At 41.3% G+C, this 72,089-nt stretch overlaps 2 protein-coding genes and 1 pseudogene across 2 annotated transcripts; all 3 read left to right on the forward strand.

The window, feature by feature from the left end:
- Positions 1 to 4,222: 4,222 nt before the first annotated feature.
- On the forward strand, positions 4,223 to 5,180 carry LOC129394281 (ectonucleotide pyrophosphatase/phosphodiesterase family member 7-like). Its single transcript, XM_055100207.2, has one exon. It carries the CDS (start codon positions 4,305 to 4,307, stop codon positions 4,692 to 4,694), a length of 390 nt encoding a protein of 129 aa, XP_054956182.2. The 5' UTR covers positions 4,223 to 4,304; the 3' UTR covers positions 4,695 to 5,180.
- Positions 5,181 to 25,213: 20,033 nt separating this feature from the next.
- Positions 25,214 to 41,513, forward strand: LOC134729296 (immunoglobulin heavy variable 3-11-like; annotated as a pseudogene).
- Positions 41,514 to 43,382: 1,869 nt separating this feature from the next.
- On the forward strand, positions 43,383 to 47,363 carry LOC117978520 (disintegrin and metalloproteinase domain-containing protein 21-like). Its single transcript, XM_034951290.3, is given in 2 exon segments — positions 43,383 to 44,997; positions 44,999 to 47,363. Coding segments are annotated over 2 exon segments (2,202 nt in total). The 5' UTR covers positions 43,383 to 43,959; the 3' UTR covers positions 46,163 to 47,363.
- The last annotated feature ends 24,726 nt before the right edge of the window (positions 47,364 to 72,089 follow it).

Below are 72,089 nucleotides of genomic sequence, written 5' to 3' on the forward strand. Positions count from 1 at the left end.
TATCTATCTATCTATCTCTCTATGTATCTGAGACGGAGTCTGCACTCCAGCCTCAGCAAAAGAATGAGACTCTGTCTCAAAAAATAATAATAGTAATAATAATAATTTTTAAAATAAAGAAAAAAGTATTCATGACTCTTGTTAAAGACAGGTAGGAAGACATTATTCCAGGGGGGCTACCACAATGGGGTTTTGCTGTAGGAGAGCGAGATTGGGCTCAGTCTCACTCTACAAAGGATGAGTAGGATGTACAGTCCAGGAGCAAGGGTGCCGGGTGGGTGGAAAATGACAAAGAGGAGACATTGAGGAGAGGGCATGCTTGCTCGGCCAACTCAGCAGGAATCTTCCTGAAAGCAGGCCAGGGTAACAAGATATCGAGAGTGGAGGATGAGGAATTTGATCAAATATTGAGGGTGATCCCATAGGATTTTCACTAAACTGACCCAGCAGGACTCTTGCTAAACCTGAACTAAACAAGCCGAGGACAGAGCCCAAGGTCAGCGCCTTGAAGGCTTAGTGGAGTAGAGTTAGGTCTAGGAGAGGGTCTGTCACCTGACAGCCATCTGATCATAAGAACGAAGTAGCTTATCTATCTTTTGTCCAATAACCTTTCTCTAAGCACTGTACCCCAAGGAAAGAAGGCAAATGTTAAAAATCGAAGAAAGAAAAGGAAAAAGTCAGTGGTGTCAAGATACTCACAGCTGCACTATTTTTGTTTGTTTTGTTTTGTTCTGTTTTTTTGAGACAGAGTCTCGCTCTGTTGCCCAGGCTAGAGTGCAGTAGTGTGCACTTGCCTCACTGCAATCTCCACCTCCCAGGTTCAAGCAATTCCCATGCCTCAGCCTCCCAAGTAGCTGGGATTACAGGTGCGCACCACCATGCCCAGCTAATTTTTGTATTTTTCGTATAAATGGGTTTTTGCCACATTGGCCAGGCTGAACTGCACCATTTTTTAAATAAAATGTTGTCAATAGCCCCAAAGCCTGACAATAGAATCCCAAGTGAACAAAGGCTGGTAAATTGCTGCCTCTTGAAGCAGCTGAAGCTGAACGCTGGGGCTTGGGAGCCAGAACGCTTGGGTTCCAGCTCAGCTCCTCCAGTCACCAAGTGACTTTAACATCTCTCTGCCTCAGTTTCTAACCTGTAAACTAAAGATTGTACTAACTCCTACCTCAAGAACTACCTCCAAGCTTCAGTGAGATCGTGGCTATTGCCCAGTGCCCACGGACTGTGGGAAATGTCCTGTAGCCATGAGCTACAATCAACCACTGCACACCCTTTCCATCCAAGCGCTCTATGAGATCGGGGAGAAAATGGAAACCTATATGGGGTGACCCAAGGAGCTCCCCAGCAAAGCGGGATTGAAGTACAGAGCCAAAAACCAGAGGAAGAGTTACCCAAGCATGGCTGGGATGTCCTGAGAGGAGCAGGAGCAGACCTTTCATGCCATCTCCAGACCAGGCCCAGGCAGGTAAGAGGGTGAACAGGACCAGGAATTCGCACGACCCCGGGGGGCCGACAGGAGAACCTGCAGAACCATGGACCCCAGACCTGCAAGACACCGAGATCTGCGCCGGCCCCAAGCACACCCCAAATGCACCTCAACAGGGGCCTGGCCAGGCCCCTGGACCACTGCCTCGGCTCCTCACTCAGGCCCTGCCTCCCTGGCGGCCCTCTCGAGCCCTACCCCACAGCCAGCTCCTACTTAAACCTAGCAATGCCCCCCAGGCCTGCAATTCTATTATCAGCTTGAACTAGGTCCCGCTGAGAGTGACAGGAAACCCAAATAATGGAAATTGCAACCAGGCAGAGTGTGTTGAATTCTCCCCGGGAGGATGCAGCCTGGAGCTGAGCTACACAGGACGCTGGGAAGCAGGCCCCTTCTGCGCACCATGGCCATCCCCAGGGAGCCCCTCATCAGGCGGCTTAGGGTGGCTTGCCAGCCAGAGGCATCAGATGGAGGAAAAATCAGAAAAGAAGAGAAGCAACGCTAGCTTCTGGCAAGAGGCTGGGACTGGTACGTGACATTCTCCTTTTGCCCCAGTGGCCAAAATGTGGTCACGTGGCCATGCTTTACTGCAAGGAATGCTGGGAAATGTAGTCTTTCTTCTTTGCAGCCGTCTTATCATGGAAACAGGGGAGAACGGATACTAGGGGACAACTAACCAGCTCTGCCACAGCTGAAAATCCAGATTCCGCCATGGCCTACAGGCTCCTCCTGGCCGACCCCCTCGGGAGCCCGGGTGCCTCCCTTCCTCCACGCCTGGTCCCTCTGCCTGAAGCCTTCCTGCCCTCTCTCCTGGCTCCAAGCATCCTGTGGGCTTCCCCCAGCGCTGGTGCCAGCAAAGCCCGATCTCCTCTCTCGAGGCCGCCTGCACTCCCCCTGTGCGTGCATCGCAACCTCTGTCCCTGACACACAGGGATCCTTACCCTCCCCAGGGTCTGTGCTCCCCAGGGAGGAGCCGCACCTCTGGGCGCCCTGAGCCCCAGCCCTGCAGGGCAGGCACCCCATGCGGTGGTTTCAGGCACCCGGCAGTCGCTCCATCCTGGTTTTCAGCCTTTAGTGCACAGAAGCGTGAAGAAGCGGGGGTCACTGGCACGGAGTCCTCCTTGAGAGTCCGGCCGGGGATCCGTACCAGTGGTCCCTGCCCACCTGGGTTAGGAAAGGCTGACTGGCCTGGGGAGGCTGTGGACGACGTCTGCGGTGTCATCTGAGTGCCACGGCCATCACTTTGAGACGGCGTCTGCTTGCTGCAGCCAGGCAAAGGTCTTAAGGAAGGCCAAGGCCACTGTCGACAGGTGTGTGGCTCCAGATTGAAATTGTGACAATACCCCCAGCCATGCCCTTCCATCTTCCCACCGTGCAATCAGTGCACCACCTCCCACCATGCAATCCAGAGCACCACCTCTCAGCAAAACCTCCAGGATCCACCTCAAACCCAGCCCCATCCCACAGCCACCACCGTGGTCCGGGCCACCAATAGCTCTTGCTCGGACACAGGCTGTCACCTCTCCAGGGAGCACCCAGTGTCCCTTCTGCCCTCGTTCTGGTCTGTCCTTCACCCACAAATGGAGAGTGTATTTTAGCATTAGATCAGTTCATGTCGCTCTCTCCCTTAAAACCCGCCCCTGGCTTCCACTGCCTGGCATGAGAATCACCACTGCCTGCCCCACGGGACTGGCCCTGCCACCTGCCCCATGCCCGCTCCCCTAGCTCATGGTCCCCCAGAGTCACTGGCCTCCACCATCCTCTCAGCCAAACCCCACCAGCCACCACTGCGTGCCACCCACCCACCCCGCCAGCCTCTCCATCATGTATTCCTCCTTCCCTTCTTTTGGGAAACTCTTTTCTTCTTGTTTGTTCATTTTATTTTCTGTGTCCCCAACTCGAATGGAGGCCACGCGGAACACTGTCTGTCTCATTCACTTCTGTGTCCCCGGAACCTAGAACCATGCCTGGCACACAGAACGTGCTTGATAGGTACTGAGACAGAGACATACAGAGAAGGAAAGAGGGAGAGAGACAGAGAAAGAGAGAGAAAATAAGAGAAGGGGAAGGAGAGATGGCGGAGAGGGAGGGAGAACCGCACGCTGAATCCAGGGGTTCCTCTCCCACCCCTCATGTGCCCATGGTAACAAAGGAGTCCCCCTCTTCTGACCCCTTGTTGTCAAAAAGTCCATCAAGCAAGAACGCCCGAGCCCCAGGCCCCCTCTGAAATTCCCAAGAAGGAAGCACCCCAAGAAGGAAGGCGCGCAGGACGCTGCTCTGGAGCCATCGGGTTCCCGGTCTGCTCACCACGCTCAAGGAGCCCTTTAACAGGAGCAGGAGGAGAAAAGACACCCAGCCTGGGGTTCCCCCTGGACAAGGCCATGCTGTGACCCAGGCTTGGTCCTGGCCCTGACCGTGGGAAGCCCACAGGCCCTCGCCCAGGCAGGCCTGAGGCCCATGCACCACTAAAGGCCTGGAGAGGGGGTCCCACCGCAGCCTCACCTGGGTCCCCTGGGGTCAGGGTAAGCTGGGACAAAGGGACCACCGGTTGCTATGGGAGAGGGAGAAGGCACAACTTTCCCAGTAGAATGGGCTCCTGCTGTGCTCTGAGCCCTGGGTCACTGTCCGCACTCTGGGGAGGGAGGAGAGGAGCCTGGAGCCCCAAGGGCGTGGCTGGCAATAAAGGCAGATGCTCAAGTTGATGCTGTCCCACGCACTTGAGGCTGGGTCCAGGGGTGGCACTGACATGGCTGGGGAGCCCACTCCCGAGGTATGACCCGGGGATGTGCACAGCCACATTCCAAAGTCACACGGGATGAGATCAGCCCAGGTGACCCTGGGACTTTGCCCTCTTCAGCAGGAGCCAGCCCCGTGCACCCTGTGTGCCTGTCCATCTGGAAGGCCCAGCATGAGAGGCCCGACCGTCCTCCTCACTGTGGCTCTGCCCACGCTCCTAGCTCCCAGGGCCGGGGCACCGGTACAAAGTCAGGGCTCCCAGAACAAGCTGCTCCTGGTGTCCTTCGACAGCTTCCGCTGGAACTACAAGCAGGACGTGGACACCCCCAACCTGGACGCCATGGCCCGAGACGGGGTGAAGGCACGCTACATGACCCCCGCCTTTGTCACCATGACCAGCCCCTGCCACTTCATCCTGGTCACCGGTGAGTACTGCCCCGGGATGGGGCCTGGGGGTGGGAGGGCCTGAGAAAATAGGTGGCACAGAGCCCTGTCATGCAGGTTAAAGGGGAGAGGTCCTTGCTCCATGCACAGGACACAGCCAAGGGGAACATTAGGAATACCTCACCGTTGGTAGCAACAGATCTGGGACAAAGAAACATGACCAGAGGGGTCCTTAAACCCGTGGCCACAGGCAGGGCAGCAACCCCAAAAGGCTTCAGGAAGAGGGGAGTGTGGCAGGCTCCCAGCCGGCTCCCACGGCTCCCCTCCCCTGCCCGCCCGTCCAGCTGGCTGTGTCAGCCTCTCCCTCTCTCTTGCATCGTTTCCATCTCCCAGCCAACACCTCCCTGACAGATCTGCCCAGGCTGCAGACAATACAGACACAGGTTTTTAAAAAGCCAAATATGGGGCCAGGCGCAGTGGCCCACGCCTGTAATCCCAGCACTTTGAGAGGGTGAGGCGGGCAGATCACTGGAGGTCAGGAGTTCGAGACCAGCCTGGCCAACATGGCGAAACCCCGTCTCTATAAAAACACAAATATTAGCCAGGCATGATGGCGCATGCCTGTAATCCCAGCTACACAGGAGAATTGCATGAACCCAGGAGGTGGAAGTTGCAGTGAGCTGAGATCGCGCCACTGCACTCCAGCCTGGGTGACAAAGCAAGACTGCATATAAAATATATATGTGTATACATTTTTGCTCCCGCAGCCGCGGCTTTTTGCCGCCGCTTTCTGCCGCCGCCTTTTGCCGCCGCCCCTTTTTGCCGCCGCCTTTTGCCGCCGCCCCTTTTTGCCGCAGCTTTCTGCCGCCGCCGCCGCCGCCGCCGCCGCCGCCGCCGCTGCCTCTGCCGCTTTTTGCCGCCGTCGCCGCCGCCGCGGCTTTTTGCCTCCGTCCCCGCCGCCGCCGCTTTTGGCGCCGCCCCCGCCGCCGCCGCGGTTTTTTGTCGCCGCGGCTTTTTGCCCCCGTCGCCGCCGCGGTTTTTTGTCGCCGCCGCGGTTTTTTGCCCCCGCCGCCGCGGTTTTTTGCCGGCGCGGCTTTTTGCCCCCGCCGCCGCGGCTCTTTGCCCCCGACGCCGCGCCTTTTTGCCCCCGCCGCCGTGGCTTTTTGTGGCTTTTGCCCCCGCGGCTTTTTGCCCCCGCCGCCGCGGGTTTTTGCCGTCGCGGCTCTTTGCCCCCGACGCCGCGCCTTTTTGCCCCCGACGCCGCAGCTTTTTGCCCGCCGTGGCTCTGAGGGCGGGAGCGGCACACTCGGCTGCCAGCTCTACCGGCGTCCTGGCTCGGGCAGCGTTGAGGGGCGCTCCTGGTCCAGCTCTCCCGGCTCGGGGGTCCCTTGCCTACGGGCCCGCGCCCAGGGCTCCCCGCCTTGGCCGCTGCGGCCTGCATAGAGCGGCGCTCCGCGCGGCCGCGATGGGAGAGAAGAAGGAGGGCGGTGGCGGGGGTGATGCGGCGGCCGCGGTGGGAGGCGCAGGGGCGGCGGCCAGCCGGGCGCTGCAGCAGTGCGGGCAGCTCCAGAACCTCATCGGCATCTCCATCGGCAGCCTGCGCGGGCTGCGCACCAAGTGCGCTGTGTCCAACGACCTCACCCAGCAGGAGATACGGACCCTGGAGGTAAGGGGTTCGTGGACCCCGGCTGGGCTCGAGGAGCGGCCCGGACACCTCCCTCCGGGCCCTAGTTCACTTCTGGCGGAGTTGCATCCTTGAGCTCGAGTCGCCCGGTTGGAGGCTTCTCCCTCCTGCACTCGCTGATGCAGCAGCCGGAGGACCCCGGTCCTGCCCTCACCTTGGGCAGGATTTCTGGGGCGGGTGCGTGGTGGGAACTGGGATAGAGGCTCGAGGGGCCCGTGGGTGGTGTGGGCTGCGCGCGGACATCCCCTTACCCCCCCCCCCCCAGGATTTCCATCTGGTCCAGCCCTCTCATCTTGTAGGTGAGGAAACCAAAGGCCTGAGGGAGAACTGACTTGCCAGGAACCCCTGTTAAGGAGAATTAACAAAGAGTGGTTATTAAAGAAGCACTGAGTTGGGAGTCAGACCTGGAGGCCCACACGCTTGGTTAAGACATTATACCACCTTGAATCCGGCATGTTGACTGAGGGTGAGCCACTCCATCCTCGTCTGATTGTGGGGTCTTGACCTCAAGGGGTTTCTTGCAGGAAAAAGCAAATAGGCTTGCTTTCCTAACTCTGTCCAGTACCTTAGGGACCCTGAGGACTGGAGAGATTCTTGGAGAGCCATCTGGTGTATGTCATGGGTGGGCCTTTTTTGAAGGTCAGTCTGCCCAGTGGGCTGGCTCAGCCCGAATGAACTGTCTTGAATCTTTGGAGTTGTCTGTGTACTTTTAAGGGCTTCTCATCCTTGCACCAAAAGATCCCCTGGAAATTAGGTGGGAAAACCTTAACTTTTGTGGGGCCTTGTGTTTGTCTTAAAAGTTCATGCACATGGCCAGGTGGGGTGGCTCACACCTGTTATCTTGTCCTGGATCCCTTGAGTCAAGGAGTTTGAGAACAACCTGGACAATATAGTGAGACCCCGTCTCTACAAAAAATGAAATATTATCCAGGGGTGGTTGTGCGCGTCTGTAGTTCCAGGTACTACTGTGGCTGAGGCGGGAGGAGCGCTTGAGCCTGCACTGAGCTGTGATCTCACCAGTGTACTCCAGTCTGGGCCACAGAGCAAGACCTTGACGCAAAAAAAAAAAAAAAAAAACCAACAAGAAAAATTCTTGAAGATTTTGCATTCTGTCTCACTATCCATTGGTTTTCATGTCAAGATAATGTCAGAAATTCTTTACAATTGCTTCCAGAAGGAGTAGCCTTTTGATCTAGTGCACAGGTGTCCAGTCTTTTGGCTTCTCAGGGCCACATTGGAAGAAGAATGCTCCTGGGCCGCACATAAAATACACTAATGCTAACGATAGCTGATGAGCTTAAAAAAAAAAAAAAAAGAAGGTTTGTGCATAATTTTCATGATACCCACCACCACAGATAGGCGGAAAAGTCCTTGTACTCAAAGGGTTGGACACGGCTGATCTAGGGTCTTGTCGTCCATTTTGGCTTTCTCCCTGATTCCAGAATGCAGGTAGAGATGTAGAGACGTGCTTTCAGGACAGCTATTGAGATAAAAAATTCGTTGTCATTTATTCCCAAGCACAGCTGTTTGTCATTTTCATTGAAAAAGTCTCCATTTAAACTGCTGTCACATATAAAATCTATTTATATAAGTCTGTATTTTTCTGTTGTCTTGGCTTTTGTGGGCAGTAGTGTGTTTTAACCGAGCAAACTGTCCTTCCAAATAATGAAGCCGAAGTCAGCCTACTTGCTTGCCATTTTTCTTCCCCTTCCATTTTTCTAACCTCAGGATAATTGTAAGAATGAAATAAGATTTGTGTTTAAGGCCGGGCACAGTGTCTCAGGCCTGTAATCTCAGCACTTTGGGAGGCAGAGACAGATGTATCGCTTGAGCTCAGGAGTTGAAGACCAGCCTGGGCAACATACTGAGACTCTGTCTTGTATAATTAAATTAAAATTTAATAAAAGAAGAGGAAAAGACCTGTGTTTCAAATTTAAAAAGAGGGGGGAAAGTGTAATGCAAAATGTTGACTATGCCAGCTATGATTGGGAAAAATAATTTTTCCTACAGTATTATCTGTAGACTTGTATTAGCAGCATACTGGTCATAAGCGTTTTGCTTTCGTCAAATATGATGAGGTAAGCTACTTTAAAGTGTGGTGGGGCTTTCTTCTGCGTGGCTCCTGGAGGTGTTGAGTCCCAATTTAGCCAATTAATTTGGGTTTAGTTTTGATATGGATAAGGGAGACCAGCTTCGTTCATGGTGCACACACAGTTTTGCCAATAAGGGGGAAAAAAAGCAACCTGAATGTTCCTACTCATTAGATGCTATCTGGAGAGCTCCTACCCCACCCCCACCAAGGCCCGGGCCCTTAAAAAGACTCAATGCAGCCTTTCTGTATCTCATACTGTATTCTGCAAGATGCTCCTGTGAAAGAAAGTTGTGCTGCATCAGCCATCTCCCTCCTGAAGATCCCTGCAGATGAGGATTTGTGTTTTAAAGGTTCTGAGAAGTCCTGCAACAACAGTTCTCAAACTTACTTGTCCAGGGGATCTTTTCTTCCACTGAACGTAGTTGGGGAGACATGGCCTTAAGCCTTGAGCAGAGAAAGAGACAAGAAACTGTTGCCTCACTTACAACCAAGTGTTGTGTTTATGTTTTAGGTTTTTATGAAACTGAGGTGCTGTTTGAGGTTCTAAATGAAATTGAGTGGTTGAAGAGAGGCTGGTATCCCTGTAGACTTAGCCAGCCATGAGAGGTTGCCTTTTGTTGAAGGAGGTGTTTTACAAGGAAATAGGCTGTCTCCTGGGCATCGCATTAGCACTTAAATACATGTATCACTGAAATGAAATGAAATGATGAAATGATGAAATGAAATTAAATGATGAAATGAAATGATGAAATGAAGAAATGAAATGAAATGATGAAATGGAATGAAATGAGGAAATGAAATGAAGTGAAATGATGAAATGATGGAATGGTGAAATGAAGAAATGATATGAAATGATGGAATGAAATGATGAAGTGAAATGATGAAATGATGAAATGAAATGAGGAAATGAAATGAATTGAAATGATGAAATGAAATGAATGACGAGATGAAAAGATGAAATGAAATAATGAAATGAGGAGATGAAAAGGTGAAATGAATTGATGAGATGAAATCATGAGATGAAATGATGAGATGAAATGAAATCAAGATGAAATGATGAAATGATGAGATGAAGTGAAATGATGAAATGATGAGATGAAGTGAAATGATGAAATGATGAGATGAAATGATGAAATGAAATAAGGAAATGACGAAATGATGAAATGATGAAGTGAAATGGTGAAATGAAATGATGAAATGAAATGATGAAAAGATCAAATGATGAAATGAAATGATATGAAATGATGAAATGAAATCAAATGATGAAATGAAGTGAAATGATTAAATGATGAAATAATGAAATGAAATGATGAAATGTTGAATAGATGAAATGAAATGATCAAATGAAATGAAATGACGAGATGAAAAGATGAAATGAGATGAAATGAAATCATGAGATGAAATGATGAAATGATGAAATGATGAGATGAAGTGAAATGATGAAATGATGAAGTGACGAAATGCAAATGATGAGATGAAATGATGAAATGAAATAATGAAATGAAAGGATGAAATGATGAGATGAAATGATGAAAGGATGAAATGAAATGATGAAATTATGAAGTGAAATGATGAAAAGATGAAGTGATGAAATGATGATATGAAATGATGAAATGAAATGATGAAATGAAGTCAAATGATGAAATGATGAAATGGTGAAATGAAATGATGAAATAAATGAAATAAAATGAATTGATGAAATGATGAAATGAAATGCAATGAGATGAAAAGATGAACTGATGAGATGAAAAGATGAAATGATGAGATGAAATGAAATCATGAGATGAAATGAATAAATGAGATGAAGTGAAATGATGAAATGAAATGTGATGAAATGATGAAATGATGACATGAAATGAGATGAAATGATGAAATGAGGAAATGAGGAAATGAAATGAAATGATGAAATAGATGAACCAAAAATACTTATTCATTTTTTTTCTTGGCATCCTTCTAAGAGTATTTTAGTGAGGTTAATTTCTAAAAATAAATTGCTATTCAATGGCTATACAGGTGGCCTTTACACCACAGGGGTTTGAACTGTGCAGGTCCACTTAGCAAAACCAACAATTCTACATCCTTCTCCACAGCCTGCCCATGAAAAGGATGAGGATGAAGACCTGTCTGATCATCTACTTCCATTTAATAACTAGTAAATATATTTTCCTTATGATTTTCTTTTTCTTTTCTCTGGCATGTTTGTTAAGAATACAGTATATAAGACATATAACATATTAAATATGTGTTAATTGACTGCTTGTGTTATTTGTAAGGCTTACAGTAGGCTATTAGTAGTTAAGTTTTGGGGGAGTCAAAGTTATAGTGGATTTTCTATTGTGCAGTGGGGCCAGCACCCCAACCTCCGTGTTGCTTAAGGGTCAACTGTACATATTATTTCCTTTCCTGTAAGAGAAAAATGATGAGAAGGTCTTTTCTCCAATAAGTGTCTTCAAAATGTAGCAGACTTGAAATGTGTTGGCGCCACCATTTTGCATCTCACTTTGAAAACTTATTATTAAAAATCGTACTAAAGCCTACCTTACTTTTCCAACCTTAGAAAAAATGTTACAAAGAAAAGGGGTGAATCCATGCTAGTTTGCACTGAAATTTGAAATTATCTTTTAAAAATATATTTTTACTTTAATTACTTCCAAAATAGAGATCAGTTGCATACAAATGGCAGGTCACTCTAATCCACCCTATGACTGCACTTAGATTCACGAGGAATTGTGCCAACTAGAAAGGGCAGAGAAGAGGAATAGAGTGCTCTGCGTCTTGAAATATAAACATGCACACAGCCACATGCTTTGATTCTGTTATCACTGGGTACTTACTGCTAGGAAGAGGGCACGTTTGTGTATTTTTATGCTAATTATTATCCAAGTTGTTAATGATTTAGGCTTTCAGAACCATATAAAGATTTTTTTTCCTTTCAGATATAAACTATCTTGCATTGTTCTTCTGATCATATGAGGGATAAATTTGCCTAAACATTCTTCAGACCATAATATGATGTCCATATAAATGCCAGTAGCAAGAGTAGAATCAACCACAACTGCCTTTGTAATTATTTAAAGCATGTGTGCCTATAAGTAATTGGCATTTTATATAATCAAGAATCTTTGATATAATAATCTCTCAACTATTTGAAACATGGCTCACATATATTAATTTTATATGCAAATATATATATAACATCACTGTATATGAAACTAAATTTTGGACTTTAGAACAGCTTCTTAGAATCTTGACTTAAATGTCTACAGTAATATTTGACTTAAAAAAATTTAGCACACTGTCACTATGATGAAAAAAATTACTATAAAATTATTAAAAAATTTTTTCCACCCTAACATTTAGAACATTCTCACATTTGTGGTTAAAACCTATTGTGATTGTTCTTAGAATTTAGATTAAAAATGTTCCAGAAAGTTTGAAGAGAAGCACTTTAGCCGATTTTTATTTGTTCAAGCATGAAGAAATGGCATTTCATTGACATTTTAAAAACTATTCAGATTCCCTCTTTGAATTGAAGTGTTTCAAAGATATCTTATTTTAAAATACCAAAATAGGAATCGAATATGAAGGGCTGGTTATGAGTAATAGGATACACTTTTATGAGAGGATGAGATCACAATAACAATACCTCCTCTCATAGAATAGCCAGCAAGTCTCCACTAAATAAGAGTGCCTTGATTTTATAGATGTTTAATCATGGATATTGAGCTAATGTGAACCATTTGTAGACACAGGAGTTTATTAAAGAATTATATAATATCTTTCAAGTATTTAGAATAGTGTTGAAATTAAGCCTGCATCCCCACAATTTTCAGAGGTGCTGATGCCTAATAAACTCAACCCCTTGCAAGCCAAAATTGGCTTAAAGCCCACCCGTTACCCAAGCTACACTTCAAGCATCAAGGTTCAAAAATGTAATTTTAAATATGCAAGAGTTTGAGGAATTCACTACTCACACTTTCTTGAACAGTCTATCCAAGTGCATCAAGCAAACTGTGAGTAAAGAAATTTTGACCAAAGGATTGATAGTAGTGTTGAATACATTTAATAGTAGATCTAAGATTAAAAGGTGAGAGTGAGGGTGAGAAGAGTGTATGAATGCTTTGTGTTCTGACAAAGAGAATGTAGCACCCATGTCCTACCTGCTTGGTTGCATTGCCAGTGCCCACGGTAGGCTATTTTATCCAGGTTTTTAGTTTTTTTGTTTGTTTGTTTTCTTTTGTTTTTTTTTTTTTCAGGAGAGTTAGTCCAAAACCAATAACTCCATAACTGGTAGAATTGGAAGATTTTAATAGTGCTTAACATTTTGTACATAGCTTTATAACAGTTTTCTTTTTCTTTTTTTCTGAGAGATTCTTTTCAATATACCCCATCATGGTTGAACTCAAAGTCATTGCTTATTTGAAATTTACAACTGCTGACGTTTTGTAACCTTCGCATTCCAGGTAATTGGTTTTTTGTGCATTTTCTGTATTTTTCTCCATCAGTCTACCTAGATATTTGTTAGATTTAATATTTTAATATTTTTCTGAAAAAGTGAGCTTTTGCATTTTTAAATATATACTCAGTTGCTTTAATACTGCTTTTTCATGTACTGGTTCCTCCTTTTTTTTTTTTTTTTTTTTTGAGATGGAGTCTTGCTCTGTCACCCAAGCTGGAGTGCAGTGGCATGATCTCTACTCACTGCAACCTCCACCCTCCACGTTCAAGTAATTCTCCCACCTCAGCCTCCCTAGTAGCTGGGATTACAGGTGCATGCCACCATGCCAGGCTAATTTTTGTATATTTAGTAGAGAATGGGTTTCACCATGTTGGACCAGGCTGGTCTCGAACTCCTGACCTCAGGTGATCCACCTGCCTCGGCCTCCCAAAGTGCTGGGATTACAGGCGTGAACCATGGCACCTGGCTATTTCCTTCATTCTTTATGTTTATTTTACTGGTTTTATCTCTCTCTCTCTCACTGTTTCTCTCCTTCTCATATTCACTTTGCAGTTGTCAAATAGCCCAGGTGATGTTACAGATTTACTCCTTATAAAAGGAGGCATTACACATTACACATGCATCTTAGTGGCCTTACAAAAGTGTTTGGTTCATTTGTATTGACTATTCACCTTTAAAATATTTCAATATTCATTAAAATAGCTTCCAGCCAATATTATTAGACTTATGTTTCTAGCTTTCTTTTTTGTATTGATATCTACCTTCATTGCTGTTTGTTTAGGAAATATATTCTGTGTCACGTTATTTCCGTGAAAATTGTTTGAATTTGTGGTATGGTCTAGAAAATGTTAATTTTTGTAAGTATTCTGTATGAACATGAAAATAACATGAATTATAATATTCATGTTCCTTATATAACGTTTGCCCTTTTTAAAATCCACTAGCTTCTTTTAAAACTTATTCTTTTAATGTTTTCTTTTATCTATTACTGAAAGATGTGTGTTTCAAAAGTCTATAATGATTTGGGGGCTTATCCATTTCTACTTACTTTCTGATATTTTTGCTTTATATAATTTGACTCTCTCTCTAAATACGTATGTGTGTGAGTGTGTGGTGTGTGTGTATATATGTATGTATGTATCAGGCTAATGCACATTTAAGTCATCACATCGTCTTAATAACTTAAAACTTTTATCACACTGGTTAGACTAACTTATTTTAATAAATGTTTCTAACTTACATTCTATTTTGTCTACATAGCAAGTTTTTAAAAAATTATATTCATGTAGTATGTTTGTATGTATATCATATATACACAGTATCTGTATTGTTTGAACTTCAAAGTTTCTGTAAATTTATATATTAGTTGCCTCTCTTGTAACTATGATAGAGATGGACTTTTTAAATTTTGCCAATATTTGTATTTTAACAAAAACATTGTCTACTTAGGTTTAAGTTAATCTTTGATCATTTATACTTAATTTGTTTTATTAATTTGTTGTATATATATATAATGTCTCATTTTCTCCTATTAGTTTCTGTCTTCTTGTTTTTAAATTATGACTTTTATTTTTATTGTTTTCATAGATAACAACAGAGAAATGCATAATGTCCAGTGAATTTATTAAAGTTCCAAAGTCGGTCACGTGCAGTGGCTCACGCCGGTAATCTCAACACTTCGGGAGGCCGAGGCGTGTGGATCATGAGGTCAGGAGTTGGAGACTAGCCTGACTAACATGGTGAAACCCCGTCTCTACTAAAAATACAGAAATTAGCCAGGCATGGTGGCACGCGGCTGTAATCCCCACTACTCAGGAGGCTGAGGCAGGAGAATTGCTTGAACCTGGGAGGCAGAGGTTGCAGTGAGCCGAGATGGCGCCACTGCACTCCAGCCTGGGCGAAAGAATGAGTGAGACTCCTTCTCAAAAAAAAAAAAAAAAAAAAAAAAAAGAGTTGCAAAGTCATACTCACCTTTCTGCTCTTGTCAGACAATTAAGGGGTCTTTGAATACTTCAGCCCTAATAATTTGCTTCCTAACATACATATTGCAGTGCTTATCTAATTTTAAATATATTTTTGTTTCAACACCTAATTTTTAAGTTAGATCTATCTGTATGTTTACAATATATTTTGCTCTGTGTTCATTCTTTGATTTCAGAACTTCAACCTTTCTGAAGCATGTTTTCAGTTTCTTTTTAGTTTCCTTAGTGGAATTCTGCTGGAGGCGTTTTGTTTTTTGTCTCTAAATATGTTATTTAGCCATAGGTTGATGAATATTTTTCTTGGTTGAGAATTTCAGAATGGCATTATTAGTCTTAACAAATAATATTGTTTATTTTACCTTTCATTCTTTCTGATTTCAATATGATTAACGGTAATTTGATTTTTCTAGTGCTAATTGAAATATTTTTCCCTTCCTGATTGTTTACTATTTCTCTAGGAGATACGTAGGTGTAGGTTTATCTCCATTGTAGCTTGCTTAGCGTGCATGGAACTTCTGAATATGCAGATTAGTGTCTTACAAAAGTCTAGAGAACTTTCAGCCAAAATACCATCACATATTGTCCCTTCCCAGTTCCCTTCTTCTATGAGAACACTCACTAAACACATGCTACATTTTCTCACTATATCTTCCATGTCTCTTAATGATTCTGTCCACATTTTGCATTTTTAAAAATTTTCTGTAATGCATTCTGAAATATTTATGAACTCTCACCATGGCCATGTCTAATCTGATGAGTTCATTTTTGAGTTTTTAATTTAAAATACAAATTTTTATGCAAACTACTTTTCAAATTTGCTACATCAATTTTTTAGTCTCCTAAAAATATATTCTTTTTATTTTAAATTTTTTTAAAGCAAATGTGCTTTATAATGTAACAGTGATATTTCTACTAATGAACCTTTGTGGATCTGTTTGTACTCTTTTTCTGCTTTCCTTTCAAATGGTGGAATATCATTTCCTTGTGTACTTAGATGCCTTTGAATGACAAATATTTATTTTTCTCTGAAAATTATTTTGTGCACTTTTGAGTATTAGTAAGAAGAAAACTTGCCAAAGAGAATTTGAATTTTTTTGTGAGTCTACTAAAGGCATCACCATTCTGGGACCACATTATGTTAATTCTTGGTCTAAAGGTGTTTGGACGTATGTTCGGACTGCACATTTAAACAATTTTTAAATTAATTGCTGTAAATCATTAGTGATTGAGTTTCTTTAAATCTGTCCAATCTCAAGTCATTTTTATTTGCCCTTTCCAGGGAATGTGAAATGGGACTAATTTACCTCTGATTCTTCTTTATACTGAGGATAGAAATTTTGGTCCTAGCTTTAGGGAGGAGCTCCTGTGTGATGCCCTATCTTGGGAAAAGCTATGTATTTCTTTACTGTCCTATGTGATGTATGACAGTAGGAATCTGCACTCATTCATTTTGCTACATGTCCGTAGGGCAAAATCAGTTTCGGTGTGTAGGTATATTTTCTCAGCTCCCTGCATTCCCATGGTTTTGAACTTATATTTTACTTTTTTTTGTGAACATACCAATGCTTCAATTTTTTTCCAGTAATGTAATCAACTATATTATGAGAAAGAGAAAAATTTTGAGAAAACACAAATTTCATGTTTTCCTGCTCTAGTTGGCTTTTACGTAAAAATACAGGTAAAATTTATTTGTGCTTTTTTGCTATGTCTGTTTTGCTATTCTCTGTTTGTCTATGTCTTCTCCACATAGGCACAATTAGGGAATTTTGTACACTCTTCTGCCAACTGCTTTGATAGTAACAAAATGTATTTCTCGAACTCCTAGGTATAAAACTCAAGTATCCGCAATTTAAATTCTTTTTCCCTCACTTCTATTATGTTTCCAGTCTCAATAGAAATCGATGCCAATCCAGAAATACAAGCATTATTCTAATACTTCTCACACATTACAGAGATAGATTAAATTTTCTAGATCTCCTTAAATACTATCATTTTTCACTACTTTTATCTTAACTGTTAAGTTCAACATTTTCTATAATATTAATATATTGTGAAAATTTCCTTACTTTCTTATTTGTCCCAGGTTCAATGTTTTGCAGTCTCTACCTCACCCTGTGAAGCACAAACATTGTACATGCTGTACAAATAATACATAGTTCGTGTGCTTAGAGATTGCACAATTTTTATTTGGTTGATAATAGCTAATGTTTTCTTCTTCATTTTCTATTTCCTGATTTTTCTTTATTTAGTATATACTACATTATCATAAAAATAAGAACGTTTTACAAACGAAAGCAAAAGCAACCCTAGGAATAAAATGCACAAATAAAATATGTAAACATACAATTAGATGTACCATGTACCCCTCTAATTTATTTAGACATTTAATTTTAGTACGATTTTAATTAAAGTCTGTGTATTACCTGTCATCGTCTTAGTATTTTTTATATAACAAATTTTGTAAATCAAAAAGTCTCAATGTCATTATAAACTATCTTGGCAGAGGTTGATCTCCAAGGAATAATTCCTCTCCCAAATTATACCAATCAGAATTTCACTATACCATAATTCTTTTAATCAGTTTCAGAGGAATAATAAATTTCAAAATTGTTCAAGGTACTTGTTGTAGTTCAAGTACATTTTGACAGGTGTAAAACTGTAGACAGACTGATATAAACATATTCTAATTGACTCAGAAATATAGATTTTACAATGTCGTGTCAATATATACATGTTCTCCTTGTGAAATAATTGCTTTTTATTCTCTGGATAGAATACTTTAAACCTTCAATTCACTGTTAAAAACAAAATATTACATAAGGATATGCTTATAAAAATAATTCGCAACTAGCTTTTCAATTCAGAAATATATGTGAAAAATCATCAAGCATCTAATGGATTTCAAGGAGAAATGGGTTAGTAATTTATTCCATATGTCTCGATTTTTCCTAGACACAAGGCTTCCTTTAAAATAATTGTAGGCGTTTAAGAAACCCTGTAAACTAAAAAAAAGAAATTGTGACACTGCCGCTTAGGTTTTTTAAATCTTTGGACATGAATCAATATATTTTTAAATTTTATCTTAATTAGACATTGTGAGTTCACCATCTTCCTGTCAGTATAGCATCCAAGTTGATTATCATAGATTACAAGTTCAACTATCAACTGTGTTCTGAGAGTCTAAAAAAATAAATGAATGTATTTGTTTGGGTATTCTTAAAGCAGGAGTGAGGACACAGCGAAAGTGAGACAAGAAAGAACAAAATAAAACAGGAAAGATAGAAAAGCCAATTCCACACGTGTTAAGAGGCAAGTTCCTGTGTTAGATATCTGGGCTTAATTCTCTGGGAAGCTATGTGGAACATGCCTCAGAATTACATCACTGAATCCAGGGAGATTCTTCTTAGTTACCCTCACCTTTTCTTCCCACTTCATGCGCAGTAACAAGCTCCCGTGCTGCTAGAGAAAGTCCTCAGCTAGAAACAGGTGCAAATTCTGGAGATGAGGCCTTGTAGAGTGTTAAGAATGATTTTCTTCCCAGCAGCTACAGGTGAGGAAAAGGGGCTGGGCTATTAATACACCTGCTACAAATCAATATACCCCTTATGCTCCTTTTGGTGATCGACAATGTATTTAAAAATACTAGATGATCAAGAAGGGCTGCAGAAAGGAGGAAACAGAAACAAACAGCACACCTCTTGGTTTATTTTTATTCATTTCATCAGTGTCAAGGAAAATGTGTTGGGAGTTCCTGGCATAGAGAATGTCACAAAGACATGTTTTCAATAGTGGTGCTATCCCTAGGGCAGAGAAGACCCAGAGAAAGCCCAAGTGGCTGCTGGAACAAAGTCAGACACTGTGCCACCTGTCCACACTCCTTGGCTCTGCCATCATGCTGAAGATCGGTTGAAAGGACTCCCTTCCCTACCCCCAAAATTAAAAGAGCACAAACTGAGAAACTGAATGTAGGAGACAGCAGTGGATTATGCTGTTCTCAGGGGTCACCTCAGGTTTGGAAGCATTCTTTCAAACTAACCCATCTCAGGCCATCTGCAGAAAAGAAACATGGTACCTAACTTTTTTTCTTGTCAGCATTTGGTAGGGGTGTTTTATTGACCAAATATGTTCCCACAACCTAGTTTTTTGTAACTAACTAAATATAGTAGATTTTTAAATTTTATCATCAAAATCTATAGACAATTTTTGATTAAAATAGACTCCACATCTATGTCCTGCTTTTCTTTTTCTTATTAATTACAGTGCTGTATAAAAGAACAAGACTTCAGAATCAAGAATATCTTGTCTCTTGGCATTGAATTTATACAAGGTGCTCTTTCTTTAATGCTGTCTCAAAGGACACATTTTTACTCATTAAAAAGGAAGATCGGAATCTAGTTGTATGCACTGCTCCAACATATTAATAATTAAAATTAGGAGGTAAATGTGGTCAAAGCTATAGAAAGACTTGAGATGTGATTTATATTGATTACTGTATAGCACTCTACAAACAGAAATTGTTAAATAATAGTTTATATAAATATTTTGTAGCATTTCAAATATTTTAGTGCCTGAAGTTTCTCCTCTTATATAGTTCAGATTATCAATTTGGAGACTTACTCCGCTAGTTAATATGTTTTTAGTCTCGTTTGAGTATTATATAAAAGCAATTTTCAGTGAAATGTGTTCCACTTACATAAAACATTACAAATTAGTGAGGATTTAATTACATTTTCATGTTCCTGTAATGTCTTTAGAAGATTTTCATATTATTACCTATCAATATATGTATGCTTTGTCAAAGAAAAGTCAAACATATATATCATTGAAATTGAAAATTTTTAAAAGTACTTATTAATTCTATTGAAAAACCACATCCATAGCAACAATTACAATATAATATTGTGAACATGTAAATATATATCCTATGTCTATGTTATATATAAGCATATATGATTAAAAATATAGTTAATAATTTTTAAACCTAGTTTTATAAAGTAAAAATTAGTTAACTTCTGATGATTATTTGTTAATGAAGATATAATTATTTTGATTTGGGTGATTTTAAATAAAAATATTAAATTACATGACAAAGTTTTTTATAAAATGTTTATGATTTTTACATTGGTTTTATCACTTTATTCCACTATTTTATTTTAAGATGACCTGCCTTGTTTAAAACAATCTTAATTAAATTAAATTCCATTTTGTAAAAAAATTAACAAATGATTTGCTCTATTATACATTGCGTTTATAAACTGAGTCAGTATCTCAAGATTTGATCCCCATTATCATCATCTGTGGCCCTATTTGTTTTATAAATGTATTGTCTTTTTCCATGCCTGTCACATCTCTATTGCTCATTCATTTTCTCTTTGTCCCTTATAGGGAGTTGCATCTTAAAAAAGCACAATAACCTCCTCATTCTTTTTCACACAGAGAAATGTTTGTTAAGTAATTAAAGTGTAGATGATGATACAAAGAGCTTGATTAAATTAGATGTCAAAGTACCCTTGTGATTCACAATATGAATGGTATTTAATTTCTTTGAAATCAATAATTGCTGAGTGACATTAATTAATGCCAGTATTTCAGAAGTTGTTCTAGTTAGTGAAATGTATACAACATGCAAAAGTTTCAGAACTCTGAAGGGCAACATTATTCTATAATTAAGAATTCACATTAATTATTGGGGAGAAATTATTAAGAATTAATGACTGAGAAAATGTTTATTTAGAAAATTATTTTGTGCATGAGCATTACTGCAAGTTTTGCAAGAAACAAATTTAAAGAAACAATTATGTCCACAAGGTGAATTTAATAACATCTGATATTTTCCATGATTAGAGTTTTATTTGGTAAATCTTTAAATGCACATCATCTAAAGATAATAAATGAATCTTGGAAATCTTGTAGGTAAGGGTAAATATTAGGATGCATCCAATTACATTTACACACACATACAATTACATTTTCACACACAAACATGCACACACTCACTGATACACGTGTGTGTGTATATATATATATACATGAATTTACTAATTGGTTTTAACTAATTATTATAAGAGCCAGTAGGATTGATATATATTGTTGAACCTGAAAAATATTTATTATATACATGTTTAAAATACACAAAGAAATAAATAGTAATTAAACTAGGCATTTGAAACTGTACTAAAATATAAGCTGTGAACATTTTGTGATCATTACAAATTCTTACACTGAATAAATTATTTTTATACTATCAATATGTTGGATACATGTGTACATTTTTTACAATGTATTATTTTATTTTTGTCATAGAGTCATGTCATGCATAATAACATTTCAGTCAAAGATGGATTACATATACAAAAGTGGTCCCATGAGATTATAATACATATTTTTACATACTTTTCTATGTTTAAGTATGTTTAGATACATAAACTCTTACCACTGTGTTCTTATTGCCTGCAGTATTCAGTACAGTAATGTAGTACACAGGTTTGTAGCCTAGGAGAGAGAGGCTATACCATTTAACCTAGACGTGGTAGGCTGTACAATCTAGGTGTTTGTAATATTCTCTGTGATGTTTGCAAAATGATGAAATTGCCTATGGATGCATCTCTTAGAACGTATCCCTATCATTCAGTGATGTGTGACTCTACTAAAATGCTCAATCTAAGTTTCAATGCCCTCCATAAAATTGTTGTACTGTGAAATACAAATCTCTCACCCATGGCCTGAATATGTTTGCAAACTAAGCAGATCATGGGAAGGAGAATGTGCTGGCATCGCTGGGATGATTTTCTCACACTACATGAATAATATCTCCAGACTTTGCGAATATGAGCCACTTGCATAGAGTTAAAGTAGGCATCTCTTTGCTGGGAAATTTATCAAATGGCAGTATGAAGGGTTTTTAAAAGATACTTGTTTGTTTGTAGCCGGTAGGCCTACAGTGGCTCATGGCAATGGTTGAGGTTGCTAAGATTTGGTGGAAGAAGGCAAAATGAAATGGCCACTTATATGGTATATGGATCACTTGTTTCTGTTGAGTTACAGATTCAGCTGACTCTTTCTCCCAATGTTAGTTATTCGGAGAAAAAAAAACATGATGGTAATTTTGGGGTCACAAATACAATATTTGATGAAAGCAAATTTATTGAGGGTTAGACAAACTACAAGATAATTTAGGCTGCAAAGTCAACACGAGACTTCTGGCCCAAATTGTGCGGAGTTTGGGTCCAGCTGCAAAGTTCAAAGGAAGAGGCCACGTAAGACTATTCTCACTTCTGACACCAACTGCCAGTTCAGGGGTTTCCCCAGAATACCCTCAGTTTCAAGAATTTACTAGAAAGACACAGAACTCATTGAATGCTATTGTACTCATGGTTTATAATAGAGAAAGGGTAGAAATTAGGACCAATCAATGGAAGAGACATATCATATAAGGTGGAATCTAGGAGGATTTTGAATGTTAAGTTTCCATTGTCTTCAGGACATATTACCTGTCATTGTACAGCAATAAACATGGCGTACTACCAACCTGGGGAGCTCACCTGATGCTAAAAAGACACTATTTAGATAATGAAAAGACAAAGGAAAGGATGAGATAAGATGACCTTCCACATTAAGGCACTGGAAAAAATAGCAAACTAAACCTAAAGCAAACAGAAGGAAGGAAATAAAAATTAGAGAAATTAATAATTTATAATAATATTTGTTAGTATCATAATTGATATTCTTGACTTTTTTTAAAAAGAGAAATATTCACTTCCCAATTTATTCTGTGGGGCCAGTGTTACCTTGATACAAAAGTTAGTCCAAATAGCATAGAAAAATAAAACTACTATAAGTATAAATGCAAAATCCCTTAAAAAATACTAACAAATCAAATCTAGCAACATATGAAAGAATTATACACTATGACAAAGTGAAATTTATACTAGTAATCCCAGGTTAGTTTAACAGCCCAAAATCCGTTAAGGTAATACATCTTATCCATAGAATAAGAAACAAGAATCGCATGATCATCTCAATAGATTCAGAAAAGACATTTAACAAAATCCAAATGCTTTAATGATTAAAAATAAAAATAAAAACTCAATGAACCAGGAATAGAGAACTTTCTACACCAGATACATGGCACCTGTGAAAAGCCAACAGCAAACATTCAACTTAGTGGTGAAATAAAGGATAATTTCCCGCTATGGTCAGAGATAAGAATAAGATATATACTTTGACCTCTTCTAGTCAACACTGTGCTAAAGATTTTATGCACGGCAAATCGGCAAGTAAAGAAATAAGAGTCACCCATATTGAACAGGAGGAAATATAACTTTATTTGCAAATAACATTCTTGTATATAGAAAATTTTAAGGAATCCACTGAATGATAGAACTAGTAAATTATTTCAGCAATATTACAGCATACAAGATAAATATACAAAAATCAATTGCACACATCTGCAATGAAAACCCCAAAATGAAATTAAGAAACACTTCAATTTACAATAGCATCAAAAAAAGAAATAATAATTAATTTGGAAAGTGTGATACAATATTTTACTCTGAAAATTAAAAATTATTGTCTAAAGAAGATCTAAATAATTAGCAAATATCTTACAGCCATGAATTGGAAGACTTAATATTGTAGTACTTTACAATTTGAACTACAGATCTGATGACATCCCTGCAAGTATCCCAACAGACTTCTGTCTAGAAACTGACAAGCTGATTCTAAAATACACATGGAATTGTCAGGGACTCAAAATAGCCAAAATAATCTTGAAAAAAGAAAACATATTAGGATAATTCACACCCCCATTCTCCAAACTTTGCTGCAAAGCATCAATAATCGAGACAACACAATACCGATGAAGGAAAAATATATAGATTGATGATTCTACACATAAATGAGATCACGCAACATTTGTCTTTCTTCGTCTGGCTTATTCCACTTAGAATAATGTTCTCTATGTGTTGTTGCAAATGTAAGAATTTCCTTGTTTTTAAAGGCTGAATAATTCCACTTTTATGTAGGTATAAGCCACATTTTATCTGTTCATTCATAGATGGATATGGACTTCTTTCCCATGTCTAGGCTATTAGGAATAATCTCACAATGAACATATAGTTGACACACTCACTTTATTTTCTCTAGATGTATGCTCAGAAGTGGGTATACTCTATGTTCAATTCACTGAGTAATCTCCATGTCGTTTTTCATAATGGCTGTACTAATTTACATTTTGTTCCAAACCATACATGGATAACTTTGTACCACATATTCAGGTATTTGTTTAAGTCTTGAATCCATTTTTAGCTGATTTCTGTGTATCATGTGAGGTAAGGTTCATTTTTTTTCTTCTGCATATGGATGCCCAGTTTTCACACCACTTCTTGAAGAGACTCTCCTCTCTCTATTGTCTGTCCTTGGCAATTTGTCAAAGATCAGTTTATTGGGAAGGAATGGGTTGATTTCCAGGTTGTCTATAATGTTCCATTGGATTCTATGTCTGTTTACATGTCAGCATTATACTGTTTTGATTTATATTGATTTGATTTTGAAATTATAGAATATGATATATTCAGCTTTGTTAAATTTTGCCCAAAATTATTTTGGCTATTTAAAGCCCTTTGTATTTGATATAACTGGAGAACTTTTTAATATTTTTGTAAAAACAGGCCATGGAGATTATTTATTTATTTTATTGGCATATAATAGATATACATATTTTATGGGAACATGTAATATATTGATACATTTATAAATGTGTAAAGAGCAGATCAGGATTGGTATATCTGATTGGTATATCTATCACATTAAACATGTATATTTTCTTTATGCTAGGCACATTTGAACAACTCTTCTAGCTATTTTAATGTGTACATTAGATTATGGTTAACTATAGTCACCTTACTCATCTATGAAATATTTAGATTTTATTTCTTCTATATAACTATATATCTGTATTCAGTAATCAACCTCTCTTTATTCTCTTCTCTCTTGTATCCATCCAGGCTTCTGGTAAAAACCAATTTACTCTCTGCCTTCAGGAAATCCAATTTTTTAGTTTTGACATAAAAGTAAGAAGATGCAGTATTTGTCTTTCTGTGCTTGGTTTATTTAACTTAACATTAGGGCTTCCACTTCCATTCATATTGTTGCAAATGACAAGATATCAACATTGATGGCTGAATAATATTCTATTGCATACCTAGATCATATTTTTTTTATCCATTTGTCCACCTGCAGACCCTGAGGTGCTTTCATATCTGGGCTATTGTGAATAGAGCTGCAAAGAACATGGAGTGCACATGCCTTTATGAGGTGGTGATTTTATCTTCTTTAGAACATACCCAGAAGAGGATTTGCCACGTCATCAGGTATTTCTATTTTTCTTTTATTTCGGAGTCTTTGTACTACTTTGCACAATAGTGGAAATACAAATGGAATAACCATTATAAAAAGCAGTTTCAGTTTTGAGGTATGATCCAAAACCAAATAATGTTTCCTCATGATTCTCATTGGGAGTCTCTAATGAATCTGGTGGAAATGTAGGAAGTTTTCTAACCTTGTTAAGAAAATTATGAGTTTGCACCTTTTTTCTTTTTGAGGCTGGAAATTGGCATGATTCAAGATGCATACTCTTGGCAGGTTTCAGAATGGTACAGCAGAAATCATAATGAGAAGGCAAGAGAGAGAATGAGGGAAAGTCAGGCAAACAAAGAAAAAAATAAATTTCACAAGAGGAGAAACTGCTGGATATCAGTGTTGGGTTTTGGTCACAGACACATCTGTACTGAGTGAGGAACCATGAAGTCAAGGGAGGAGTCTAGAACTTGTTCACTTGAAGCATCAGCATATTTCTCCGAGGCACCTAATTGCCACCACATCACAAGGGTGATGAATATTTGGATGCCATTAAACATGAGCTCCCAGGAAGTAATCATGTTTCCATGAAATTCAGTTAAAATGCCAAGGGTGTGTCCAGATCACTCATGCAAAAACACAAAATTTGCCTTTGCATTTATGGTTATCTAGAGACAAAGTGCATTGAGACTTCAGCAGGTTTCAGAGATCTGTTAAGTTTGGGGTTCCCATAGGAGAGCACCTTTTAGTAAAGGCTGGTCTATTTATTAAGTAGGTACAAATCCCCTCTATGGGGGTAGTGTTCCAATTGTGTGGAATTTTTAATTCCTTATTGAGTTGTAAAAAAAAAATCCCAAGGATTGACTCCATGGAGTTTTACTTCTGTGATGATAAAAATATTTAATAAGATTCCTTCCAGTGTTTCAAGGAAAGTTTTTCTCTAATTTTTTTTCCAATATATAAATTTTCCTGGCTAAAGGTTATAAGAGGCTGTTGTTAAAAAGACATACTGGAATGGCAACTTTAATCTGTTGGTGATAGGAGTGAGCATAATACATGAATCTCTTTGAGAGTTCTGCCTCATCCAAATACAGTATGGCAAAGGAGTATTGGGGGTAAAATCTCTAAATGTATTTTTTCCAGCAATCAAGTCATGAGGCAATAACAGATTCATCCTTAAGGCAGAGGACCATAATGCCACAGTGCTAGTAGGAGTACATGTGGCCAAGGGAGTTCAAGGGTTCCTTAATATTGTGACAATTTTGATATAAGTATACATTAGTAGAGACAGGGTTTCAACATGTTGGTCAGGCTGGTCTCAAACTCCTGACAACATGAACCGCCTGCCTCAGCCTCCCAAAGTGCTGAGATTACAGGCATGAGACACCGTGTCCAGCTGGTCCATTTATTTTCTTCTGCATGTGCATACCCATAAACTTATGTGGAAGATTGTAGGAGGTTATAACAGTGTCGTACTTTAGTATCAGCCGTGTCTTACAGAGTCATTTTATAATAGTTCCTTTCATGGGTGTGCTTCACTCAGTTCATGCAAAACCTGGCAGGTCACAGGCTAAAAACACAAAATGCAGAAGCTTTTAATCAACTGAAAGGGCTGTAGCCTTTTGTCAAAGAATTATTTCAAGACACAGAGATCACAGATAGATGATAAATAAAATATATTCACATCCCCTTAAGGGTGGGAACTGAGGAAAGTTTACCTAAATATGTCCAAAGGGCCCTGTGGCTCAATTCTGTCTAGGTCCCAATGTAAGGATTCTCCCAGGATTTTGTGGCTAGCTTGTCACACCTCATCAATAATTAACCTCTGCTGATTCCTCAAGGTGTTTATTTAATTGGATAACCAATTTGTCTATAAATTGTAGAGTTGAAATAAAAAAATTCATTTGTAATAATCTGGCACAAATTATCTAAGCAAAGTCGATAACTAGATATTTTTCATTCATTTTTATTTAAAACCAGGGGCTAACCATTGATATTTTTAAATAACATCTGTGACTCTCTCAGCAGTTTTCTCTTCTGAGGATATAACCTGGTGTGGCAGTTTTCTTAGCTTCAGTGTTACTTACCTCTTTTTGCATTGAATTCCACCTTTATATTTGCCAGGAATCTGAGATAAAGGAGTGCTTCTAAGAACTCCCTACCTTGCCCATGTTGGGGGGCTGTTCCAGAATATGTGAGATGCTCTATTGTTTACAAAGCATCCCAGAGCCATGCACTGCTCTAAAACATGTTTATTTCCTGGTTTGACAAATTGGAATTTCTAATAAATGCAATCACTTCTGCCATCTGGGCTGATTTTACATCAGGTAGAAGACTGTATTCTAAGGAAACACATTAGTAACAGCAATTTTAGTCAAAAACCTAGAGTTTTATTATTGAGGCGTGATTCACAAAATTATATTAGGCTGAGGTTCTCAGTGGCAGTGTCTAAACCTCTTGGATGTACAGGGTCTTCCCTACTAACATGAAGCATTTATGAGCACGGTCATAGTTTCCAGCCATGCTTCTCCCTGTCTCCCTATCACCACAAACTAACTATGACCTCACCTGGAACCTGGGTTAATTTCCAAATAAGTTATTTTTTAATCTTTATGCCTCTAGATGATTATGTGAGGCTATTTCAGTAGAAAGTTAAAAATAACATTTGAACTGACTAACCAACACAGAAAATCACTGATAAAATGCAAAGCCTGGACGTCAGAGGCTCCAGGCCGATAATGCAACAGTTCATGTATGCAGGCAGTTTCTTCACCCAGTTCTACACTGACACACCCAGCATGTCAGCTTCATGCCGCATTTGACTCCAATTATGTAGAGACATGGCAAGGACATTCTCAAGGGTCACACACAGATATGAAAATTGGTGGGAGCAGGGGATGAGACGACTCTGCAATTCTCCTCTGAAGGACCAAAACAGCCTGGACAGACCTGGGCGCGGTGGCTCACGCCTGTCGTCCCAGCACTTTGGGAGGCCGAGCGGGGCGGATCACCTGAGGTGGGGAGTTTGACACCAGCCTGACCAACATAGAGAAACCCCGTCTCTACTAAAAATACAAAAATTACCCAGGCGTGGTGGCAGCGCCTGTAGTCCCAGCTACTCGGGAGGCTGAGGCAGGAAAATGGCGCGAACCCGGGAGGCGGAGTTTGCAGTGAGTGGAGATGGCGCCACTGCACTCCAGCCTGGGCGACAGAGCGAGACTCCGTCTCAAAAAAAAAAAAAGAAAGAGAAAAAAAAGAAATTACAAAAAATTAGCTGGACGTGGTGGTGGGCGACTGTGTTCCCAGCTACTTGGGAGGCTGAGGCAGGAGAATCGCTTGAACCCGGGAGGCGGTGGTAGAAGTGAGCCGAGATTGCGTCTTTGCACTGCAGCCCGGGTGACAGAGCAAGACTCCCGTCAAAAAAAAAAAAAAAAAAAAGAGACATGTGAAGGGCAATAGATCATACATAGATAGATAGATAGCTATATGAGTATATACATACACATATTGCTAGAAATCACTAATATTCAGGAAAATGCGAATTCACAATGAGGTGTCTTTTCACCCTTCATCTCTGCTAGAAAGGCTGTTGTCTGAAAGACAAGTAAATAAATAAATAAATATCAAAAGCTGGCCAGGATGCCTAGAAAGGAAAACTCCTATAGACCACTGGAGGAAATGTGAATTAGTACAGCCATCAAGGGAAAAAAAATGGAACTACCATATAATCCAGCAATCCAACTGCTGAGTATATATCTATGTAAATAATTAAAAGAAAAAACTAATATTGAAGAGATACATATACACCCATGTTTACTGCAGCACTAATCACAATAGCTAAGATATGAAATCAACGTATGCGTCCATCAACAGTTGAATGGATAAATAAAATGTGGCATATTTACACAATGGAATATTATTCAGATTTATCAATGAAATTCTGTCACTTGAAGCCACATGCATGGAACTGGACACCATTTTGTTGAGTGAAACAAGCCAGACACAGACAAATAAATACGGCATTTCTCAGTGTTCTATGGAAATTTTTAAAAAGTTGATCTTCCAGAAGTAAATAGTAGAGTAGTGGTTATGAGAGGCTGGGAATGGGGGGAGACTGAGAGATAAGAAGAGGTTTGTTAACAATGCACAATTACAAGTAGACAGGAGGGATGTGCTGTAGTGTCCTACAGTGCAGTAGGGTGACTACAGTTAACAATATATTGTACATTTTCTGTTTACAAGTAACCAGAAGAGAGAAGTTTGTATGCTACTAACAAGTTAATGTTAGTGTCTGAGCTGATTAATTTGCTCACTGTTCTGATTTTGGTCATACCTCACGGCACACATGTATTGAAATGTCACAATGTACTCCATAAGTATAAACAGTTATTATGTGCCAACTTTAAAAAATCCTTTAATTACAAAGAATTATATTTGTGTACATTACAAATGATTCAACACAGAGACAGGAATAAATACCATTTTTCTTTGAAATAGTGAATTAACTAACAATGTAGTTACATTCATTTGCACCAAACTGTGTATTTGATCATGGTAAGCATAGACAGAATTATGCATAGAATAATATGTTTTAATTTTAGACTAGTACTTATTACTATAAATGTAAATAATTTTAAAGCAGCTAAGTAAAAATAATAAAGTTGAGGAAATGTGTGTGTGATGTGTGAGCTTTTTCTTGTGCACCACTGTGTCCACGGTGGATGTGTGGTGTGTGTCTGTGTCTGTTTGTGTTTACTCTGCTTGGGGTTCTCTGTGATTCTAGGATCTGGACTTCAGTGTCTTTCACAAAATGGGGAAAATTCTTAGCCATTATTTTTTCAATTACTTTCCCTGTATTTATAATTTCTCCTCAGATTTAAAATATAAATATACTATAATTTTGATATTAATGTTTAATTTCTTTCTTCACTTCCTTTTCTTTGCAATTTACTTTGTGAAATTTCTAGTGACATTTTACGCACATGGTTTCATTTAAAAGCTGAGCCAGCTCTACTGAGGGGTGTGCCCAAAGCTTGATCAATGTTTATACTGCATTGCTTTTGATTTCTTATGCGTTTCCATTTGATTTCTTCTTAGTATTTTCATATTTCAGTTACCTATTTAGTCCTGCATTATGTCCACAGTTGCTTCAAGAGATTGTTGCATATGAATTAGAGTTACTTTACATATCTTGTTTAATTAGATAGTTATAATATCTGTATCATTTACAAATCTCATGCTGATCTTTTTTATTATGACTTTGATATTTCTCATTAATTTATGTAATAATTGTGGATAGTCACACATGTTGGGAGGGACAGTTGGTATTGGTTTATTATTTCTTTCTTTTTTTTTTTTTTTGAAACGGAGTCTCGCTCCGTCGCCCAGGCTGGAGTGCAGTGGTGCGATCTCAGCTCACTGCAAGCTCCGCATCCCAGGTTCACGCCATTCTCCTGCCGCAGCCTCCCGAGTAGCTGGGACTACAGGTGCCTGCCACCATGCCCGGGTAAGTTGTTGTATTTTTCGTAGAGACGGGGTTTCACCATGTTAGCCAAGATGGTCTCAATCTCCTGACCTCGTGATCCACCCGCCTCGGCCTCCCAGTGTGCTGGGATTACAGACGTGAGCCACTGCGCCCGGCCTATTATTTCATTTTATGCATTTTCTGCCTGTATTTGATCATACTTTACCTTTGCCAGGCCTTTATTGTGGAAGTGTCTGTGAATCTTCTCAAAGCTACATTTGACATTTACTTTTGCAGTGGACTTCATAGTTGAAGTCTGTTCTTCTGTGTCCACCAGAGACTTCAGATCCTCCAGTGATACCTTGTTTTTCTTTCCTGCTTGGCTTTGTCTCTTCACCTGTTCCCTCCTCCAGAGAATCATGTTCAGCTCCCTCAGGTGGATTAAAATGTTATTTAACTGAAAATTCTGAAATTGGTGGAAAGCAATAGAATAAAGGGAGATTATCTGACCTTCCCTGGGTTCATATTGTGAACATGAGTCTGGGTGTGACCTTTCCAATGTTTCTGAACTTCCTCCAAATGAGATGTTGGTCTGTGTGTTCTTGCTCTTTTCCCTGCTGTGGAGTCCTCTTGTTTTCCCCAGTTGTTCCCTCCCACAGCTCCAATGTTCTCTTTTGGTGTTATCACCTTGCAGATTTGCTGACTTGAACTGCAGATTAAGGCTGTGATTAAATAAGAAAGAGAGGGGAGGTAGTTCTCAATGGAACTTGGAAGAGGACCTCTTTTCCCATCTCAGTTCCTAAGAGGTTGCCCTGGTGCCTCTATGATACTGGTTTTAGTGGCTTTCCCTGCAGAGTAATTTCTTAATTCTCCAATGGGGATACAGAAGGTGGATCTGAATGCTTTTCAGAAGTGTGGGCACTTTTTCTCTCCTAGACAGACACATTGGGACTGAAAGATTTTTGTGACTGTCCCCATTCTGGGGAAAAGGCATTCAACAGGATAGGAAAGCTCTTCAGTATGTGGTCTCTTGGAAATTCACACTACAACACATTTACCACACTTGACTTCAAAGCAATCCAATATATAAGTGTGTTTTATCTTATAACAGCCTACATTTTATGACATATGCTGCCTCAGTTCAACTCATACCCCAGCTTTGTTATTCTCAACAAAAACTTGCCTGTCCCTAGATTTCACATTTGATGTTTACCTTAAAACTTCAAGTATCTAAAGTTTTATAAGAATAAATTGGCCAGTTGCAGTGGTTCACACCTGTAATCCCAAAGCTTTGGGAGGCCGAGGTGAGTGGATCACCTGAGGTCATGAGTTTGAGACCAGCCTGGCCAACATGGTAAAACCTTTCTCTACTAAAAATACAAAAATATTAGCCAAGCATGGTGGCGGGAACCTGTAATCCCAGCTACTAAGGAGGCTGAGACTGGAGAATCACTTGAACCCAGGAGGCAGAGTTTGCAAGTCGTGCCATTGTACTCCAGCCTGGGAGACAGAGTGAGACTCAGTCTCAAAAAAAATTGCAAAATTCCAGCTTCTTTATGTGTTATTGTTGATATTGTTGTTGAAAAAAATAAGTAAAATATATTACTCATCTATGTCCATTTCCAAGCTGTGCAGAAGATTTTTTAGTAAGACCCAGAGTAATAAAAGAAAGCAAATATTGTTAAGCTGTTCAACAGAATAACAAATTACGGTAAATGTGTTCAGTGGAATACTATCCATCATTTATAATAAATTAATGCCTGATACACAGAACAAGAAGGTAAAAAATCTAAGTATTTATGTTGAGTAAAATAAGCCAAATAAAAATATATACTCTGTTATTTCATTTTTATAAATTTTGATAAAAATGCATCTAAAGTAATATAATGAAGATCAGTACTTGCCTGGGGAAATGGTAGAAGAAGGGAAGGGGAGAGGAGGAGGAATATAGCAGAACAGGAGGAAATGTTGAGAAGAATTCACTAGTCCACTTTCTTGATAATGATGAGAGTTACATCATGTTTATTAATTGTACATTTTAAATGTGTGAAGTATATTACCTTTCAATTAAGCCTCATAAAATGTATTACAAGCAAACAAACAGAAACTTAGACAAGGAAGGAGTAAAACTTTGACAAGAAAGATAGAAAAAATAAGTTAAATGTCAGAAGTACCTGAAAATTAATGTGTCTGGACCCTAGTTCTCTCCATATTTTCAGGCGAGTGCTGGAGTGCAGCAAAACCACATGTGCTCTTATTATGGAAAGCGGGTTCTAATAAAAACACTAGACACATCCAGCTTTGTCCTGGAGTTGGTTTAGGGAGCAATCAGGACCTGTGATGAGGAACACAGGGCGAGTTACTGGGGTTCACTCATCCCAGACATGAGCTCCTAGATGTACGCAGAGCCCCCTTCACATGTGGGTTTACTTCTGCATCCACAAATGAGAAAATATTGACTCCTACAGAACATAGCTTACACGAATATTTAAAAATGAAATAGGGTGATCCTGGCAAAGTGTTTATCACAGCACAATTTCATAAGACAGCGTATTTTCCAAATACCATCATTCTCAGCAAACTTCTGCAGGGCACCATTGCCTTATCTGGGTACAGCCTACTCCTCAAGGGTCCCACCCTAGATCTTGTTATATAGTAGGAGACATGCAAATAGGGCCCTCCAGGGCAGGTGCAGGTGCTGCTAAGAGTTTTCAATTCTGTACTAACATTTGATGTCTCTAAATGCAAACCTTTTCTTCCTTTTTGTTTCAGTTTTTTTGTTTGTTTGTTTGTTTGTTTACAGTAGGACACATCCTCACCTCCACAGAACCCACAGTGTCACTTTGGGGGCAGAAATAATTATTTTGTGGTCAACAGGATGAAAGTCCTGAGGATGCTCAGGGGAACCTGGAGAGTGTTTTCCAGTTAGACTCAGGGCAGAGACCTCCATGGGAATCTCTGATTAGAACAGGCTTTGAGTTCTGATAGGAGCTGAGAGAGAGGCTCACCCAGGGTCAGGGTCCTTAAAACCACATGGTTTTCACAGCTATCCCCCCTCGTCTTGTAAAACTGGGCACGTCTGACTCAGACTGATTCAGTTGACCCTCTTTCTGCTAATCCATTTTCCTTCCCTGTAGACTTGATTCTCACAATTCCCTTTCTTCTTCTCTGCCCTGAAAACTGAGTATGTGTTATCTGTAGTCAAAATCCCAGGGCTCAGGTCTGCAGGACCTGGGTAGTCTGAGGGGACTTTCTCACTCACCCTTGCCTGGACTCTCCTGCTGTCTTCTGTCAACGGAGATGTTTGGAAAACAAAACGGACCTTAATCACAAAGGGAATAATCCTAGTTTTCTCCAATGGGATATTGATGTAGAGCTGATCTTATGCTTTTCACACTGTCACAGAGTTTGGACTGTCACCTGTGACTTTGAGGAGAGCTGATGATGGACACTCCATCGTGCTGTGAGCTCTGGATAGTAGTAATTGTAGGGTCTGGCTAGGCAGCCTAAGATCAATACTGCTGGCCTTCAGGAAAGACAGGCTGGAATTCCTGGGAAGACCTGCATCTGCCGTACAGCTTGGAGTCCCATCGTCTTCTGTTATGCTCTGATTGAATCAGCCCCACCTCGATTATTTAGAACAATCTTCATGACTTAGGAAAAAATAATGGCAGGCTCTACTAATGCCTGTATTATGCCATGGGAGCAACACCTAGGTTAGTGTGTGATTTAGTAGATGAGACAGTGGTCTAGTCAAGGTGACAAATAAAATTGATTGTTGCCATTACGATATTTTATTTTGGCAATATTATGATATTTGGCAATATAATGATGTTCATATTATAAATATTTCACTACATTATTTGTGTCAGAGGCTTTGGAACCAGAACAACTTCATCTTGAATAAAGGCTAAGAAAAATAAGACTGAGACCTGCTGGGCTACATTACCAGTAAGCTAAGGCGTTCTTAGTCACAGGATGAGAAAGGAGGTCTGCACAACATCCAGGTCATAAAGACCTTGCTGATGAAGTTTACAGTAAAGATGCGGCCAAAGCCCGCCAAAACCAAGACAGTGACAAAAGTGACCTCTGTTTGTCCTCACTGCTAATTTTATGCTAATTATAATAATATGCTAAAAGACACTCCCCCCAGCGCCATGACAGTTTACAAATGCCATGGCAACATCAGGAAGTTTCCCTAGTTGGTCTAAAAAAGGGGAGAAATACTCAGCTTTGGTAACTTCTGGGGGATTCATGAATAATCCATCCCTTGTTTAACATATAATCAAGAAATAACCATGAAAATGGACAACCAGCAGCCCATATTGCTGCTGTGCCTGTGGAGTAGCCATTCTTTATTCTTTTACTTTCCTAATAAACTTGCTTTCATTTTACTCTGTGGATTCATCCCAAATTGGGACCCCTTTCCAGTAACATTTGTGTTATTATTCGTTTTCTAAGCAGAAAACTCCAAGACGGTATGAAGTTTCCCTGAATTTTTATAAGAAGTACATCCACCCCTTTGAGAGAAAGTGCACAGAGAGTAGAATGAGGCTGGGAAGCTGATCGTATATGATGGAAGCATGTCCCTAAGTGAAAGAGAGAGGGAGGGTGGATTGGGTGGAAGGTTCCTATATTTCTGTGCTGTGCAAGGAATCTGCAAAATATAATTGAGTTTTGTGCAAGTCAGTGCTACCTCTCAGAGGAAACCCATGACTCCCAGAAATGGCTCTGCTTATGAATCATTACAAATGTAATTGCCAATGCAGAAGGTGGTGTCTGGTGAGAGGTATTGGGTATGTGAAGTCATGAATGACTTTATGCAACACACTTGGTGACAATTGAGTTTGTGCTAACTTACTTCAAGTGAAATCTAGTTCTTTAAAATACTCTAGGACTTTCCTCATCTCTTCTCTTGTACCTGCTCTAATTATGTAATGTGTCTGCTGCCCCTTTGCCTTCTTCCATGATTGTAAGCTTTCTGAGGTCCTCACCAAGAGCAGATGCTGGCATCATGCTTCCTGCACAGCATGACCATTTGGAGTTTGATGGCCTGAAGGTGAGAAGAGACAAACCGGGTTATTAGAAGACATGTATCAAAACCAAACAAGGTGGCGAGGACAGCTTGAAAACAAATTCCAAGGCTGCTGACATGCCCAGATAACTGTGGCTGTAGTTATGCCTGCTAAGATTTGGGTGCATGGGGCTTGGCTTTTGTAGCTCCCATGGACTTATTTTCTCAAACAAAGAAAACTCTGGATTAGGGGCACCCTATTTATTCCAGTCACCTGGCATGATTTGCAGGATAATTGCTCAGAACTAAAATGTTGATGCAGATGTCTATATTCCCCCTCCCTTTGTTTCTTCTGAGCTGCAGCCAGAGATCATTGGTTGGTTCACAGGAATAAGCAGAGTTAGTCTAAAATGGAGGCAAATACTTAAAACAATTGAAGAGATTAGAATTTAAAGACAAGTGTATGATATGTTTTGAAACATAATTTTTCCCTCTCCAGTTCTGATTTTTGTCAGAATGTAATCATTATACGTCTGAATTGTTTGCAAAATAAACTTTGGTCTCATGGCCTGATCATTAGCATAAAGTTCAGAAAGAATAATTAATAATAATTCTGTAGGAAAAGCCTGCAAGCACTAGGAGCTTCACAGTCTAACAGTATGAGCACATGCATCCTCCAGCAACTTACTCAATATTTCCAAGTCAGCCTGCTCCTATCTTGAATACCATCCAGTAATATCTGCCTCAGGTACACTAATATATGGTTCTCTCTGCAGGCTCCTCTCTCCTGAGATTTCAGGGGTTTTTTTCCTCTATGATATCAACTCAGATATGTTGAATGTTTTTTCTTTATTTGCAGTTTTGTACGTTTGTTGTTAATGGGGTCAGGATAATATCTTTTTTTTTTTTTTTGAGACGGAGTCTCACTCTGTCACCCAGGCTGGAGTGCAGTGGCGCAATCTCGGCTCACTGCAAGCCCCGCCTCCTGGGTTCACGCCATTCTCCCGCCTCAGTCTCCTGAGTAGCTGGGACTACAGGCGACTGCCACCACGTCCGGTGAATTTTTTGTATTTTTAGTGGAGATGGGGTTTCACCATTCACAGGATGGTCTCGATCTCGAGGTCAGGATAGTATCACAGTTTACTCATTTTTTGCATTCCCTTGCCGAGTACCTGCTTTTCTCCATAAAATCCATTAACTGAGATAACAAATCACCTTTTGTTACTGGTGAACAATTAGTTTGGCATATATTTATGTACTGGAATATAATGCAGCTTGAAATCAAGGCATGCCTCACTCATAAAAAAGTGTGGATAAATTCTCAAGTTATTGTGCAGAGTGAAAGAAGCTAAGGAATTAAGAGTAAATTTTATATAATTCATATGTAGAAACTTTACAAGATGCCACTATTAAAAATTAACATGAATAACATTTAAATTTTTCTGAGAATATGGTTTTGTGAATAATGAGGATGTGAGTTAAATTTGAGAGGAATAAGAAAAGATTTAGGGATTAATTATTCAAGACAATTGAAGTGCTGAGTGAATTGTTGCAAACATAGGTCTACATTTTTCAAATCATTCACTATAAATTTGAATTAACTATTTATTTATTATACTTGAATAAATCAATAACAAATAAATGAATATTTTTGTTAAAATGGAGCAATAAAAAGACTGATATTGGCAGAAGAAACATGACTAACTTCTGAAAATACACACACATGAACCGTGGTTCCCTCTGCATATTTGGGTAAATTACAGAAAGTTGTCATAACAGATGGGGAATCCTGCAGACTTCACTAGGCATGGGCCACGCTGCCCTGGAGTTGTCTCAGGGGAGCTGCCTCCTCCAGTGTTTAGCGCACAGGCCCAGATAATAGGACTAAATTTGTTTAGACGTGTAAACTTAGATGCACTGCACAACTGCTGTATTCTCTATGTAAATTATATTCTGTAAAATATAACATTGAAAGCTGCATTAAATATATTGTGTAAATATGTAAAAATAAAATCAGATTATGAGAGCTAAATGTTAATCAAGGCACGATCACATAATATAAATTTATATTTTCCTGAATGATGGAATTACTACCAATCTCCCCCAGGACACTTCATCTGCACGGAACCCGGCCCTCTCTTCAGATGTCCCACCCCAGAGCTTGCTATATAGTGGGGGACATGGAAATAGGGGCCTCCCTCTGCTGATGAAAACCAGCCTAGCCCTGACCCTGCAGCTCTGGGAGAGGAGCCCCAGCACTGGGATTCCGAGGCTTTCCATTCGGTGATCAGCACTGAACACAGAGGACTCACCATGGAGTTTGAGCTCAGCTGGGTTTTCCTTGTTGCTATTTTACAAGGTGATTCATGGAGAACTAAAGAGATTGAGTGTGAGTGAACATGAGTGAGAGAAACACTGGATATGTGTGGGAGTTTCTGACCAGTGTCTCTGTGTTTGCAGGTGTCCACTGTGAGGTGCAGCTGGTAGAGTCTGGGAGAGGCTTGGCCCAGCCTGGGGGGTACCTAAAACTCTCCGGTGCAGCCTCTGGATTCACCGTCGGTAGCTGGTACATGAGCTGGATCCACCAGGCTCCAGGGAAGGGTCTGGAGTGGGTCTCATACATTAGTAGTAGTGGTTGTAGCACAAACTACACAGACTCTGTGAAGGGCAGATTCACCATCTCCAGAGACAACTCAAAGAACACACTCTACCTGCAAATGAACAGCCTGAGAGTGGAGGACACGGCCGTGTATTACTGTGCAAGAGACACAGTGAGGGGAGGTCATTGTGCGCCCAGACACAAATCTCCCTGCAGGAACACAGGGTGGAATCAGCTGCAGGGGGCGCTCAGGAGCCACTGATCGGAGTCAGCCCCGGAGGCAGGTGCAGATGGAGGCTGATTTCCTGTCAGGATGTAGGACTTTCTCTACGTCTTAGTTTCGCCAGGGAACCTCTCTAAGTTTAGAATTCTTTGCCTAACAATGTCTTCGCTAAGTATTTGAAAGAGATTATTTTAATATGAAGAGCTATTCTCACATGCACAAAATGCAGATTGATGCTTACAGGGATGAAAAGTCCATCAATGATAGACTGGATTAAGAAAATGTGGCACATATACACAATGGAATACTATGCAGTCATAAAAATTGATGAGTGCGTGTCCTTTGTAGGGAAATGGATGAAGCTGGAAACTATCATTCTCAGCAAACTATCACAAGGACAAAAAACCAAACACCACATGTTCTCACTCACAGGTGGGAATTGAACAGTGAGAACACATGGACACAGGAAGGGGAACATCACACACCAGGGCCTGTTGTGGGGTGTGGGGAGAGGGGAGGGATAGCGTTAGGAGATATACCTAATGTAAATGATGAGTTAATGGGTGCAGCACACCAACATGGCACATGTATACATATGTAACAAACCTGCACGTTGTGCACATGTACACTAGAACTTAAAGTATAATAAAAAAAAAAAAAATATATATATATATATATATATATATATATATATATATATATAAAGTCCTCAAACATGGTCACCACGATCAGAGCCCTGAGTAAGCTCAGGGTTTCCTGATGAGTCTTCTCCAATCAGACCCAGGACAGGGACCTCAGTGAGCCTCCATGACTGGAACAGTCTTTACGGATCCTGATCACAGACGATAGAGGCTGGGCCAGGGTCAGTGTCATGTAGAACCTCACAGGTTTCACGTCTGATCCTTCTTCTGACACTAAATATGCAAATCAGCATCAACACTGATCTGGTGCTTCTTTTGTTCCTAATCCATTTACTTCCTTTTTCAGTCGTTGTTCTCATTTTTCCGTTTGCTTTTCCTGCTTTCTGGAAAAGGAAGATGTTTCCCTGTGGTCAAAATTCCAGGCCTCAAGCCCTTTCCTGGCGCTCAGGTGGGTCTCAGGCTGTGGCTGCTGCAGTCACGCGGGAGAGGCTGGTGGGACTTTCTTCACTCCTCGTCACTCAGGACCCTCCAATGTGTTGCATGGAGACTTATCTGGAAATGCAAGTTGCCAGTGGGAACTGAAGGGGCCAAGCTTGTTTGGTTAATGTGGGATGTGGATGTGGAGCTAATCCTGTTCTCAGAAACCTTCACAGAGTAACTTTCTTCACTAGCGGTGTGAGGGAGAGGGTGTGAAAGTTGTCAGAATCAAAATAGAACAACTTGAGTTAGAAACTTTACAGGTGAAGCTGGAGAAGGTCATGAATAGAGGGTTCTCATGCACACATCCTTGATAACAAGAACTACCATAAAAATACTCTACACAGCCGGGCGTGGTGGCTCACACCTGTAATCCCAGCACTTTGGGAGGCCAAGGTGGGCAGATCACCTGAGGTCAGGAGTTGGAGACCAGTCTGGCCAAGACGGTGAAACCCCGTCTCTACTAAAAAATACAAAAAACAAAAAATAGCCTGGCATGGTGGTGTATGCCTGTAGTCCCAGCTACTTGGGAGGCTGAGGCAGGAGAGTCGCTTGAACCCCGGAGGCAGAGGTTGCAGTGAGCCAAGATTGTGCCACTGCACTCCAGCCTGAGTGACAGAGTGACACTCTCACACACATGCACGCACACACACACACACACACAAATTATCTGCACAACTACCTTGAACAAAGGCTAAGGCTACCACAACAATAAGAGAATTAATACTGTGGGGATATCTGCCCTGCCACTCCCTGTCCAACCTTAAACTTATTCTACCCTTGTTATTGATTCTTCTACCCCCGGATAGTTGTCTCAAAACAGCTCATGTAAGCCTCCTCATTTATCCTTTAAAACACTTGTCTTCCTCTATCCACCTAAATGTGCCCATGCATATTCCCATTACAATGCTCATTTTCAAATAAATATTATTTGATTTTGGAGAATCTCTTTCTCTCTGATATTCAGGTGTGACAAAGTGCAGAGGGACATGCCACTTTCCTGTGCGATGTAGGGGATGACAATTTTGGGGGATGGCTGGAAACCTCCAATATCCTCAGGGCTGGTCATCAGTAAGTGCAGGCTGGAAGTCTCAGAAAGAGCTGAAGCTGCTTAATCACCCTGGAGTTTTACCTTCTCCAGATCTGCTCTGTTGGATTCAGGGCTAAGCTGGTTATCCATGATAATCTACCTAACATAGAGTCAACTGGTTACAGTTTTAATAATGTCTATTAAAAAATTCACACCACCACCCAGATTAGTGTTTTGTCAAATCAATACAAATTATTGTCCAGCTAAGTACACCATATGACAGATCATTAGCCATGGAGAAAAACATTTAACCTGAGTTCTAGGTTCTTATACTGTTAAAGGTGTAAAACCAATTATTTTAAAATCAGGCTATTTTTATTTTTGCTATTGAGTTACAGAAGTTTTATTTATATATTGGATATAAACACTTTTTCAGATACATGGTATATTATCCAATTCTGTAAGTTGGAATTATTTCGTTGCTTTGCAGAATCTTTTGTAAAATCTGGTCCCACTTGTTCAATTCTGCATTTTTTGTACGTGCTTTGAATGTAAAATCCAGAAAAAGATTGCTAATTTTTTCAGGGGTGGGAGTTTTACAATTACACATATTAGATTTAAATATTTAATGCATTTAGAGTTAATTTTTGTGTTTATTCTATCCTAAAATTCTTAATTCTTTGCATGTGAAAATCCAGTTTTCATAACATGCTCTTTGGAAGACACTATAATTTAGACATTGTATATCACCGGTTCTCATGCTGAAAATCAGCTGGCCATCAATATGTGGGTTTATATCTAAGCTCTCTGTATGCATTTATGCCAATACCATTCTGATTTATTACTCTATGTTTATAATAAATTTTGAGGCCTGGAAGTGTAATACCTCAAGCTTTATTCTTGCCTTGTTTCAGATATTAGACCAAAATATTCTAACCTTTTACTATTGAGTATAACAATAGCTGTGACTTTTCTTAATGGCTTTTATTATGTACAAGTTGTTTTGCTGTCTTCCTACTTTGTTCAGAGTTTTTATAATGAAACCCTGAATTTTTTCAAATTTTTTTTTATGTCTGTTGAAATGCTATTGAGATATTTTTTCTTTAGTTTTTTAATGTGGTGTACCAAATTGATTGATTTGAGGAGACTGAATCATCTGTGCAACTCAGAATAAATTTGAGTTAATCATGGTGTATGGTTTTTAAAAAAACTTTAGAACTTAGTTTACTAAATTTGGAGTGGTTAATTTTTGTCTACCAATGATATTGATCTATAATTTTATTTTATTGTGGTGCCTTTGTCTATTAATGGTAATATTACTGGTAATAGTGTAATGGTAGCCTCAGAAATAGTTTGGAAGGTTGACTTTTCACAAGTTTTTGAAAGAGAGAATGGTTAGCATTACTTCTTTAAATGTTAATGCTCATTTTATGATGTAACATATAACCTATCATGGAGAATGTTCAATGTGTGCTCGAGAAGAATGTGTATTACATGGCTCTTGGTTCGAAGGTTCTATAACTGTCTTTCAGGTGAATTTGTCCAATAGTGTTGTTCAAATTCAGAGGCTTAAGAATTTTCTTTCTGGATTTGCTAAACATTATTGTAAGTGAGGTATTAAGGTCTTCTCTTATGTTGATATTGTTTTCTATTTCTCTCTTTATATCTCTTAAAGTTTGCTTAATGCAGTTGTATTTGAATTTGTACACATGTGTGAAAAATAATAATTGCTAAGTGAGTTTCATGGTACAGTCACATTATAAGTAATCATATTTTCCCAAGTGCTACTGTTGCCAATGAACTCCTCCAGGTGTCTCACATCTGCTCTGGGCTCTGCCCTCTCCTCAGGCATCCCACATCACAGCTTGCTACAGAGGAGAAGGCAGGAAAACAGGGCCCTCTCTCTCCGAGTGAAAACAAGCGCAGACCTGACCCTGCAGCTCTGAGAGAAGACCCACAGCCCTGGGATTCCCAGGGGTTTCCATCTGGTAATCAGGACTGAACACAGAAGACTCAGTATGGGAGAAATACACGAAATATTTGTTCTCAGACATGAGACACCCACAGAGGGCCCCCTGTGTCCTTCCCTGAGAACTGATCAGCTCTTGCATCTGAAGAAATGACCAAAGACCAGGAGAGAACCATACAGAAGCATCGGAGGGACAGCACCTGGGGCTCTCATGGGGTCAGGAATAGTGTCTGTTCCCAATAGATGGACTAAGTAAAAAGTATCATAATTCACAAGGGTTTAACATAGCACAGAAGAAAAAGTTACCCTATACCAACTGTTGATCTTGTGAACCCAGGAAGTCTGAGACAGATCTCAGTTAATTTGGAAAGTTTTCTTTGCCAGGGTTGAGGACACACCTGTGACACAGCCTCAGGAAGTCCTGATGACATGTGCCCCAGGTGGTTGGGCACAGCTGGATTTGCACATTTCAGGGAGACATGAGACATCAATCAATATAAGTAAGAAGGACATTAGTTCCATCCAGAAAGGCTGAGACAACTCAAAACAAGTCCTCCCCACTCAGGGCTTCCAGGTCACAGGTAGGTGAGAGACAGATGGTTGCATTCTTTTCAGTTTCTGATAAGTGTTTGCAAAGGAGGCCATGAGAATATGCATCTATCTCTGTGACCAGAGGGACAACTTTTAATAGACTGGGAGGCAGATTTGCCCTGAGTGGTTCCCAGCTTGACGGGGCCCAAGATATTTTCCTTTCACAATATGGTAACTTCAAACAAAACTTCAAAGCCACAACAAAATGAAACAACAACAAAAAGGATAAGACATGGGTACTTATTAAGAGTAGAAAAATATTCAATCCCCAAGGAAAATATTGGCAGTATCTACCTCCACATGACGAAGGAGTAAGCAATGTGAGCCACAGAAAGGAGCACTATTAACCCACAGAGTGACCGAGAATAACATGGGTGATGTGAGGGCATTGAACACACATCGTTGTACTTTGTAGATTCAGAAAGCAACAGAAAAGATTGACAGTGGTAAAAGAGACAGAGCCCTGCTTCCCTCTCCCTTTTCCCTTCCCGATGAGCCCTCACAGCCGTGACCCTCAGCCTCATCCTGCAGTGCAGCAGCTGCCATCCTGTCCAGGCCCACCCCCTGCCCCGCCCTGGGACTGTTACCTTATTCTCTCCCGGAGTCCAGGTGCCCCGGCGTGTGGTGTGGGAGCCTGGGGAGGCCCTTTGTTCTCTGTCAGGGTCTCCCTGGGAGGGACGCAGCCACCGCAGCTGGTTGGGGCCTGGCTTTGCCGAGGACAGTCCTTTCCTTTCCCATTGTCTTTGGATGACTATCCCTGGGCTGGGACATGAGGCAGGCAGAGGCGCGGGTCACCCTTAGGGCCCCCCTCTTGCTGCTGGGGCTCTGGGTGCTCCTGACTCCAGTCCGGTGTTCTCAAGGCCATCCCTCGTGGCACTACGCATCCTCCGAGGTGGTGATTCCCAGGAAGGAGACGCACCATGGCAAAGACCTTCAGTTTCTTGGCTGGCTGTCCTACAGCCTGCATTTTGGGGGTCAAAGACACATCATTCACATGCGGAGGAAACACCTTCTTTGGCCCAGACATCTGCTGGTGACAACTCAGGATGACCAAGGAGCCTTGCAGATGGATGACCCCTACATCCCTCCAGACTGCTACTATCTCAGCTACCTGGAGGAGGTTCCTCTGTCCATGGTCACCGTCGACATGTGCTGTGGGGGCCTCAGAGGCATCATGAAGCTGGACGACCTTGCCTATGAAATCAAACCCCTCCAGGATTCCCGCAGGCTTGAACATGTTGTTTCTCAGATAGTGGCCGAGCCCAACGCAACGGGGCCCACATTTAGAGATGGTGACAATGAGAAGACAGACCCCCTGTTCTCTGAAGCAAATGACAGCATGAATCCCAGGATATCTAATTCGCTGTATAGTTCTCATAGAGGCAATATAAAAGGCCACGTTCAATGTTCCAATTCATATTGTCGTGTAGATGACAATATTACAACTTGTTCCAAGGAGGTGGTCCAGATGTTCAGTCTCATTGACAGCATTGTTCAAAATATTGATCTGCGGTACTATATTTATCTTTTGACCATATATAATAATTGTGACCCAGCCCCTGTGAATGACTATCGAGTTCAGAGTGCAATGTTTACCTATTTTAGAACAACCTTTTTTGATACTTTTCGTGTTCATTCACCCACACTACTTATTAAAGAGGCGCCACATGAATGTAACTATGAACCACAAAGGTATAGCTTCTGTACACATTTAGGCCTATTACACATTGGTACTCTAGGCAGACATTATTTATTAGTAGCCGTCGTAACAGCCCAGACACTGATGAGAAGTACTGGTGAGAAGTACTGGTGATGATAACTACTGCACATGTCAGAAAAGGGCCTTCTGCATTATGCAGCAATATCCTGGGATGACAGATGCGTTCAGTAACTGTTCTTATGGACATGCACAAAATTGTTTTGTACATTCAGCCCGGTGTGTTTTCGAAGCACTTGCTCCTGTGTATAATGAAACCATGACAATGGTTCGCTGTGGAAACCTCATAGCGGATGGGAGGGAGGAATGTGACTGTGGCTCCTTCAAGTAGTGTTATGCCAGTTATTGCTGCCGAAGTGACTGTCGCTTAACACCGGGGAGCATCTGTCATATAGGAGAGTGCTGTACAAACTGCAGCTACTCCCCACCAGGGACTCTCTGCAGACCTATCCAAAATATATGTGACCTTCCAGAGTACTGTCACGGGACCACCGTGACATGCCCCGCAAACTTTTATACGCAAGATGGAACCCCGTGCACTGAAGAAGGCTACTGCTATCATGGGAACTGCACTGACCGCAATGTGCGCTGCAAGGTGTTCTTTGGTGTCAGTGCTGAGGAGGCTCCTGAGGTCTGCTATGACATAAATCTTGAAAGTTACCGATTTGGACATTGTACTCGACAACAAACAGCTCTCAACAACCAGGCTTTTGCAGGAATAGATAAGTTTTGTGGAAGACTGCAGTGTACCAATGTGACCCATCTTCCCCGGCTGCAGGAACATGTTTCATTCCATCACTCAGTGAGAGGAGGATTTCAGTGTTTTGGACTGGATGAACACCGTGCAACAGACACAACTGATGTTGGGTATGTGATAGATGGCACTCCTTGTGTTCATGGAAACTTCTGTAATAACACCAGGTGCAATGCGACTATCACTTCACTGGGCTACGACTGTCGCCCTGAGAAGTGCAGTCATAGAGGGGTGTGCAACAACAGAAGGAACTGCCATTGCCATATAGGCTGGGATCCTCCACTGTGCCTAAGAAGAGGTGCTGGTGGGAGTGTCAACAGCGGGCCACCTCCAAAAAGAACACGTTCGGTCAAACAAAGCCAACAATCAGTGATGTATCTGAGAGTGGTCTTTGGTCGTATTTACACCTTCATAATTGCACTGCTCTTTGGGATGGCCACAAATGTGTGAACTATCAGGACCACCACTGTTAAGGAATGGACAGTTACTAACCCTGAATAAGACTAATTCAGCCTCCTGATCCCTGTAAAGATACAGAGACTATAACAGCAAAATCTATGGAACAGCATCAAGGGAAGAGATGGCAAAGCTCAAGTCCACATTTCTTGAAGTCCACAGGAGGCACAGGGTCCTGTCTCACATCATGGGGGAAACGGGAGGCACTGGCTTCGCTTCTGTCCAGGTTCTTGTAGGTCACTGATGCTCGCTCTGAAATAAATCTTCAAAAACACATTTTGGTGCCTTCCACATTTTCTTAGACTCCGCTGGGATCCCAAACTTGGCCAGAACCTCTGGCCTGGAGAGACCTGAGTGAGCATCTGGCTCTTGACCTGAGGTTGCTGGTCCCGGAATTAACGGAAGTTGCCACCAGCTCCTTACAGGGCACATTCATGACATTTCTCCAGAAGAGAACTCCAGAGCAATGAGCTTCCTCATTCCCCAGGTAGTCTGTCCTTCTCTAAACCCGAAGTCAGTTTAGGGTGATCCAGGGCTACTCCCTGTTCCCTGTCTGTTCCTCACGGGGGTGCTGTGGGCTTTGCAGTGAGAGGAACTTGGGTTCAAATACCCCACCAAGCAAATCCCCCTACCTGGGGCCAAGCTTCCCATATGTGGGAAAATGAATCCCTGAGGTTGATTGCTGCAAATTCAACTAGAAAAATAGGTAGATGTGCGGGGCAAGCTCTCTGGCATTTAGTGTGAGCTCCGTGAGTGGCAGCTGCCCCCTTCCTTCCTGCCCCCACAATTCCTTGAACTGAAATGGGAAGGAAAGCTGAGTAAGTCGTGATGAGGAAGAGAAACCAGGCTTGTAGCAGCACAGGCTGGTCCAGGTGTAAAACAGGGCTAGGTGTGTCGCTGAGTTATTGTAAAGGAAAATGGAAGTTAAATGTATAAATAACCGAATGAGATAACATTTTATTTTAAATTAAAATTCACAATAATATTGACTTTTAAAATGCAGTGTAGATATGTCACAGAGAATTTCAAAGGCAAAGCCCACCCAACGGAAGAAATCACCCTTCCCATACCATCCACAGAAAACCGCTGATATTCTAGGGTAGTACTGAGATCTAGCATTTTTCTGAATACATCTGTGGTTCTAGATGTTCTGCTTCCATAGATATTGTTTAGAATTCCCACCGCTTTCTCCAAACACAGCTTGATATCCTTTCTCTGAACCTGCTTAGAAATTTCCTCCATTCAGCTGTCATAAAGATGTGAGCAATCCATTCCTGTGCCTCTCTCAGTGTATTCTATTATTTTGTGGGTGAACGCTAATGGACAGTGAGTGTGAGGTCAGTGAATACAATGCCCTCCACCTGTGTGTCCTTCGGGTGTGAGGGGTTTTGCTGATAGAGCAGCAGGCCCCGTCCCACCCTTTATGCATCTCTGCCCGCCACCTCATGCTCCAGCTGACCTCTCCCCTGTGGCCTGGGGGCTTCCCTGGGGGAATGACCTCCCCTCTCTCCAGGGCCCACCCACTCAGTGCCCATGCAAGACCACCGTGCTTGGCACAGCCCCACCTTGTGTCAGGGCCTGTGTCTCCTGCCCCACCCCCTAAACAGATGGGACCCGCTGGGACACTGCTCAGGGCAGGGGGCGGAGGTATGTGCAGAAGGAAGGCAAATGTGCACTCTGTTGGAGAAATATTATAGGTAGTTTGAGCAAAAAATCTAATGCCATGTGAACTTTTAGAATGATACATATTTTAACAAAGATTGCGACCAATAGAGTTCATATTGAAGTCAGGTAAACACTATTTAGAGCAACAACAATATCAAAAACACAAGCCAACAGTTCACCAAGAGAAACCACCATTAACCCCATGGAAATGGTCTTTCAAGAACATCAGCACTTAAATCCTCCAAATCTGCCTGCCTCAGCACCTGTTGTCTTGAACTGTCCTTCTGTGTGTTCTAATCACTCCTAAACACGGGGCCTGCACTGTGGGAGATCCAAGCTGTGCCAGGTGGAGGGAGCAGGACAACTGTTACCAGGTTGTTTGTGTGGATGCCGAGGCCACTCGAGCAGGTGTAAACTCCCACCTGTGGGTCAGAGAAGAGAGCACAGGAGACATGTCCTGGGCATAGGGTGAGGGAGAGCTGTGGGGGCTCTGGGTTCTGAGGAGGGTTCTGGCCTGGCAGGGACAAGACCAACCAGCACGTGAGGCCAGGCGGGAGTCTGGACCTCTGAGGCTGCAAGGGTCATGGGCTGCTTGGCCCAAGGGGCTGTCCTGGTTCTCTAAGGAGTAATTTCAAACATTCCTTCTTCCTCCCATCCCTCTCCTTCTCTCTTTCTGGGGTGGGTCCACTCCCAGAGCCTGCAACTCCCAAATCCTCTTTGACGGGTCCTCGGCTTCACTCTGCATCCATCCTGAGCATCGATCTTCCAATTCCATCCTCTTCTCCTCTGCTGTGTCTAAGCTGCTGTGAAGCCACCTGCTGTAATTTACTGTTTTATATTTAATATTGTAGCATACATCTGTTCTGTTTCCTTCATCATAAGTGCTTCATTTCATGCTCAGCATCTGAGAACACAAGGCCTTGTCAGCTGTCACCTCCTGCCATTCTCTGTTTCCTTCCTCCTATCCCCATGTTTGCTCATCATGTCCAGTCTCCTGCCATCCTGAACGCTTCTGATGGAAGGTCCGAGATGTCTCATGAGCATTGTGAAAATTCTTTGTAATGTGACATTGTTCCAGGCAGGAATTCTCCCTCACCCACCCCTGGAAGTCAAGTAGAGGCAGATTGCCATGCTCAATCAAAGACTGAGCTAACTTAACAGTGGCTTTGGTTTTAAGGTTTGTCCAATCCCCAGGGCACAGGATTTCAGGAAGTTCAGGTGACAGTCTGGGTGTTACCCTTCAGGAGGTTGTAAAGTCCATTTCACCTAGTCTACACCACAGACTATGGAAACTATACATATATATATAGTGCTGTCCCTCTAGAGAACCCTAATATGTATATATAATATATATAACATGCCCTGTCATTAAGATCAATGGGAAACTACAACAGTATATATATATATATATAAATATATATATAATATATATAATATATATAATATAGATAATATATACTATATATTATCTATATACTATAATATATAATATATATTTTATTATTATATATTATATTATATATTATATAATACATATATATTATATATGTATATATGTATATAATACATATATAATATTATAATATAATGTATATAATACATATATATTATTTATATATAGTATATATACTATATATAGATAATATATATAGCATATATATTATCTATATTATATATTATGTATATATTGGAGTTTATTGAGGAGTATTAAACTCACACAATCACAAGGTCCCACAGTAGGCCACCTGCAAGCTGAGGAGCAAGGAATCCAGTCGGAGTCCCAAAGCTGAAGAACTTAAAGTCCGATGTTCAAGGGCAGAAAGCATCCAGCACAGGAGAAAGATGTAGGCTGGGAGGCTAAGCCAGTCTAGTCTTTTCCCGTTTTCTGCCTGCTTTATATCCTGGCCACACTGGCAGCTGATTAGATGGTGCCCACCTAGATTAAGGGCGGGTCTGCCTTTCCCAGCTCACTGGCTCAAATGTTAATCTCCTTTGGCAACACCCTCACAGACACACCCAGGATCAATACTTTGCATGCTTCAATCCAATCAAGTTGACATTCAGTATTAACCATCACAAGTCCACCCCTTGTCAACTTGAACCCATATGAATCTCCTGAGATCATACATAATCTTCAAATAAAGACAATAATAAGGTCATAATTACACCTAATGTAATACAACTATCTTTTGTACAACAAGAAATGCACCAATCCCCAACCCAAATGCTATTAGGTAAAGTTAAGAACACTTAAATGCTGATATGAAGTCAATAAATTTTATATCACATGATAAAGGAAAAAGAAATAAAATGAAGGAATTTTCTTAGTACAAGCATATACCTGGACAAACATATTTTTAACAAAAGAATAAGGAAATACTGATGACAATTACAGTTCTCATTTCTGCAACTGATCACGTGGTTGTAGCTGGTATTGATGACTACCTTCTTCTACTACCCATTCTGTGTTCCCTTTGCCTTCAGCAAGCATCACAGCAGGTCATGCTTTTTTTCCTAGTGGAGTGACACAAACCTTCATTCCTGAAGGGTCTGGGTCATTTGTAGTCCTGCCTGGATTGGGCTGTTGTAGTTTCCCATTGATCTTAATGACAGGGCATGGTAATGTTAAGAGACACCCCAATGGATCTCCTGTATTCCATACATACTCTTCCTTACCTCCATTGTGGAGAAATAGACTGATTGCTTCTTGATAGTCCAGGTCAGCCACCCAGCTAACACTGTAACTCCCTTCTTAGCCTGTGGACTTAAAGGTAGGAGGAGCCCAAAGTGTCCAGGTGGCAATCTTAACTTCCAGTGTAATGGAATTGTTGTTGTGTCTCCTGATGGCAGCATTATTCCCACTGGAACTAAGACCTCTAGGCCAACAGAATGTAATGTCATGGGAACAAGAAGCAAAAATTGTGCTAGTGAATCACCAGGGGTGATGGTAAGTGGTGCCACTTCCACTTCCACCCCTTGATTCCGAGATCCATGAATTATGGCTATGGGAGAAACAGTACCATATATTGGATGCTGGTTCAGAGCATACACGGCCTTCTGGAGAGCTTTGCCCCAGCCCTGCAAAGTATTGCAGCCTAGTTGGCATTGTAACTGTGACTGTGAAAGGCCATTCAATTTTTCTGTCAATCCAGCTGCTTCAGGTTGATGGGGAACATGGTAAGACAAGTGTATCCCATGAGCATGAGCCCACTGGCACACGTCTTTAGCCGTAAAAGGAGTGCCTTGGTCAGAGGCAATGCTATGTGGAATACTGTGACAGTGGATAAGGCATTCCATGAGTCCACAGATGGCAGTCTTGGCAGAAGCATTACATGCAGGATAGGTAAACCCATATGTGGAGTAAGTGTCTGTTTCAGTGAGGACAAACCTCTGCCTTTTCCAGGATGGAAGAGGTCCAATATAATCCAAGAGACACAGAGCCAAACCAGATCATGCCACCCCAGCCCCTCCCAAATCTTATGTCCTCTTTGCATTTCAAAACCAATCATGCCTTCCCAATAGTACCCCAACATCTTAACTCATGTCAGCATTAACTCAAATGCCCAAGTCCAAAGTCACATTGGAGACAAGGCAGGTCGCTTCCATCTAGGAACCTGTAAAATGAAAAACAAGTCAGTTACTTCCAAGAAACAATGGGGGTACAGGCATTAGATAAATGCTCCCATTTCAGATGGGAGAAATGTGTGAGAAACATGTTCTGAGGGGGGCATATTCCTCAGTGCAAGAACCTCTGTCCACAAACGTTCATCAATAGAGCAAGGCATGCATGTCCAGAAGCAGGATTAGGGCATGGAACATCAGTATCACACTCTTGTATGGCTGATATGTCATTTAGCTTCCCTTTCTCATCATGGATCAAACTTTGAGCTATGAAATGCTCTATCTCATGAATATGCAAATAACCTGAGATCCACTGAGGTAAATATGGGTATGTCTGTGCTCTGAAAGCATCACCCAACAACCGTATCCCTCCTCTAGAGAATCCTCTGAGAGCACGGCTCCTCACCATGGACTGGACCTGGAGGATCGTCTTCTTGGTGGCAGCAGCCACAGGTAAGGGGCTCCCAGGTCCCAGTGATGAGAAGGGGATTAAGTCCAGTCAAAGGGGCTTTCATCCACTTCTGTGTCCTCCCCACAGGTGCTCACTCCCAGGTGCGGCTAGTGCAGTCTGGGGCTGAGGTGAAGAAGCCTGGTCCTCAGTGAAGGTCTCCTACAAGGCTTTACAAGCTCTGCTATGCAGTGAGTGCAACAAGCCCATGGACAAGGCCTTGAGTGGATTAGATGGATCATCGCGGGCAATGGTAACACAGGCTATGCACAGAACATCCAGGCCAGAGTCAACATGACCACATACATGCCTACGAGCACAGCCTACATGGAGCTGAGCAGCCTGAGATCTGAGGACATGGCCGTGTATTGCTGTGTGAGAGACACAGTGTGAAAACCCACATCCTGAGAGTGTCAAAAACCCCAGGAAGGAGGCAGCTGTGCTGGCATGGAGGAGATGACAAAGATTATTAGATTGAAGACTTTCTTAGAAAATGATATTAAGTCATTAACGAGAAGGAACAATATAAATGTGTATTTGAGAAATTTTAGTTATTTGGAAGATTTTTCATACCTTTAGTCTGTAAGCAAATTTCAGGGATTGGAGAATGAATCAAATGAATAAAGCTGATATAGAATTTCCTCTGAAGGTATCTTTGTAAACATCAATTTCTGAGTCAGTGTTGTAAATATTTTGGAACACAGATACAAGTTCACATTTTAACTCCACCTTTTTATCTATTAAAAAACACCAAAAATAGGCTGGGCGCGGTGGCTCATGCTTGTAATCCCAGGACTTTGGGAGGTTGAGGCGGGCAGATCGCAAAGTCAGGAGATCAAGACCACCCTGGCTAACATGGTGAAACCCCGTCTCCAGTAAAAAATACAAAAAATTAGCCGGGCGTGGTGGTGGGCGCCTGTAGTCCCAGCTACTTGGAAGGCCGAGGCAGAAGAATGGCATGAACCCAGGAGGCGGAGCTTGCAGTGAGCCGAGATCACGCCACTGCACTCCAACCTGGGCAACAGAGCCAGACTCGGTCTCAAAAAAAAAAAAAAAGAACCAAAAATATCTCATTTCGTGAATGTAGCGTTTTGAATTCCCACTATCAATGCATGATAGTTCTTGGTTTTCCACATTCATATTGCTATTTATCATTATGAGAATTGTGTGTTTTAACCATTCTAATAGGTGAGTAATGGCATCTAATTTCTGTTTAAATGCACATGCTCCTAATAAAAAATTCATACTTAACAATTTTCATATAATTTTTGGTGAGATCCCTCTCTTGATATTTGGTTCATTTTTAACTGCATTGCTTTCTTTTGATTAGTTGTAAGTATACTTGCATATTTATTATAAAAATCTTTTAACAAATTAAAATAACTTAACAAATATGTGATTTGGAAGTATTTTCTCCAAGTCTCTAGTTGCCTTTGTCTCCCTTATCAGTGTGTATTGTGGAAAAATGTGTGTGTGTGTATGTATGTGTGTGTTTAAAAATTTAGGTAAAAAATGTATAATTTTATTCCTTAAAGATCATGTCTTTGACATTATATCTGAAATATCATTATAAAATACACTAATAGTGATTTTTTTGCATGTCTCTAATCTCAGCCCACAATCAACTCATGAGTGTTTAAACTTCACCTACTTGATTGGAGGACTATCCACCTGAGATATTTGGAGTACTTCTGTAAGGAGATGTGTTCTTCTTCCCATTATTTCTTTATTTAATCATCTATTAATATCCATATTGGTTTATGGATGTCTATTTCATACTCTGAAGAAGATCCATGCTACATTATTCATTTTATTGTTCAAATCACCACAACTTTATTAGGTGCTGGGAGCTCATTTAGTTTGGATGCTGCATCCTTACAGCACACCTCATTCTTTTGTTTTTGAACACTTCCCTGTTTCCTGATGTTACAATAAATTCTAAGCTCGTTTTCCATATTACCTTTTTCATATATATATATATATATAATCACTGATATTGTTAAATATTGCTTGTTTCTGATGTTAAAGAATGGTATTAAATAAAAAATTGTGATACTGGCTCTGTGTGTTGTTAATGTGGTATAAGTACTTCTAGGACATCTCCACCAACTGGCCTAGTAAATGTGCATGTTTATATGAACCCATGTTTATGGACTCATTGAAACTATTTATATATCTAATCTTCTGTAACTTTATTAACTTGAAAATGAGAATACACTGGTGTCTCCAGCCAACAATGTTACTACATGGACCTTTCTACCCTTCCTTCCTTGAGTGTCCATAATACCCACTGCAAAGTGAGGAACCCCATACCACCGTATGCCATTTTATTATTTAGCTGCACAATTTCAGGAAACATGCATAGCAATATCAGAGATGTAAAGTGGTACCCTTGTTTGAAACATGCTTATCTACTAGAATAGAGTGCTTATGTGCAATTTCTTTACACTTTAAACTTACATAATTGTAGGGAGACCCCCTGAAACTATTGCTACGGAATAAAAGATGAAATGCTCCTGATTATTGTAAATACAAAATTGCATGCAGGATTGTGTAAAGACAATGCCAGGTTGGACTGCCAGAATGAGCCAACAGCACGTGATGTGCTTTCCCCTGTAGAGAGCCTATGAATGGACGTGCAATCAGGGAGGTTTCACATCACCAAGATTCCTATCCCAGAAAAGCAGATATTCATAGCTCTGGGAATGGAATGCGACCCTTGTGGAGAGCCTATAAACGGATGCATAGGGGGCACCTGTCCATATGGATAAGATAGGGCTATAAACACCCTCATCTTGCCACGGCTCTTCTAGGCCTCTTTAGGGTTAAGGCATACTCCCTTCTGAGAATTTCTGGTCTAACTGGTTGTCTAGCTTCACGTCCTGTTTCCGTGGATTGTTTGTAACCAGCTTTTGTTGCAGTTGTTACTGTTGATTAATACCTTGCTAATCATAGGTTATGGAAAGATTGTGTTTCTGTTTTAAGGCTCTGTTAGAAATTACTGGCGCACACACTATATTGTAAATTCTTATCTCTGTGTACTGTACTTCTACATACAAATGTTATGTTAAAGAATTACTTCATCCCCATGTCACCATCTCACCTCATAATCAAATGACCCTAAATCCCTCACTGACCTACCCCCACCCTCACTAAACTTAATAATAAATGCTGGTACATCCAGTGCATTGTTGGCACTGTGGGACCAGTAGGTGGTGACCCCCCTGGACCCAGCTTTCACTGTCTTGTGTGTGTCTATTATTTCTCAACCTGCCAATCTGCCTGGGAACAAAGAGAGAGCCCCATTGCATTGTGGGCTGCTGGCCAGATCCCGCAATACATAATTTCCTCATTTGCAAAGTTACTTAGGTCAGCAATTTCATTTTCAACTTTCTTCAGTAAAGTCATTTCAATTACACTGTATAATTTCATTTATTTGAAATTCAGTAAAAGCCCAAACTATAGCCAAGTAAACAGATAGAGGATATTCCAGGAATTTAGAGAAGTGGGTATAAAATAAGCAAAAAATGTACCGTTTAAGAAGAGTAAAACTGTATTTAGTCATATGCCATGGTTGAGATATGACACAATTAATTTGTCTAAGATCATAATTTTGTGATAAAAATACAAAACCAAATATATACAATTTAAAAAAATATTTAGCTGTTCATTAAACCTTGGATTAAATGCAGACTGTATAAAATTATCTAACAACATATTTGTGAGTGTGGGGATGTCAGGAGATGCATGAAACTAAGAATGAAATAATTTTCCTCATTTTCATATAAGATGCTTCCATTCACTAAAGATCTTTTATTTTAAAAAATCAATTTTCTACATTAGCCAGGTTTTTTATTAATGACAAGCAAATAACCCAGAAGATTATTTTCTTTCCTTGGTTGAGAAAGATTTTCCCCAAACTTCAGCTCAGTTCAGGCATATGCTGTCCCTGAATGAGCATTTACCCTCAGATGGGTACACACATCTGTCAACATACGGACCCTTCTCTCAGACAAACACACCTTTACTCATGTGGATTCTTCCCTCAGACAAACACACATGTCCTCACATGAACTCTTTCCTCAGACTACCACATATGTCCTTACATTTACTCTTTCCTCAGAAAAAAGACATTTTCTCATGTGGACTCCTGTCTCAAACAATCAGATATGTCTCCATGAGAACTCTTCACTCAGATACGTACACGCATTTCCACATTTTTTCCTTACACAAGTACATATATCTAATGTTGAACTGTTTGTTGCAAAATGATCTCAAGATAATGATAATTATAAACCCCAGCCCTGAAATGCATTTTTTGCATTGTAATTATAATTTTGCATTGTAATTTAACTTTGCCTTATTGTCAAGAACAGGGGTTTGCAGCTCCAAAAGCACCGATTACTGACAGATGTCCATTTTCTCTGGAAATGTATTCCTCATGTTCTTACTGGACTTATTTGTTGATAATGTTTGCAACTATGAAGATTCCTCAGCAGTGCCCACATTAGAGAATAAGAAAGAGTAATGGGCAGATTAACCCTGTGCATCCAGACCCGGGCATACTTTGACCTTGGCCTCCCTAAAATGCAGACCAGAGGATGGATGAGCAATGCTGAGTTGTGCACACATGACCACAAAAAGACGTGGAAATGTGTCTCCTCCCCTCCTCATGAAATGCAGCTCATCCCCGTTCTTTCAGGCCTGGTGAGGAGCCACCCCATGTATGTTCCCTTCCTCAGTGTCCACACCATGGGGTCTGCACTGATCTGGGATTCCCTTCTCATCACCCTCAATATTACGGTCCCTTGTGAATCAGATCCAGCTGTGGCTGCTCCTCATGGGCTCTTCTCAGTTGGCTTCCTCTGTGTTTGCAGAAGTCCTGAGTGAAGTTCACTGGTGGAGTCAGAGGGAAAATGGTTTGCCCAGGGTTTCTCTGAGACTCTCCTGCAAAGCCTCTGGATTCACCTTTACTGACTAAAGCATGAGCTTGGTCCAGCAGATTTCATGACAGGGATTGGTGTGGGTGGCAACAGTGAGTGAACAAGTGGGAGTTCTCAGGGTTACTCTCCATGAGTATAAGTAAATTAACAGTCCCAAACAACACCCTTTCAAGTGCAGTCTACCTTAAAATGACCAATCTGAAAGCCAAGGACAAGGCTGTATATTACAGTGAGGGACACAGGAGAGGGAACATCCGTGTGAGCCCAGACACAAAAATCTCTGCAGGGAGAGAGGAGTGAACTGCATGGTAGGTGTTGCTCACAACCACCAGGGGGCGCTCAGGACACGAGGGGGCGGTCAGGACAACAAAGGCAAACTCGGGAGCGCAGGAGATGCTCAGGACAGCCGGGAGCATTGAGAACCACCAGGAGGTGCTCAGGACACCAGGGGGTGCTCCAGACACCAGGGGGTGTTCAGGACACCAGGATGCGCTCAGGAAACAAGGAGGCGCTCCGGACACCAGGGTCCCTCAGAACCACCAGGGGGCGCTGAGGACACCAGGGGGCATTCAGGATCACCAAGGAGTGCCCAGGACCATTAGGGGGCGCTCAGGACACCAAACGGTGCTCAGAAACACCAGGTGGCCCTGAGGACACAAAGGGGCACTCAGAACCACCAGGGGACGCTCAGGACACCGGGGGTGCTCAGTTCACGAGGGTTCTCTTAGGAAGCAGCTCCACATCAGGAGGCTGGGAGGCTGTGGTTTCCTTTTAAACTTTGGTGATTCTTGACCTGGTCAAGCAAAAGGCTTTCCCAGGATCTCTCACCATTTCTTCCTTTTAACTCCATGGATTCTTTTACCTACAAAACATTAACTTAGAACAGGGATTTAATTCAACTTTTAATGTTGCATATTTTCTGAATAACACTAGCAATGATCTCTCAGTACAATTTTTAAAATAGATTCTTTATATATTATATTCATTTGAAATAATACTATCATTAAAAGAGTAAAATTTAAAAAACCACACCTGTAATCCCAGCACTTTGGGAGGCTGAGGCAGGCAGATCACTTGAGCTCAGGAATTTTACAACAGCCTGGCAACATAGTGAGATCCTTTCTATCAAAAAAAATAGCTGGGTGTAGTGCTACCTGTGGTCCCAACTACTTGGAAGGTTGAGGCTTGAGGGTCTCCTGAGCCTGGGAGGTTGAGGCCGCAGTGACCTGTGATTGTGCCACTGCACTCCAGCCAGGGTGACAAAGTGAGACCCAGTCTTAAAAAATGCGAATCCTCAATACAAACTCTGTTTCCCCGAATAAAAGAGTTTTGTGTTCATGTGCTGTAAGAGTCAAACAATCACATAGGTTTTCTTACTTTAACTCAGCATATGCATGGTGTTTTGTTTCTTTTTGTTTTATCTACTGTTCGTGGAAATTAAACAGCACTTTAAAGACTCTTGTTCTCCACTTTGGTTGGCTTCTAATGTCCTGTTTTGCAGACTGTTTCTTCACCTTCCTTTCTTCTTTGAAAGCCTTTTATCTTCCTAAGTCTCCAGGGAGGAAACAGAAAGTCCCTTTACTTTCTGTCCTCCATGTGTGGTGAATCACTTCTCTTCTCTTCATAATCATTGAAGCCAACCAAGTTTAGGAGGATGACCATTCTTAGAATATACTCATCTACCTGCAGATTATCTGCCCTCCTCACCCTTTTCTAGGGTCCTGCAGACATCACCCCCATCCAATCCCCTCCTTTCCCTAAGTACCACAGAGTGGGCTCCACAGCTACTGCTGCCCTCTGTGTGCTCAGCCCTGGGGCTCACTAGTGCTTTGATGATGAAGCCCAAATCCCCATGTGTTTGCACACTCTCTGACCACCCTCTAGGAAGCTGCCATTGTGAGTGACTCCTGGAAAGCATGAGCTGGGTTCAGTTTCATATTGCTGGATGTTCTCTATTATAAAGGATATTGGCAAATAAGGACTAGAGTTTGTATTAAATATTCATGCCATAAAATGTTTTTTCACAACTTTTCAAATAAAAAAAATTTATCCTGCCTAGTTTAAAACCATAATGTTAATTCAACAAATAATGTAATACAATTTAAAAAGTAAAGTTTGTCTTATTATTCTATTCATTAATAACAGACTGATATTTAAAATTAAATACTATTATACATTTAAATACCATATATGCCAATAATTGCATTTACATTCGGTTTTGCCAAAACACGAATTGAAATATATTTGTATTTTAATATTGGAATAGGCAGACAGACACATAGAAAAATATTATTTTGTACTACAACCTCAAACTGCAAACACAATTTAAATTCAATTAAATAATTAGAATAATATGAAACAAATGGGTGTGTTGGTGTGATGTTTAAATATACATGCATTTTGGCATGGGCACATGTATGTGTCTTTGCTGGGCTGTTGTGTATGTATTGTGTTTGTATGACCATGAACTTTTCAAATACATCATTAAATTACATATTTATATTAATCTTGGCCAGGCATGGTGGCTGAGGCCTGTAATCCTGGCACTTTGGGAGGTGGAGGCAGGCAAATCACCTGAGGTCAAGAGTTCAAGACTGGCATGGCCAACATGGTAAAACCCCATCTCTACTAAAAATACAAAAATTAGCTGGGCGTTGTGGCACGTGTCTTTATTCCCAGGTACTCAGCAGTTAAGGCAGGAGAATCGCTTGATCCTGGGAGGCAGAGGTGAAGTGAGCTGAGATTATGCCACTGCACTCCAGTTTGGGTGACAGAGTCACACTCCATCTTAGAAATAAATACATAGTTACATTAATCTAAATGTATCATGTTAAAATATTAGAAGAAAACTCTGTATTAGTCAGTTTTCACACTGTTACGAAGTAATATCCAAGACTGAGTAAGTTATTTAGAAAAGAGGCTTAATCGATTCAAAATTATGCTTTGCTGGGGAGGCCTCTGGAAACTTTTAATTATGGCAGAAGGGAAAAGGGAAGCGAGGCATCTTCTTCACAAGGCAGCAGGATGGAAAATTGCAAGCTGGGGAAATGCCAAATGCTTATACAACCATCACATGTTGTGAGACACACTCATTATCACACGAACAGCCTGGGGGAACCTACTCCTGCGATTAAATTACCTCCATCGGGTCCCACTATTCGTATGTGAGATTATGGGGACGATAATTCAAGATGAGATTTTGGGTGGGGACACAGAGAAACCATATCATTCTTCTCCTGGCCCCTTCCAAATCTCATGTCCTCACATTTCAAAACACAATCATGCCTTTTCAACAGTCCCTTAAAGTCTTTTTTTTCTTTTTTTTGTTTTTTGTTGTTGAGACGGAGTCTTGTTCTGTCAACAATCTGGAGTGGAGCAGTCCCCTAAAGTCTTAACTCAATCCAGCACTGACTCAAAAGTCCAAGTCCAAAATCTCATCAGAGACAAGGTAAGTCCCTTCCACCTATGAGCCTGTAAAATCAAAAGCAAGTTAGTTACTTCCTAGATACAATATAAGTATAGATATTGAGGAAAAACACCCATTCCAAATGGGAGAAATTGGCTGAAATGAGGAGCTACAGGCCCATGCAAGATCAAAATCCAATAGGGCAGTCATTAAACCTTAAAGTTCCAAAATAATCTCATTTGGCTCCACGTCTCACTTCCAGGTCAGGCTGATGGAAGAGGTGGACTCTAATGGTTTCTGACAGTTCTGCCACCATGGCTTTGCAAAGTACAGCCCCATTCCCAGCTGCTTTCATGGACTGGTGTTGAGTGTCTTCAGCTTTTCCAGGCTCAGAGTGGAAGATGTGAGTTGATCTCCCATTCTGGGTTCTGGAGGACAGTGGCCCTCTTCTCTCAGCTCCACTAGGCAGAGGCCCAGTGAGGACTCTGTATGGTGGCTTCAACCCCACATTTCTCTTCAGCACTACCCTAACAGAGGTTTTATATGATGGCTACATCACCCCCCAACCAGCAAACTTCTGCCTGGACATGAAGACATTTCCATACATTTTTCTGAAATCTAGGTGGAGGTTCCCAAATCTCTATTCTTAACTTCTGTGCAGACATGACAGGGAAGCTGCCAAGGTTTGGGATTTGCACCATCTGAAGCAGTGGCCTGAGCTGTGCCTTGGCCCCCTTTAGCTACAGCTGGAGCTGAAGTAGCTGGGACTCAAGGCACCATTTCCCAAAACTGCACAGAGCAGGAAAGCCCTGGACCAGGCACATGAAACCATTATTTTCCTTTTGGGGCTCTTGGCCTGTGATTGGAGGTACTGTCGTGAAGACCTCTGACATGTTCTGAAGACATTTTTCCCCACTTTCTTGGTGATTGGCACTTGGCTTGTTACTTATGCAAATTTTTGCAGCATGCTTGAGTTTTTACCCAGAAAATTGGTTTTTCTTTTCTATGGCATCGTCAGCTGAAAATGTTCCATACTTTTATGCTCTTGTTTGTCCTGAATGCTTTGCTGGTTAGAAATTTCTTCTGCCAGATACTCTAAACCACCTCTCTCAAGTTCAAAGTTCCACAGATCTCTAGGGCAGAGATAAAATGCTCCCAGTCTTCATGCTAAAGCATAGCAGAAGTCACCTTTGCTCCAGTTCCCCAAAAGTTCCTAATCTTCATCTGGGACCCCCTCATCCTGGATTTTATTGTCCATATTACTATCAGCATTTTGTTGAAGGTCATTCAACAAGTCTCTAGGAAATTACAAACTTTTCAATATCTTCCTGTCTTCTTCTGAGCCCTGCCAACTGTTCCAGCCTCTATCTCTTACCTAGTTCCAATGTTGCTTCCATATTTTCAGGTATCTTTATAGCAGTGCCTTACTCTCGGTGGTACCAAAAGAGTGCATTTTTTTCTTCTCATACTGCTATGAAGAAATACGCAAGACTGGGTAACTTACAAAGAAAAGAGGTTTAACTGACTCACAGTTCTACATGGAAGGCATAGAAACAGAGATTCAAAATAACCTTATATGTAAATAAATAAAACTCCTCAATTAAAAATATACTGTTCACATAGATTTTTTTTAAGTCCCAACTCTCTGCTGTTTACAAAAGAGTGACATCATCTGAAAATCTACACAAGGACTAAAAGTGAATGGGGGAAAAAAAGATATGCTACAAAAATAGAAACCAATAATGAGCACTTACATCAGACAAAACAAATTTCAAGTCAAATCCTATAAAGAGAGACCAAAATGGACATTATATAACAAAAAAATGATCAATGGAGCAAGAATAGATAACAATTGTAAATATATATATATATATATATGTACCCACACCTGAGAACTCAAATATATAAGGCAAATATGTTACATAGTAAGGGACAGATTCTAACTTTATACAATTATACTTGGATAATTTAACACATTACTCAGCATTGGATAGATTATCTAGCCAATAATTAACAGATAAACATTGGATTTAAACTGCACTATATTCCAAATGGACCTGACATTTACAGAACATTGAGCCAAACAACTTCAGAGCACATATTCTTTTCTTCAGCACATGCAATATTCTTCAGGATTGACCATATGTTAATACAGTACATGTGTCAACATTTTTATATAAAATGATGCCAACTGTTTATCTGATTAAAGATGAAATGAAACTAAACATCAGTAATTGGAGGAAATTCTTTTTTGTGTTTGTTTTTTGAGATGAACTGTTGCTCTATTGCCCAGGCTGGAGTGCAGTGGCACAAACTCAGCTCACTGCAACTTCTGCCTTCCAAGTTCAAATGATTTTCGTGCCTCAGCCTCCCAAGTAGCTGAAATTACAGGTGCTTGCCACCATGCCCAGCTGATTTTTGTGCTCTTAGTAGCGACAGGGTTTCACCATGTTGGCCAGGCTGGTCTTGACCTCCGGACCTAAAGTCATCCACCAGCCTTGGCCTCCAAAAGTGCTGGGATTACAGGCATGAGCCACTGCCCAGCCTAGAGAAAAATTCAAAACTATATAAACACAAAAATTAAACAAAACACTCTTACATGGCCAATGGGTGAAAGAAGACATTAAGAAGAAAATATAAAAATGTATGAAACAAATACAATAGAAGCGAAACATACCAAATCTTATGGCACTTATCCAAACCAGTATTATGAGGCAAATTTATAGCAATAAATGCCCACATCAAAGAAGCAGAAATATTTTAAATAACCAACATAAGAATGCATCTCAGAGAACTTTAAGAACAAGAAAAGGCTAAACTCAAAATTATTTTAAAAAACAACAAAGAACAGATTAGACATAAACAGAATTAAGACTAAAAATACCAGAAAATATTAAAATAACAAAAAAAGATAAGCAAAGTTGAAAGCCATTAGTAGCTGGCTAACAAAAAGAATATATATATATATATAGAGAGAGAGAGAGAGAGAGAGCCATGACCCAAATAAATAAAATAGAAGCAGAAGATGCCTCAACTGATATACCAGAACTAAAATAAATTATGAAGCACTATAATAAACATGTCTATGTGAAAAATTTGAAAACCTAGAGGAATTGGATAAATTCATGGACACATACTACCTAACAAGATTAAAAAAGAAGGAGTAGAAAGCCTGAACAAACCCATAAAAAGCAATCAGATGGACTCCGGTAAAAGATCTATATCCTGTTGAACATAAATTTAAAAATCTAAAAATACTAGCACACCAAATCAAACAGCATTTCAAATAATAATAATCATAATACACCATGACCAAGTGGGATTCAACCCAGGGATTCAATTACCCTTCAACATACACAAGTCAAAAAAATGATATATCACATCTATAGAATGAAGGATAAAAACTATATTTCTATGTTAATAGATGCAGAAGATGAAAATTCAACATCTCTTCATGGAAAACAACTCTCAATTGTGTACAGAAATAAAGTACAACACAATAAAGGCCACATGACAAGTCCACAGCTAACATCATACTTAAGAGAAAGTAATTCTTTTCTTTTGAAAACTGGAAGACAAGGATGAGAACTCTTAGCACTTATTCAACACAGTACTGAAAGTACGCAAGGAACAAGGACATCCTCCCACGGGAATGCAAGAAAACAAAACAGACATGGACACCCATGGAGAGAACTCATTAGACCTGGTGAAGAATAGATAAAAATCTCTTCCAAAGCCTCCAGTGTTCCCAGCTAAATATGAATTGTGGTGATAGACTGAAAATAAGGAGGGGAAGGGAGACATGACGCAAGAGAGGAAAAACCCTAAGAGAGCAGAAAGCAGATCTACACAGAACAATCACAGGACAGATGCCAGAGTGGGGCTGAAACAGGAGCTCATTCTATTGGGTACCTAGTGGAGACCCTTTGACATTTCTTGTGAGGTAGTTCTAGTGGTGATGAATTTCTTCAGTTTTTCTTTGCCTGGGAAAGTATTTCTCTATCTTCCATTTCATAAGAAGTGTTTTATCAATTTTATGTTCTTGGGTGGCTGTATTTTTCCCCCAGAAATTTAAATACAGTTATGCTCTGCATAACAAAGTTTCTGCCACTAACAGATGACACAAACAATGGTGGTTCCACAATAATATGCTTCCCTATTTATCTATACCTTTTTTATGTTTAGATACACAAATACTACTGTGTTACCATGGCCTACAGTATTTACCATAGTTGTTTCGGGATCACTGGGGTGTTGCTTTTTCTGGCCAGAACCCTCTGTGGCCAGCGGCGACTTTGCCCAAGTTGGTGTCCTACATCTGGAAAGAATGAGGTATGCAGCCATGTGGTGGGTGAGCAAGGCAAAGACTAGCTTCATGAAGCATTCGAGCATCTCAGAGGAGACCCCCAGTGAGTAGCTCCTCTCTGTAGGCAGGTTGACTGGTTGAGTGTTCAGCTCCAAGCAGAGAAGGTAGCTCCTCCCTGCAGCTGGTCGTCCTGTTGTCTTCCCAGTTCTCAGCAGAGAGGGTAGCTCCTCTCTGCAGCTGGTCATCCTGTCGTCTTCCCAGTTCTCAGGAGAAATGGTAGCTCCTCTCTGCAGCTGGTCATCCTGTCGTCTTCCCAGTTCTCAGGAGAGAGGGTAGCTCCTCCCTGCAGCTGGTCTTCCTGTCGTCTCTCCATCTTCTGTCCTGCTCTGGCTGAGCCCAGGGGTTTTTATGGACCTCCGAGGGAAGGAAGTGCGTGCCCATTGGTCCATGGGTGGTCATGGGTGGGCCGTAGACAGCACCACAAGTCCCCACTGTCGTCTGAGTATCTGGGAGCCCGGGCCCAGCCTTCAGGCCCTTCCTGGGGACCCTCCCCCTCTGCACAGGAATCTTCCTGCCTCCTTTTGCAGTTCATGGTCCCTAGGGCTCCGCCCAGACTTTGCTCCAAGATCAGAGCAGGCGCCAAAAGCAGGAAGAAGCCAAGAAGTGGGAGCAGGCACTTCGGAGCATGCAAGAGCAGAGGGCTTTTCCTGGGGACCCCAAGAGTGCAGGGATGCCTGAGGCTGCAGCCCGCGGTTTGCGGGGCAGGGCTTCTGCCGGCTTCATGGAGCGAGAGGCCCGTGTCTTCAGCCGCGGCTTGAGTGGCTGCAGCCACGCCCGGGGAGGCAGGGCTCCTTCCTGTTCCTTGACCTCCAAGAGCACAGAGTCCGAGCCCACTGCCCTGATTAGAGCAGCTGGAGCCGCCTGAGAGATCAGAGCTGCTGCCTGCTCCTGGCTCCCACCGGCTCCGTGGAGCATCAGCCCTCGCTGCCCCTCCTTGCGCTGCCCTTTGCAGCCTGATCCTCTCTGGGCCCTGACCGGTGTCCAGGGCAGGGGCGACATCTCCACAAGCTCCCCGCATTGCCCTGGTGCTCAGGGAGGTCCGGGCAGAGCTGATCACGACCCCGGCCGGTAGTCGGGAATGGCGGCCTCCGTGGTCACCCTGACATGCGGCCGAACCCTGGAGACGCGGCCTGAACAGCCTGCACAGAACCTCCCAAGGCCCAGGAACCCCGCATCCTTGGCGGGGTGGGTACAGCGGCTGCTCCACTGCCCGGGTTTTCAAGGCGGTGCCACTTCCACTTCCCTCCCTGGAACCCCGAAGTTTGACATGGGGGCTCCTTTCTGCCTTGCTCTTCAGCTCCCCTTCCCCCGGAGTAGAGCCCCCCGTTTTCCCGGGTGATCCCTTCCACAGCTGCAGTGTTCTTCATCGGTGTCATCACCTTCCAGATCTGCTGCCCTGCTCTGCAGACTAAGGCTGTGATTCCATAAGAGAGGGGAGCTGCTTCCTAGTAGAACCTTGGTGGGGAGCTCTGTTCCCATCTCAATTCCTGAGGGGTTAAACCAGTGCATTTAGGATACTGGTTTTGGTGGTTTGCCGCTGTTGAGTAATTTCTTAGTTCTGTAGTGGGTGTAAGAGACTTGGCTCTGGAAGCATTTCAGCTGTGGGCTCTGATACACCCCAGACAGACACTTTGGGAAGGGAAGATTTTTGTGACTATTCTCGTTATAAGGGAAAGACATTCAAAAGAATAGAAAAACTCTTCAGTATGTGGTTCCTGAGAATTTCTCACTAAAAACATGCTTATCACACTCGACTCAAAACAGTTCAATGTATATCAGTGTATTTTATCTTGTACTAGCCTATATTGCATTTGGTGAACTCTGCCTCAGTTCAGCTCACACACTAAATTTGATTCTCCCTACAAGAACTTGTCTCTCTCTAGATTTCAGGTTTGTTGATTGTCTTAAAATTTCAATGATCTGAAGTATTAAAGACAATTTGCAAAAGTCCATTTTCTCTGATTGTTATTGTTGATTTTATTCTTGTTGTAAAAAAAGAAATTCTCATCTATATACATTTCAAATCTGAATAACAAAATTTTTATTAACACCAAAAATAATAAAAGAATCCAAATATTTTTCAGCTGCCTAATAGAAAAACAAATTATGGTAACTTTGTTTACTGGAATGCTACCTATCATTCATAATAAAGGAATTACTGATATACACAATAAGAAGATTAAATTATCAAGTATTTAAATAGAGTAAAATAAGCCAAACAGATAAGAGTATATATGATTCTATTTTTAAAAATTCTGGAAAATGAAAACTGATCTAAAGTAATATAAAGAAGATTAGTAGTTGCCTGGGAATGTGTTGGCAGAAGGGGAGGAGAAAGGATAAGGAAATAGAAATAGGAAGTAGAAGGACAGAAAAGAAGTTGAGGGAATTTCACTTGTCCACCTTCTTTATAATGGTAATAGTTATGTCATGATTGTCAATTTTACACTTTAAATATGTAAAGTTTATAATCTGTCAATCAAATCTTATAAAATTTATTATCAGGAAACAAGTTGAAAATTAGACAATGTAGGAGTGACAGAAAGATAGATACAAGTATGTTAAATGTCAGAAATACCTGAAAGTTATCTACCTGAACCCTAGTTCTCTCCATAGTTTAAGGTAAACAGGACAGTGCAGCAAAATCACCCATATTCTGATTAGGCAGTGACTTCTGCAAACCACACTAGGCATGGCCAGCTCTGTCCTGGAGTTGGCTAAGGGAGGAGTCAGGGCCAGTGGTGAGAAGTGCAGGCCCAGACACCAGCACTCACCCATCCCAGACATGAGCTCTTAGATACACAGAGAGCCCATCCATGTGTGGGTTTACTTTTACATCTGTAAATAGATAACATTGACTCCTACAGAACATAATTTACACACATAGGTAAATCTGAAATAAGGTGATCAGTGCAAAGATTTTATCACAGCACAGTTTCATAATAAGCACAATTACTCAAATCCCATTGTTGTCACCCATCACCTGGCTAATTTTTTTGCATTTTTAGTAGAGACGGGGTTTAGCCATGTTGGCCAGGCTGGTCTCGAACTCCTGGCCTCAAGGGATCCACCTGCCTCGGCCTCCCAAAGTGCTGGGATTACAGGCATGAGCCACTGCACCCTGCTAGTTGTTTTATATATAGAGAGAGAGATTACAAAATACTTTCTAAAGGATAGATCCTGGGCCTTATCACTGTATTGCTCGTACCAAGCAAAATGCCTGGCACAGAGTGTGCCACCGATACATGTTTTGTGCATAAAAATAAATAATGTCACTTGATGCTTACTAGAGGCAGGAGAAGGGACATAGAAGGAGCAATGGGGATAGGTCGGCCAAGGGGTACAAAGTTAATCAGGAAGAATAAGTTCCTGTGTTCTATTACACAGTAGGGCGACTGGAGCTAATGACCATACATTGCATATTTCAAGATAGTCAGAGAAGAGGAGCTTGAAAATGATCACCACAAAGAAACGGTAAAGGTTTGAAGTGATGGACACACACTGGCTACCCTGTTTGATCATTATACAATGTATATATGTATCAAAATATTACACTATACTTATAAACATGTATAATTATATGTGTCAATTATAAATGAAATGTTAATATGTCCCTTGATTCTTGTTTGTACCTTTTTCCAATTATTTAGCCTTACATATATATCCATGTATATATAAATTTTACATAAATGCAGAAAAAGTGAGCATTCCTTTGTGTGTGTGTGTGTGTGTGTGTGTGTGTGTGTGTATGAGAAAAAGAGACAGAGACAAGCAGAGAGAGAGAGAGGCAGAAACAGAGAGAGAGGAGGAGACAGGCAGAGAGAGACGGCAAACTTTTTTTGCTACCAATTTTGGCTCATTTGCCCTGTCCCTCTATTCTCACCCCCATTGCCATCTCCCCACCTGCTCCAACACCTGCCCCACCAGAAAACCTGTACTGACAGTCCAGTCAGTGGTCTTCTATATAGTGTCCATCCTCATTTAATTCTAGACAGACATACAGACACACATGAGTGTGGGCAATCATTGTTTTATAGAAATGGGATCATATTCTACCAACCGTTCCCATGTATTCAACAATTCCTTGTTGTAAGCCCTCCAAGTTGATTTCTCAAAGAACTAAAAATGGAAGTTTCACTGGACCCAGCAATCCCATCGTTGATATGTACCCAAAGGAAATAAGTCATTCTACCAAAAAGACACTTGCGCTCATATCTTTATAGCAGTGCTAGTCACAATCGCCAAGACATGGAATCAACCCAGCTGTCCACCAGTGGTGGACTGGATAAAGAAAATATGGTACATATATACCACAGAATACTAGACAGTCACAAAAAAAGAATAAAATGATGTTCTCTATAGCACCATGGATGCAGCTGGAGGCTGTTATCCTAAGCAAATTAACGCAGAAACAGAAAACCAAATACTGCACATTCTCACTTATATGCGGGAACTAAACACTGGGTACACAAAGACAGAAAGACGGGAACAAGAGACACTGAGGATTCCAAAAGGGGGAAGTGAAGGAGGGGGCAAGGGCTGAAATATTACCTATTGAGTACCAAGTTTGCTACTTGGGCAACGAGATCATCAGAAGCCCAAACCTCAGCATCATGCAAGATACCCATGTAAAAAACCTGCAGGTGTACCCCATTAAACTAAAAGAAAAAAGAAAAAGAAAAGAAAGCCCCCAATACACCTGATATCACTCACCTTCACTGTCCTTATTGGGCATGTACCAGTCCATAGGTGGAAGCACCATTGCTTAGTCAGCCATTCCCCCATGGAGGAGCACTCACTTTGCTTCCCATTTCTGCCCATCAGAAATAACTCAGCCACAAACAGGAGGTCATCTGATGCCTGCAACCACCCTATACAGCACAAATATCTATGTGAATCTTTCTTCCCATCCCCAGACACATAGCCAAATGCCTAGCAGCCCTTACCTGACCCCACTAAAACAGTCTTTCTGGCCAGGGAAAATTATAAAGAATTATATGAGATCACACATACAAAAAAAAAAAACCTTCACAGTGTGCAGAAGGCTTTGTGTCGAAGTCGAGCTCGCACGTGGCCGTGGCCGGGTTCTCTGTGGCCAGCCCCATTCACAACACAGCTCTGGCAGAGCACTCTTCAATAGCATCATTAACAGCCCATTGATCCAATTACATTTCTTTCTGTTCCACTTCAGAATTACAATCTCCTGTTCCCCCTGAAAGAGCCCAGATAGATTCCCCGATGAGTATCGGAAGAGGTAGCTGCCATCAGGACTTGCTTGATGGACCCAAGCACTCATCTAATAGTGGCACTGGAAGAATTAATCTGGCTGATATATTAGACCTCTCTCCTCCGTGGGAACTTGCCATTTTCTCCAGCCTCTGAGTTTTTCTAGTGAGATTCAGAGATACAGCCAAATGTGAGTTAACCCAGGGACATCCTAACACTGCCCTCATTGTGTGTTCCCAGCATGGGGTAGGCACTCCATAAATAATTGTTGAATTGAAAAATGCCTAAGGAGGGGTATATTGGGGCTCAAAGCAGACCAGGTCGGCTGAAGAAATGGGCTTTATCCAGATTGTGACTTTGCAGGTTGGACCAGAATGAGAGTTTGAATCTGATTCCATAGGTAATGCATAAAATGAAAATATATACTATAAAAAGGCAAAGTCAAGACCTTGAATGATAGCTGAGAAAAAAGTAGAGAGAGCTAAATACATATTCCAAGTCTAATGGGCAGGATAATGAGGGACAGAGGTAGGCAGCAATAGGACCAAAATAGCATTCATTCACTTAGTAACTGTATAATGAAGACCTACCTTACGCCGGGCACCGTGCTAAGCACTGGGGAGGCGGTGGTATAGAAGTCATTATCCCAGCCCTCAATTGCTCATGGTCTTAGGGAGGAGGCCAAGACACAATCACATTAGAGCCATGACCAGGACAGGACAGAGCTAAAGCCTATGACAAACATAAGCCCAGGGAAATTAAGGAGTATACAGGGAGGCGCCTAAGCCAACCTGGGGAAGTATCAAAGGCTTCCTGGAGGAGGAGGATGAGGAAGAATTAGTAATGTTGAATACTGGCAGGTAAACAATTCATACTGTGAGAGGCTGTGGCCCCAGTACCCTTGCATCTGCTTTAGACTTTGACTTCTACAGTGAGACTCCTGGCCAATGAGGATCTATGTCCACAGTCCCTGGGGGTCATCAGCCCTGCACTCTCCCACCTCCACATCTTTGTCCATGTTTTTTCCTCTGTATGGATAGCACTCTCTGGTTCCCTCTCCCCAGTCTGTAAAACCATCACCTTCACCTCCCATCAAGGCACAGCCCCAGTGCTACTTCTTGCATGCAGCTTTTCCAACTTCCCCTACCTGGAATTAATCTCTGTCTCTTTCTCTCTCTCTCTGAATTTCAATAACACTTTGCTTGTTTCTCTCTTATAGTACACAGCACTCTTGACATTGTATTATAATTATTTGTGTATTTGTCTTATCTCCTCTGCTAAACTATGAACTCCACAGGGGCAGAAAAAACCTTGTCTTAACCACCTTTGTATTCCCTGCAGCGCCTTATACAAGGCAGGTGCTTGATACAGGTTGAATGAAGATTATGTTTACCAGGTTCCAGGTAAATGGAAAGAAATTAAAAGACAGCCCAGCTGGAAACAGTGGGCAGGCATTACAGGCAGGCCCAGCTTTCTAACAGCTATCATAAAACTGGCTGCTTGCTGGAGCTGTGAATTTCCCATCGCTGGTTAGAGAAATTCTTTAAAAGGGAGATTCTTTTAAAAATGGCTGTCCTAGATGATGTCTAAGCTCATCTAATTTTCACTAGGTTACTACAATGGAGAATGGTTGATAAGTAAGCAAAGACAGCAGAAACCCACTACACAGTGAAATAGGAAAAGATGTGTTATTGTCAATGTGATTGCTCTTGGTTGAATGATGAGATCAGGGGTATTTATTAGATTATTACATTTTTAATCAATTAAACTAAAAGATCCATTCTCAGAGAAATAATGACAGTATGTCATGAGCAAGGATTATAACTAACCTAATTCTAAACATCCGAGGATTTTTTTTGTTTTTTGTAGAGATGGGGGTCTCTCATCATGTTGCCCACACTGGCCTCAAACTCCTGGGCTCAGGCCATTCTCCTGCCCCAGATTCCCGAAGTGCTGGGATTACAGGTGTGAGCCACTGTGTCTGGCTGAGAATCATTTTTAAAGTTTGATTTAAACAATCGCCCATCCCCAGATCTGATTTGGGGCATCAATGGGGCCAAATGACATGGGTTTCCTAGAGAGCAAATCTCCGGATGTCATACAGATACTTAAAACCTTCAATGGCTCCCCATTTCCCTACAACACATTCCTAGTCCTCAGCTTGATGTTTGAGGCTTTTAATAATATAGCTCTTGCCAGCTGTACCTTACACAACGCCAGACACACTCAGACCAGAGGTTTCAATCTCAAGGGCATATAGGGACTCAGTGGAGTGTGCTGGGCCAGGACAAAACCAC

This window comes from Pan paniscus, chromosome 18 (assembly GCF_029289425.2).
Source record: "Pan paniscus chromosome 18, NHGRI_mPanPan1-v2.0_pri, whole genome shotgun sequence".
Classification (NCBI taxonomy): domain Eukaryota; kingdom Metazoa; phylum Chordata; class Mammalia; order Primates; family Hominidae; genus Pan; species Pan paniscus.

Coding starts and splice junctions, on each gene's coding strand:
- LOC129394281 (XM_055100207.2), top strand. CDS start 4,305: ATGAGATCAGCCCAGGTGACCCTGGGACTTTGCCCTCTTCAGCAGGAG.